At 48.5% G+C, this 59,496-nt stretch overlaps 2 protein-coding genes across 3 annotated transcripts in view; one reads left to right on the top strand and one right to left on the bottom strand.

Annotated features, from left to right (window-relative positions):
• Nucleotides 1–14,217, top strand: part of TMEM132C (transmembrane protein 132C) — a 185,796-nt gene extending 171,579 nt beyond the window's left edge. For both annotated transcript variants that reach the window (XM_053959881.1, XM_053959880.1), the window contains exons 6-9: nucleotides 4,511–4,716; nucleotides 5,133–5,406; nucleotides 6,060–6,251; nucleotides 12,973–14,217. In XM_053959881.1, the coding sequence (XP_053815856.1) occupies nucleotides 4,511–4,716; nucleotides 5,133–5,406; nucleotides 6,060–6,251; nucleotides 12,973–14,172 (1,872 nt within the window). In that variant the 3' untranslated portion in view covers nucleotides 14,173–14,217. The remainder of the gene's footprint in view (nucleotides 1–4,510; nucleotides 4,717–5,132; nucleotides 5,407–6,059; nucleotides 6,252–12,972) is intronic.
• Nucleotides 14,218–34,625: 20,408 nt separating this feature from the next.
• On the bottom strand, nucleotides 34,626–57,388 carry SLC15A4 (solute carrier family 15 member 4). The gene is made up of 8 exons (XM_053959728.1): nucleotides 56,807–57,388; nucleotides 50,415–50,710; nucleotides 49,462–49,630; nucleotides 48,805–48,882; nucleotides 47,668–47,836; nucleotides 44,174–44,329; nucleotides 38,344–38,502; nucleotides 34,626–35,923 (listed from the first exon to the last, which is right to left on the bottom strand). The coding sequence occupies exons 1-8, from the start codon at nucleotides 57,374–57,376 to the stop codon at nucleotides 35,775–35,777; spliced, it is 1,746 nt and encodes a 581-aa protein (XP_053815703.1). The 5' UTR covers nucleotides 57,377–57,388; the 3' UTR covers nucleotides 34,626–35,774.
• Between the last annotated feature and the right edge of the window lie 2,108 nt (nucleotides 57,389–59,496).

Here is a 59,496-nt window from a genome sequence, read left to right as displayed (position 1 = left end):
ATTCCTTCCACTCCTGTGTACAGCAGACACGAAGCAGGACAGACAGTGCTTTGAGTTCACCATCTTCTGAAAGGCAGCCTTAGCTTGTATTCGACGTGAAATTTGTCTTTCTAAAAGTGCCTGACTCCACCAGCAGTTGAAGGAAGATTTCTCAGGAATCTGGAGTGGAATTTAACCTGGCAAACCCAATACTCTCCAGAGGTGCCAGCAGCCCCTCTCTGGCTGTGGTGTCCTTGTCACATCCTTTGTGGTGCCCTCCAGCAGCTCGTGCTCCCTCCTTACAGAGGTCATGGTGGGATCAAAAGCTGAATGTGAACTGAGGAAGTGAAGGGAGACCCAGAGGTTCTGCACTGGACTGGTAACAGCTCCAGGAATGTCCTCTAAATTCACTGCAGCCCATCTGCAGAGTGCCAGGGGGGAGGATGTTCCCTCCCCAGTCACGGAGTGCCACAGGTAGCCATGCAGGAGTGCCTCTCTCTTGATTTCCAGGAAGCAGTTTTCTCTGTCAGCTCAATAAAATGTGATTTGTTGCAGAGAGATCTATCCAAGTCATCTGGAAAGGCAGTGGCCTTTGTTACAAGGGGGCACAAAAATATAATGCCAGGAAAAAGACAAAGAGGAAGCCTCTAGGGAATTGTGCTTAGCCCTGTCTTTGCTGTCTGCTTCTTTATTTTACTTTTAATCTGGAGAAAGAAGTTAGGAAAATAGAAAAAAAGGGAAAAGTAGCTGAATGCAGCTTAATAATGAAAGAAACTGCTGAAATAGCATCAGAGAGCTCTTTAAAATGCAAAACTTCTTGCTGATCTGCTAAGCAGGAAAGAAAAAACCCAATCACTTAAAGGTGGTGGCTAAGCAGGCTTTCCCTTCATCACTGCTCTCTTCTTCTGATGCCAGAGATAAAAAGCACTTTCAGAGGGAGGATGTTTTCATAGTAAAAGCATAAATACTACAGGAGAGGAGAGACACATCGCTGCTCACAGAGTCTCCAGCTTCTGTTAGAAACTTTCTTGACCTGGAGTAGGCAGGACCCACAGCTGAGATTGTCCCTGCACTGTTCCCTGACCTTCCAGAAGCATTGGCAAAAGCCTGGAGGAAAACAGAAAAGTACTTCTAGCTATCAAAAACTCTCCAACAAATATAGCTTTTCAATTTTATATATATATATTCATATATATATATAGATATAGAGAGAGAGAGAGTTCTAATGTGACCCTTTTTTTTTTTTTTTAATCTGTTTTCTATCCTTCCTCCATGGTTGCATGTGACATTGGTCATCCCTGCCAGCCCTGTGTTTCCATCGTGTTTTACCCCACAGGAGAACAGATCAAAGCAGTGTAGCCAAGCCTGCACTGGCTAACTCCAGAACCAAGTTGTCTGGGATGTTATTTCCACCTTAGCTGGCCTGAGCTGGGGGGCTGGTGAGGCACCACACAACCTGTTCCCTTTTTTGTGAGGGGCATGTGCCCAGCAAATGAGACCCCAGCTGGGGCTTGCTGGAGTTGTAAATTGGAGCAGTCAGTCCATCTGCATCTGTCCTCTGAGGCTGAGAAACGCTGTTCATTGATTTTTTTAAGTGTCACAGTGAGAGGGAAGGGCAAGGAAGGCAAAGGCCCCTGCTGTCACTTTGGTTGTGCTGTGGCTGAGCTCAGCTGAGCCCTGTTGCTTCCACAAGAGCAGGTGTGGAATGGCTGTAGCTGCACACTGCACAGGGATGGGTGTCCTGAGCCCACAGAGAGCACAGCCACCCGTGACCAGGTGACAGACACTTCCTCCTGTGTAGCACTGCTTGGGAAGTGTCGCCTTCCTCTGTCAAGGGTGATGGATGATCTTCCAGGATGGATGCCTGGAAAGAGTTGAAATGCACACAGAATTACAGGAATGCAGTGCAGCCTGAGCTTTGCTCCTCCTTTCCTCTCCTCTGTGCTGCCTCTTTATCAGAAGTACAGAGCAGAGGAGAAGCAGTGTAGGGACATTAGCAGTGCTTGTTCTTGGGGAAGAGAATCCTGTTTTTCACCATGCAGCTCCTAAAGACCTGCCAGCGTTGCTGATGCATGTCCAGTAATAAATATCAACCTGGAGCAGTTGGAAAGGCTTTGTGGTGGCTGCTCAGCCACCTCCTTAGGATGCTGTATGGACTTGTTCAGCCATTTGTTTGTGCCATGGCCACAAAGGCTTGGAGCAGCTTTCCAAATACAGATGGAGATTGGATCTCAGCCCAGAGCCATTTTGGATTTGCAGTTTTGCTACCACCATTATTCTTTTTCTTTCCCCAGCAGTTAGATTTGTTCAGTTACTGACAACATTGAGTTTAGACAATATAAAATCATACATCTGGACCAGACCTGACCAGTCTGAAGCCGAGTGTGTTGTCAGAAATCTTTTATCAGCGCGTGCAAGTGGTTTGTGCGATGCACAAATAAGCAACTTGCACAACTAAACCAAGAAGTTCACTTTGTCTTTGGGTTGAGCTGCATAGAAATGAGTGGGGTGGAGCCAGCCTCAGGACAGCAGTGGCTGTTGCTCCAGGCAGAGGTCAGCTAGATTTTGCTGACAAGCCTCCCAAGCACTTCTGCTCAAAGGAAGGCAAGGCTGAAGAGCCAAGAGCTTTATCTGAAGCTGCTTTGTCGAATGTTCCAGACCTAGGATGGGCACCAGCAGCCCACATACACGGGCTGAGTGTCCCTGGGCCATCCCAGGGGCTGCTCACTGCTCTAGGCACCAACACCTCCCTGGGCAGGAGCTCAGGGCTGGGACTCCTGATGTGCAGCCCTTGCTTGCCTGCAGCTGGAGCTGTTTAATGAGAAACCTTTTCAGGATTCCTCTCCCAGGGTGAGGCTGATGCAGAGACACCATAGAAAGAACAAGCAGCCCATCTAGGGGTGTGTTCTGAATAACTGCCTGGCATTATATAAGGTATTAAACATAGTATTGGGTTCCTCATCACCTCTGCTGCACGGTGCTTTTAGATGAGATCAAACAGTCATTCTGAAACAGCCTGCTGTGAACTAAACCTGTTTCTGTATTGCCAATCAAGTTAATAGATGGAAAAATAGGCCATGGCATTCACTGTGCTAAAATGAAGGTGTTTCTGCCCCTTCAGGCTTTTTAAACCAGCCCTGGGAGGTCTGAGGGAGAAGAAGGGAGGGATGGGTCAGGTATTGCAGCACATGGTAGTGCTTCAGTCAACAGAGCTGTTAGAGCATAACCCTCTGAGGCAGCGAGGCAGAGAAATGTTTGTATTGCGTGCTCTGAAGTTTCTTTTTGCAATCTCATCATCAAATATTTTACCAGACTATGAGCAGTGCCTAAACCTGAGAGAGGATACAAACGGGCTGTGTCAGACCGGGAGCAGTTCAGCTCCTGCATCTGTGGCCACGGAGGACATCCATCTGCTGGCTTAGTCTGGGGACATCAGCACTGCCAGCTGATAATCTTCATGTGAGCAAAACAGTGTTGGGAATGGCTAGAAGGGAGCAGATGATAATGTAAATACATGTTCAGGTGGGGAGGTGCATTTCCACCATTGCCAAGGCTCGTTAGGGGTGATGAAACAGAATTCTGACAGGATGGGAGCAAGAGCAGGAGCTGGGATCTGCTGGGCTTGCTGTTAATTTCTGCAGACATACCAGCTCATTCAGTAATGCAGCAGCTCCCACTGCTCACCACTTAATGTATGATTAATGTGCCACAGGATTTCCCCAGACATTTATGACACCTTTAGGAATAGAAATGACAATGACTTTATCACATGGAGTCACTTCATACTATCTGCATCTCTCTTAATGATTTATATATCCAGGAGTGATTTTATCACTAGTACTCAGTAACATAATAAATGAGAAAACTCAATGGTCTGTAAATTACAACACTGATTAAAGAAGTGATTACTGATATAACTCTTACACGGCTATGATAATGCTTGCTTATATTTCAGGACAGCATTTACATATTAATGATAAATCTGCTGTAGTGTTTAGAAATACTTTACAGCTTTAATCAAAATGTAAACATTTACAAACAGATAATGTTTATTGCAGAGGAAATGAGTCGACTTCTGTTACTCTTCAGGGGGTGAAATCTACTGCAGAGCCAGTCTTGAAAGCAGCATCACCCCTGGTGGAGGTTGTCTTCAGGGTAGAGCTTTGACTGGCTGCTTGCCCCTGTGGAGACCAGTTTGGGTTTGCTGGGTTCCTCTTGACCAAGCTGGGAAGAGTTTTGCTCATTAAGAGTTCCCCAGCTCTGCCATGGGTTTGGAGCTCGCTGCGTCGCAGGCAGAAAATCAACCACAGCTTTCACAAATAATGCCCAGTCCTTGGGCACCTCCAGCTCAGTCGTGCTCCCGAGCCAGGGAAGGGCTTTGTGCTCAGCTGCTCCCACTGTACAAGGCCTTCATTAACGTGCATAAAGAGAGGGGGGCCTTTTCTCTTTGTTTTGGGGTTGAGCTGCCAGGGTTACACTTGGAGTTGGTTTTGTGATCACAGTGATCACCTTGTCTCCTTCCCCCTCTCAGGTTTCTGACAGGTGTGACTACGTTTTTGTCAACGGCAAGGAGATGAAAGGCAAGGTGAACGCTCTGGTGAACTTCACCTACCAGTACCTGAGTGCTCCCCTGCAGATGACGGTGTGGGTGCCACGCCTGCCCCTCCAGATCGACATTTCCGACACTGAGCTCAGCCAGATCAAAGGCTGGCGAGTCCCCGTCGTTTCCAGCAAAAGGTGGGTTTGAGTCACTACATTTCTTGGGTGATTTGTGAAAGGAATGCTCCCGAAATGCAGCGCCTTCCCCTGAGGAGCAGCACTGCTGGAACCCCCAGCTTTGCACTGGGCATCTGCGGGTACAACAAAGGTGTAAAAGTTGTGGGATTGTGCTTCTGTGTGTGTGTCTGTCTTGGGCAACAAAACACAGCGTGGAACTCCGGCAAGGTCCACTGGCAGAGGTGCTGTTTGGAGATGGCAGCACAGATGAAAAGGTGGCACAGTCCAGTCCTCCATCACGTGAGGTGGGCATCAGTAGTCCAGAAATCCAGAAGGGAGGGCTCTGCTTAAGGGGCACTCTCCATTAGCACTGCAGAGTTAATTTTCACGGGTGTTTTGAGAACATTCCTCTATGCTGTGTTCTCTGCTGCCACCAGGCCCACCAGGGACAGCGATGACGAGGACGAGGAGGAGCGCAGGGGCAGGGGCTGCACCCTGCAGTACCAGCACGCCATGGTCAGGGTGCTGACGCAGTTCGTGGCCGAGGACTCGGGCCCCTGGGGACAGCTGAGCTACCTGCTGGGCTCGGACTGGCACTTCGACATCACAGAGCTGGTCAGGGACTTCATGAAGCTGGAGGATCCCCACATTGCCAGGCTGCAGGAGGGCAGGATCCTCATCGGCCGGGAAGTGGGAATGACCACGATGCAGGTACAGCTCTGGGCAGGGATCTGGGCGTGGGCTGTGGCTGCCCCACGCTGCCATGGCCACAGATTATACATCTGTGGGACTACACATGGGAGTCCTTGCTGAAGCCAGTGCATAAAGGGTGGATAGAGCCAGCCTGTGTGCATATGAGGAGGGTGGAGAAGACAGCATGAGCATGAACTGGCTATCTGTAGTTCCCTAAAGAGTGGCCCTTCGTTTCAGCAAAGGGGAGGATATTCTACTGTCTTGATCTTCCATCAGAAACAGAAAAAGCTGGAGGAGCAAGAATTTCCAAGCCAAGAAATGAAGGACAAATCCTAGGCTGGTAACCTCCCTTTGAAGTGGCTGGGATGTTTAATGAGCTCATCCACATGGGAAGACAGAGTAACAGGAGAAGAGAATTTTAAATCCACTCTCGTGGTGAAATAATGCAAATAACACAACTGGGACAGGAGAGCTCCCAGTCTTGGATGGTTCTCAGCCATAACCTCTCCACTCAGGTTTTCTGACCCTGCTAATGAAATCAGACTCCCTTTCCTGTGCTCTTCATTTCTGTGCATAAAGCTTTGGAGACAAGAAGGGATGATTACCTTAAGAAAGGTTTTATCAATTGATCAGCCTTTTTCCTAAGTTGATTCTTCTGTGTTTCTCCAAAGGTTTTGTCTCCTCTGTCTGACTCCATCCTGGCAGAGAAGACAGTGACTGTGCTGGATGACAAAGTGACCATCACAGACCTTGGAGTGCAGCTGGTGTCTGGTCTTTCTCTCTTCCTGCAGCCCAGTGCAGCCACCAGCAGGGCCATTGTGGCCACAGCCATTGCCCAAGAGCTGCTTCACACTCCTAAGCAGGTAACGTGCACTCTGAATTTGCTGGGCTTGCCTCCTGGGGTGGGGCAGGATTTTAGCAGTGTAAAGTACTGATGATAACTCATAGCCAGTTTAGAATTCAGACTTCAGGTGTAGTCCCTGTCCGTGTCAATTGCTTTTCCCTGTGGATACTCTGGAATTGCCTTGTCTGTTCTTCCCTTCCAATAGGGGTTTCAATCTGCAGTAAAAGTTCTAACTACACTGAAGTTTATGCTGTTTACAGTTTTAATACTCTTTCTTTAGCTAATGAAGCTGTGTTGTTTCCACTGCACAGGCAGTCTTTGGACAGTGATCCTGGTTTGCTGTATGAGCACAACCTTGTCTTCTGTTCTGGAGAGCACAGAGCTCTGTGTGTCACAATTCAATATCTTCAAGAGCTGTAAAATAGAGGCAGAAGATGGCCACATCCATTTCTTTTCCCTCCTGGAGCCATGACACACTGCCAGGCTCATCTCTCCTTTTATTTTTCATGTGGATTTTGGGGGGTTTCATCATCCAGTTCATGTGCTGATCTTAATTTAAGCCAGCAAACTCCCATCTCTCTAAAGGGGGTATTGCAAACAGCTTGTTTCAGGTCACAACCTCTGTGGAAAAGAAGATTGGAGAGCACCAGCAGATCAAGGCAAACAGTCACTCTGGCCCAGAATAAACCCAAGGGTCACTGGAGCACGCTTCCCTGGTCAGTTGATTTGAGGATTGGGACTGGGAACCATGCAATTAAATCTGTCCACAGCTACTTCTCTTGCAGAAAGCATTGTTCTTCTCACATAGAGAGGGAGAGATCTCAAGTCAAGTTTTATGGCCCATTTTCATGATTATTGCTACCTAATTTTCTGGGACATAAAAACAATCTCGTTTGTTTTATAACTTAGTGACAGGAAAATGTCCAAACTAGAAGGACACGGTGCCCATCTGTTCCATTTGCTGCATCCTGTAAACATAAGAATCTTACGTAATTAACCCATTTGTACCCTTCTTCAGGGCTTAGAAACCACATCTGGCATACTGTCTTCAGACAAAGACTGTGGAAGCAAAAACTGGAGCACTCCCAGCCCAATCCTGTCCTGTGGGACAGAGCACCATCAGTCCTGCAGCAGAACTGAAAGAATTGTGGATTTGATTGCAGATTAAAGAGCCTGTGAATCTGGAAAGGCTGCCCAGTCCCACTGTCAGCTTCTCAGATTTGTGGATGATCCGTCCTGAGTGTGCAAAGGCATTTATCAGCATCAGGTTGTGGCAGGTTATGCCAGGGGTGCCCGTTGTGACACCTCCAGTTGTTTATGGTGTGGCAGTATGATGTGACATGTCACGACACGTCACTGCAATTGGCAAGTTAGGAAGTAATACAAAAGAGTGAAAACGTGTGAACGTGCTTTGGGTTGAAATTATCTTTCCCAGCATCTGAGTTCTGAAATTATTTTAGTGACATGTTTGGTTTAAGCTGCTGCTGCTCTGCAGGACGATTCCAGGTTGCTGAGAGTGGCACATTTCTGACACAGAAGTCAGGCCCTGGTTCTGAGCTGTGCATCTCCATCACCAAAACCCAGACAGGAATAGATTCCACACTGGGAAGTAAACAGAAGGAAATGGTGTGGGAGTGACCTGTAGAGGCACAGACATCTATTCCTTTCATTTGCAGTTTGAATGAGGGATAGAACATTTAAGTCACTTTCCCTTAGAAAAATTAATGCAAATGTGGGAATGTTTGTGGCTAAATTTTGCAAGAAGTGACTCATGATTTGGAGTGCATCAGCTGAGATCCTGACTGAGCTGGAATCTTGAAGGCAAATGCTGAGTGTTTTCTGAAAATCAAGCCCTTTTGAAAGAGGGTTTTTTCCAAGGAGACAACCCAGGACTAAGCCTGTACTTGAACGTTGTGAGGACCTCATTATTTAAGTGTGCCTTTTCCTCTCAAGCAAGTTTATAAAAGGCCCAGATAAGTCATGCAAACCTTACTGATGCAACTGAAAAAAAAAATGCAGAATTTCTGCTGTGGCTTTCTTTCAGTGACCATAATGACTGGATTGCCTTAATTATAATGAGCACACCTTGTCTGCATATGCAGCACAAATCAGCCAAGACAATGTCCTGAAAAGTTGGCAGTATCTCCATAAATACAAAGCACTCTAAAGAAGATAAGGCAATATTTTATCACCTTGGATGCCTTAAGTTAGATACCTTTATCTGTAGCTGAGCAACTAATTACCTGCTGTGACAAGGTGACCTTGAGGGATGCTGAGCCCATATATATTATTTTATAATCAATAGGGAGCACATTGGCACTGAAAAGTGGATCAGTGATTTAGGTGCCTAAAAATAGACACAGGTTGACCAACTTTTAAATATCAAAGATGAAGTGTCTTGTGAAAATTTGGAAACTCTAGCTGTGAGTCATCTATTTTTGGTGGCCATCTGCTCAGGTAGGAAAGCTGTTCCATTTGGCTTGCTGACGGTTGTTAAATCAACACTGTCATCTTAAAGGCTTCTCCAGAATGTAAACAGAGGAAAACCTACAGTGCTTAAATGTTTTCTGATCTAAGTGAGCTTCAAGGACTCTCAAAGCTCAGCTGGCTCTGCAGGGAAACTCACAGTCATATCCAGCTTTTTTGTCACTGTGGGGTATTGCATGGGGGCTAATGAACTGAAATGGGTCAGTGAAGAGAGAAGAAAAAAGCCTTTAATAAACAGCTCTGTGCACTGATGTCTCTCTCAGTGCTACTGGGGAGCTGCAGACACTTTCTCAGGGAAAAAGAGCGATGCTGGTGCTTTCTCAAAGCTGAGTTCTGGTGTTCCCAGGTGTAGTGCCCGACCCAGCCCTGCTCTCACTCTCTGGGAGGGGAGGGTGCCCAGCACCCTTGGCAGGAGGACAGGCTGGGGTCATTGCTGGCCCTGCCTCGTGGATGGTCTGGTTCAGCTCCTGGCCTTCCTGCAGACCTGTCCTGAGGATTCACTGACACCTCACAGTTAACAACAGATGTCAGCAGTGTTTTCGTGGTGTGGATTCATTACCCCAAACTGGCAGTGTAAGTTACACCTAAGTTGTATTTATGCCTTCTCTAAGCTGACAGAGCCATGGAGTGGCTCACAGGAACGACAAAGGAATTCAGCAGCATGGGAAAGGGAGAAGGGATGCATTGTTGGATAAGAATCTCACTTCTTCCCTTGCAGATACAAGCAAATTCCCACTGGAAAGGAATGTCACATTAGCAGATTGGACAAAAAGGAGAGAGAGAAATACACAGTGGGGGAATGCATGGTTTGAATTAAGATCTGAGTCTTGGCTGCCTTTCATTTCCACATCACAACGATCAAGCCCAATTTTTACTACACAAGCCACAGGCTTAAAAATAAATGCACATGTAATACTTTGATATTTCATGTGATAAAATTGCTAGGGAAATCCATGCCAGCATTCAAGTCCCCAGACAGAACAATCAGAGCTGGTCTAGGAGAAGCTGCTGAGAACAGTATTCCTTTGCCTTTATTTGAGGGAGGGATGTATTTGTTTTCTGCAGAGCCAACCATTTCTTTCCTCTGATGTCCTGCCTCACTCCAGGACCCTTGCAGCTGACCCCAGCAATTGAGGGCTTATTCACAAATACTCTTATTTGTGCTATAGTGAATGAAGACCATTAAAAGGCCATTTTATTCTGAGCATGGAATAAAATCAAATATCCTGATCTGTGTTTCTAAGCAGCAGAATTCTCTAAAATGCAACCAGTTTATCCAAGAAGATTTATCAAGTGGTATCTTTGGACTGATAAGCCACAATGTAATTCAAGGCCAGGAAAGGTGGTGGAACTGCAAAGAGAACAGCAAAGGCACAAGGGAAAGTTTAGACAAAAAATGTCATGATAAAGTTTTTTATGTGCTTAAGGAAAGCCTGGTGGTAACCAACAGTGGTTGTGGGAAGCAGTTTCTACATCTCTGGACTGGATTTTGCTGTCTTTAGCACAGATGAGCATTGTCTGACACACTTCACGTCCCAGTCAGCTGCAGAGCCTCCTGCTCTGTGGGCAGCACTGGCCCTGCTGTGCCCCTGGGGTCACTTCTCCTGGGAGAGCACCTCTGAGTGCGTGTCAGGGGGAGAGAGAGGAGACGTGGGGGAAAGAAAGGCTGGAAAGCAAGGTGGTTCCTCAAACTCTTTGTTTATGCTTGATAATTAGACAGCACAAGCATTTGTCACCTCGGTGCTGAGGGCATGAGACGAGGGCCAGCAGCTCGGCAGGTGAGAAGGCTCCAATCCATCTTCATCTTCTGAGAGTAACTGGAGGGCCTTGTCAGAGATTTGGAGGGGATTTATTGATGTGGTACACAGGATTTGCAGAAACAGCTCCTTGAAGGACATGGCACTAAATCATTTCCTTTTTCTCTCTTCTTTCCTTTTTACCTTTTCAGAATTTATAATCATTTGGGAAATTCACTTCCTTGCCCTGCCTTTGGCTTTCCTTTAATGATGTGAATGAGAGGAAATGATCTCTTGCCAAATGGATTATTTGGGCTGATACAGTGTATTTTGGCAGGATTTTAAACTCTCCCCCTCTTTCTCTCATTTGTTTTCTTTCCCTTTTAATTAATGTTGTCCATAGTATGGGCATGACAACGTTGTTTTGTGAAAAAAATTGGTTCCTCCTATGAAGAAACGTTCTCTTGGAAATAAAAAATGTCAGTGCTGGTAGAAAATAATGGCTAAGCCAGTGCACACCTCTGTTACCTACAGTAAATCACATGTGTGCCTGCAAATTTCAGCTGACTGCCATCTCATTTTTCTCTGTCTCTGCTTCATAAAACCAGGAATGCAGAATTGTAGAGCAGTGGCATAAAGAACAAAACTTGCTTTGAAGCTGGGGGCAACTTTTTCCAAAGGCACCAAGGATTCAGTGTCGTGAGCCCCGTGGCAGAGGTGTGGAGCTGTGCATGTTCCCAGCTGGGGAGGAGGCACAGGTGCCATCATTTCCAGCCCTGCCTGCACAAAATCCTGCACGTATTTCCTCCCCCTGCTCTCCGGAGGAGGGCACCACTGGCAGGCAGTGATGATGTGCTGGAAGTGATGCTGGTGTTTGCCCTGGCACAGGCTGATGAGAAGTCAGTGTGTCTTCCCCAGTGGCACATGAGGCTGACCTTTGTTTTAGGGAGAAGGAAGGCAACAGGATGCTGGATTGCCTGAGGAGGTGAATCTTCTTCTCTCTGCACGTATCCATTTAAAAAAACCCCTTTGATTTCCTATGACCGGGGTTGCTCTACTGTAGATTTCTGTGGTAGAAATTCAAGCTGTGCCCTGCAGCTTTGTGTTTGTTCAGTCATTTCAAGGCTGTTTCTCTAATGAAAGATCAGATGTTTTAATTTCCTTATGCAGTTCACCCTTCCCAGCTTCTGAGTTACTCTGGCTCCGTTTCAGCTCTTTGAAGTAAATTTGAATCACCAAGAACTTTGCCTTCTTTCCTGTTGTGCCACAACTTATTTTTCTTCTTTCAGTCCCTCAGGTATTTGCTGATAGTGCTTTGGAAATCAAATATTCAGTATGGCCCAACCTTCTGCCCAGCTAAATGCCCCTTGCTGTTTTAATTGAAAAGCTTTAAATTCAACTGGAAGGGTAGCAATTCTCTTTGTTCATAACCATAGCATAACAAATTGCAGCCAATTGAAAACCATATTAAGTTGTAAATTTGTATTATGACTGGACATTAACAGGGTGGCAATGTTTTTTCCCCAGTGCTGGTTTTTGAGCCCAGTTGTTTGGATGTACCCAAGTGTGAAGTTATTAGAGCCATTTGTGGTTGAAGTGTGGGAAGGAAAGAACTTCACTTTTGTGGGAAGTTGCACTCTGGCAATCTGCCTGGCCGTCTGCTGGCTACGCAGGCAAGACACAGAACAAGTGAAAAATTAAAGAAATATCCTGCAAAGAAAGCTATTGAGATGTGGAGAAGTAAATATCTGTGTCATCTGGATGGGATTTCACATGGCAAAGAGCTGACCTCTGGCTTTGTGTTTGCTTCTGATGATGACTTCTAACAGTGCTACCTGCAGAGCACAAAGACAGACCAATTAAATCCAGGCCATTTGTATTTTTATTGCAGAGATCATGCCAGAATCCCCATCCTCCCCTTCTTGACACAGAAATTTGGTGGACTTTTTAATTACCTCAAGGATAAAGCGTGTTTTACTTAGAACAAACCTTTCTCCAGTGAAATGGCAATTGTTCTGTGAGTCTTTTTCTTTCGGATGAATCTTCTGCTCCAGCCATTTCCAAGATACTGTGGTGGCTCCTTGCTCCTGCTAAGATACTTACGCCTTAATTTGACAGCTCCTCATGACACCTGTGCATGTGGAACATGAGGGAAATAAGTGTTCTGTCAAGTGCCTCTAGTAATTTTTGTGATTTGCCTCTTTTGGCTTTTGTACGACAGGAATGACTTTCCTTACAGAGCTTGTAAAATTGTAGCTTGCTAATGGGTACTTCGGTAATAAAGACATCTCGTATCAATCATTTCCTACGTCCTCGTGCAAAACACTTGCAGGGAGAGTAACAGTGGAACCTTTAGTGACAAATGTGACCGTTCTCTGCCCCGTCAGTCGAGGCTTGGTTTGAATGCGGTGCAGAGTCGCCGTGTCCCGTCTCCTCCAGCTGAGAGACTGATGAGCTGCAGCGGGTTGGGCTGATTTACCGAAGGCCCCGTCTTTAACCATCTCCCTGTCCTTTCAGGAAGCCGTGGTAAGCACCTGGATCCAGTTCAGTGACAGCTCTGTCACCCCGCTGGACATCTATGACCCCAAGGACTTCTCGCTGTCGGCCGTGTCGCTGGACGAAGCCGTTGTGTCCGTCCACCAGAGCCCTGCCCTGAAGTGGCCCGTGGTGGCAGCGGAGGGCGAGGGCCAGGGAGCGCTGGTCAAGGTGGACATGATGATCTCTGAGGCCTGCCAGAAGTCCAAGAGGAAAAGCGTCCTGGCCGTGGGGAGCGGCAGCATCAGGGTGAAGTTCGGGCAGAACGACGCGGACGCGGAGGCGGGCGGCGACTACGACGCGGACGAGATCGAGAACCGCGCCAGCGACCGGCGCCACAAGGGCTCGGAGCCGGAGCGCCACGGGCAGGACGGGCGCTCCCACGGCAGCTCCTCGGCAGAGAGGGACGAGGGGCCCCTCAGGAAGGTCAGCACCACGGCCAAGTCCGTCCTCAAAAATAAAGTCTTCAAAAACAGCCGCCTGGACGGCGGCAAGCTCTCGGACGACAGCCAGCTGCAGAACATCCCCATCGACTTCACCAACTTCCCCGCCCAGGTGGACCTGCCCAAGGGCGGTGCTGGCGTGGAGGACAACGAGCTGGTGCAGACACCCCGGGGCCTCAGCGACCTGGAGATCGGCATGTACGCCCTGCTGGGCGTCTTCTGCCTGGCCATCCTGGTGTTCCTCATCAACTGCGCAACGTTTGCACTCAAGTACCGCCACAAGCAGGTCCTGGTGGAAGGACAGACCACCGTGACCCACTCGCACGACTGGGTGTGGCTGGGCAACGAGGCAGAGCTGCTGGAGAACACGGCAGACGCGTCGCCTCAGCAGGACGAGCACACCACCATCATCGACCGGGGCTCGGCCGGCGAGGAGAGCAGCCAGCTGCTGAACGGCAGCGCCCAGAAGAACATTCAGAGCCAGGTGCACAGGGCTGCAGACCCGGGGGGGAGGCTGGGCAAGGAGCACAAGGTGGAGCCTTTGCACTCGCCCACGTCCAAGAGGAAGCGGGTGAAGTTCACCACGTTCACCACCATCCCGCCCGACGACGGCTGCCCCACCGTCAACTCCATCCTCAGCAGCAATGACGATGACATTAAGTGGGTGTGCCAGGAAATGGACCTGGGGGACTCCAAAGAGACACGGAACTACGTGGGGAAGTTCAAAGACAAAGCGTAGCTCCCTGCTGGGGTTCTTCTTTTGGGTTTAACCACACCTTGATGCCTTCAGTTCTACAGTATATATTGGGACGGGTGAGGGGGAGGGGAAGGAGAAACGATGAGGCAGTTTTTATAATCAGGGAAAGAAATTTGCCAAACTGTTTGTGGTTTGTTTTTGGTTTTCACTTCGTTTTGTTGGGTTTTTGTTGTTTGTTTTTGTTGTTTGTTTTTTTTTTTTTCCCCCCCAGTGGTTATTCTGCTACTCATGGATTTAGGAAGTGGAACACAAATAGCAGAAAGGAACAAGGAAATGGTATGACCAACACGATGAACTGGGCAAGATGAGGTTGTGAAAATTCATTTTATGGGTCATACAAATAATAATGATAGTAATATTTCACAGTACCAAAAATATCTGTAAAAAGAAATGAGAGAATATAAGAGCATGAAAAGAATAAGCAAGAGGCAAACAATAATTTGTTCTTGTTCCAATAAAACATCACAGTAATGGACATATGACCCACAAGGACACTTTTTATATTGGTACTCAAGACATTTCTTTTCATTCCTTCATTTGAAATGGAGATGTGTCTTTGGCATTACAAGTGAAGGAGGAAGAAATTACCTGGTATTTCCATTTTTACTTTTCCATTTGTCTTGTAAATTGAAACAGAATCATTTTCCCACTTGTATTTTTCTTTTAAATGTCTCGAAAACAGGAAAATTTAAAATTCAGTAAATTCACAGTGGGACAAGAACATTCTAAGTTAGCTGTAAACAGTCTCCTGTCATTTAAAGAATTCAGGGGATAAGTATTGACTAATGATTTCCATGTGATGTCTCTTCTGAAAGCCTGAGCCTCCATTTCACCCTAGCTAGAAAGATGTTCTGTTCGGAAGACTTTTCACTTTCCTTTCAGGTTGGGGTTCTTTGTTTAGTTGCTCGTTTTAAATTTCCACAACCAAAGTTCCTGTGTTTCACCAGGGGAAGAAGGTGCTGTTTTCTGTTAGCTTTTAGAAGTACCAAGCAATGGGAGTGCCCCACTGGTGCATTGTAAATGTTCCTGGAACTGAGACCATCACAGGCCAAATATGCACAGCCTGGAGTTGGGTTGTTTGGATTTTTTGTTTTTTTTTTTTTTTTTTTCTTTTTTTTTTTTTTTTCTTTTTTTGTTTTTGTTTTTGTTTTTTCTGTTTTTGCCAGGTTAATGAATTCATAATTTTGTGCTGCAATTTTCTGTTTTTTCTGGTGTCACCAGCTCTCATCAAGCTCTGAAAGCAAGAAGAGGAATGGACAGGAAGACCCTGATTGCCCCAAATTTATTCCCTTGTACTGGGAGAGCTGGCCTCTGGGCACACTGTTGGGAGGGAGGGAAATATTGCTGAAGCAAGAACAAGAAATATCTGGAGCTGTTTTATAGATTTTTTTTTTTTTTTTGCCATTGGACCAGCTAAGACTGAAAAGTTTAGACTAGATTGTAAATCTGATGTTTTGAATAAACAAATACCAAGGCAGTAATAAATCGGGAGCAAATACAAAGTAGAGATTTAATTGGTGGTGTGAACTGGCAGAACTGTGTTGGCTCAGTTCACATTCATGGAGGACACAGAGCAAAATCTGTTCCATGAGGAAACCACTGTTCTCCCAAATCCCTCCTCACAAAAAGGAGGTGGTAGATCCAGCCTTTGGAAAGCAGTGTCATGTCCTGACTGTTAGCCAGAAGCACTTGCATCATCCTGTCCTTGCCATGTATTTCGTTGTTTTGGGTTTTTTAATTACTAAACTCCGTAGTTTGGTTCTTTTTTTTTTTTTTTTTCTCTTTTTTTTTTTTTACTTGGACAAAGTCAATCCTGCCACCCAATAACATAGATGGACGTTTTAACAAGATATGCCTAGTATGCATTGTAGACTGAAAGAATGTAATATTTATTTATACATGTTATATGAATTGTAATTAAAACGCTTTACACGGCTTGACAAATTAACCTCTCTTTCCTCAGGGGGGTGCTCCTCTGCCATTCCTGTGGAGGGCTGCCTCCCCTGCCCCGGAACACGAATTCAGCCACTTTCTGCAGGGAGAATAGAGATGTGTGGAAGCTTTTCCCTGCTCTGAGCCTTCCTTGGTGCAGCACTTCCCCTCCCCGGGCAGCGTGGTGATGATGATGGATGGCAGGAGCAGCTCAGCCAGGCACGGGTCAGGGCAGTGCCACAATCCATCTTCTTCATCCCCTGCCTCCACCAGCACCAGCAGCTCCAGGACTCCGCTCCTGGCGTGGGCAGCCCCTGCAATTCATTAATTCCTTTCATCCTGGGAAAACGCAGGTGTCCCTCAGGTGGAAAAGGCATTTACAGCGTGGAGCTGCAACAGAGAACAGCAGGGGAGGGAGAAGCACGGTATTGGAGCAAAAATAATGGTGTGGTAGCACAGAAGGGACCAGTTCCAAGGGCGTTTTTGGGGAGGGTGTCCCTGGGCAGCACCCACGAGGGGTGGCACCTCCAGGAGCCCAGTGCTGCTGGCTGGACAGGAGCAAGGTGACCAAACCGTGGCTCTGTGCAGAGGAGGACAGGCTGGATTTGAAAAGACAACAGAGGGAAGTAAAAAAGAAAAAGGGGAAAAAAAAAACTGAGCCCTGCCTTCGCATTTAATTTGTCTGAAGCTACAGAACATGGGGCTTCAGAGGCCAATACTGAAACTTTTCAATTTGTCTTGCACTGACCAAAAATTCTGTCACAGCCCTGTTCCGAGCGAGCCACCATAAAGGATCATCTCAGCAGGGAGGAAACCACTGGGCTGTGAAATATCATTTATTTGAGAAATTCACATCGGGTCAAATGGCAGGATTTACATCTCTGAAGCTCTGCAGTTCCAGAGGCACTGGGGTGGGGCACGGGGAGCTGCTGGAGCTTCCCTGCTGTCAGCACAGCTCACTTGGCAGGAGAGGGAATCTGCCCGTGCCAGGGGTGCGTGGCTGCAAAGATAACAGCTGCAAGGTACATCTTCCTGTCAAGGAGCCAGGGGAGAAATTCTTTAATAATAATTTGCACTTAGAGGAGAGCCTTTCATCTGAGAAGCTCAGTGACTTCCAGTTGTAAAGGATGCAGATGTGAGCGGGCTGAGGTGTCCTGGAAGGGGACAGCGCTGGCTGAGCACGTTCCCCTGTGCCCGGGGCAGAGCTGGGGCTGCCTGCTGGAGGGGAATCACCTGGAACAGGAGCCCGGGCCGGTGGGGAGGCAGGGTGAAGGTGGAAGCTGTGGTGGGTGTGATGAGAGGCAGCTGTGGGAGAGGAGGGAGCAGGTGAAGGTCAGTGGAGCTCCTCTGCTGCTGAGGCCACAGGAACAGAAGGGATAGAAGGGACTTTGGGGGGGGAAAAAGTGAGTTTTGCTCTTACTCTTTTTTATTGCTGAGTTCTATTTGGAGGGAAGGGGAAGTTCCATGGTTTAAGTGTCCTAAGTGTGGGAATCAGCAGGAGAAACTGTTTATCCTGCCCTGCCTTTGGCAAGGGAATGAGCTGCAGCCAGCCTGGTGCACACCCATGGGAGCCCCTGGCAGTGCAGCATCCCCAGAGAGCACCCTGCAGCAGAGCTGCACCCCAAATCCTGCTGCACCCCAGACCCTGCTGCACCCCAGATCCTGCTGCACCCCAGACCCTGCTGCACCCCAGGTCCTGCTCCATCCCAAATCCTGCTGCACCCCAAATCCTGCAGCACCCCAAATCCTGCTGCACCCCAGGTCCTGCTCCATCCCAGACCCTGCTGCACCCCAGGTCCTGCTCCATCCCAAATCCTGCTGCACCCCAAATCCTGCAGCACCCCAAATCCTGCTGCATCCCAAATCCTGCTCCATCCCAGACCCTGCTGCACCCCAGGTCCTGCTCCATCCCAAATCCTGCTGCACCCCAGGTCGTGCTGCACCCCAAATCCTGCAGCACCCCAAATCCTGCTGCACCCCAGACCCTGCTGCACCCCAGATCCCGCTGCACCCCAGACCCTGCTGCACCCCAAATCCTGCTCCATCCCAGATCCTGCAGCACCCCAAATCCTGCTCCATCCCAGATCCTGCAGCACCCCAGACCCTGCTGATGTGGCTGAGCTGCTGGGCAGTCCACATTCCCTCCCAGCACGCTCACTTGCCCTCAGCTCTAGAAATACTTTGACACTGATGAAATTTGAGAGGCGACCTGAAAAAGGCTCTGGCTTTTGGGGAGCAGGGAGGCAGTGAATTCGTGGTGCTACACCCCGTGTGCTGGGCTGCAAACAGGACAGTGAGCCCCAGTGCTTCCTTCCACAGCTGCTCCTCCTTCCCTTGCCAAGCTCCCAGACCAAGTAGCCATGGCAGCGAGAGGATTGCTGTGTTCTGAAATGCTCCTAGGCCAGATTTCAGTGCTCAAAAACGAGCTGTCAGCAGAGATGCAGCAGCAGACAGGGATAATGATGGAAATTACCAAATTACTCTCCCTCTTGATTACTTATTTTGGACAAACTCAGACCCTTTCTTTTTATGCTTATGTTGAGAATTAAAGCTCTTTGTGTGAAGCGACAGTGTCAAGGGCAGCCTCGAGCATCTTGGGGAGTGTCTGATGTTCAGCTGAGCCGTTTCAGGCTGCAAAGACCCCCTGTGCTAATTGCACAGACCCTGTGCTAATTGCACACACCCTGAACCAATCCTCTGCCTGTCCCCTGGCTGCTGCAGGGGCTGCTCTGGGCACATTTCTGGAGGTGTGTTCAGAGGTGGTTGGTAACTTCTTTACCCCTCGTTTTCCCCTGGACTGGATCTGATGGTTTTTGGGCAGCTGCTCTGCTCTGTGGCCATTGAGGGGGGTGGGTGCAGCAGACACTGGAGCAGCTTCCCAGCCCCTCTGAGCCTGAGCTGCCAGGGACAGGTTCACTGCCCTCAGATCAAATCGTGTGAGCAGCAGCTGAATTCCTGGAGGCCACAGCTCAGGCTGGAGCCCCTCACCAGCAGCTTGCAGCGCTGAAATCACCTGGGCACTTCTGCCTGGCCCCCAGGGCAGGTGGGAGGGGAGCCCCTGCTCACTCACTGGATGTTTCCTTCACTGGAGGGTGTTTGAAGCTTCCTGAGATTGCAGGAAAATGAAAAGCCACTGGTACAAGTTCATGCTTTGCACTTGTGGGGAGAGGGGAGGTGGAAAGAGACGTGGACAGGTTTTATTGCAGAAGTGAAGAATGAGAGAGCAGCCGTGTGAAGGGTGGGGTTGTTGGTTTGCTTTCTGTAATGTCTCTATCATTTCCATGACTGCTGTGGTCTCTCCTGGTTTGGAGTGGCAATTTTCCTGCTTTGGGGGTGAGATCTGCACAACCCCCAGAGCCTCTGAGGAGCTCTGGGCTGGGCAGTGCTGTGGCTGAGGGCTGTTAATTCCGTGTTTGCTGATGCTGGGGAAGGCTTTGGTTCCCAAATGAGTTGTACAGCTTGTACTGCTGCTGGCCAGCTGCACTGCCACTGGAGAGCCCCACGGGAGACAGACAGGCACCCAAAATCCCGAGGATTGGCACACCAGTGTCATCCAGCAGCAACTGCTACAGGAGCAGAATTATCCAGGGACTCCTCTTGATGACACTGCACATCTAATGAATCTGAGCTGAGCCCACCACGCTGATGGGTCTCCATTAATTTAATATGATATTGCTGCAGGGCCTTTCCGTGCGTTGTCTGAAAAGATGAATATTCTCTAACAGAAACACTTTGGCAAATCAAGGCACCGTTTCCCATTCTTCCACTCCAGCCCTGTGCTTTGGGCTCTGCCATTTGCTTTTTCCATGGTGCCTCTGGGTTCGTCATCCCACATCCAGCAGCAGGGCAGGATCCTGCCCACGCTTTGCACAGGTGCTCCAGGAATGTCTCCTGTGCTCTGGAGGCCACTGTGTCTCACTGCCTTACAGCCTGCCAGCACAAAAATAAAATGTGAGATCACGCTGGGGGATGAGGCCTCTGGGTCTTCCTGACTTTTGTCCTATTTTAGTTCAATAACTTTAATATCCTGGTTTAAATTGCCTTGAATTTTGGACTGATGAACCAGGTTGTGCTTTGATAAAATAACCAGTCCTATGTTCTTCCAGGTTTTATGAAAAAATAGCAGCCAATAAATATAAAACAGAACAGGCACATTACTGAAATAACCCAGTGCAGCTCCACTGAGCTACCAGAGGGGAATGCTGCATCCATCAAGGGCTGCTGTTAAACCAAACCCATAAATCAGCAGATCCAGATTGACCATTCACCAAATTAGACCAGCAGGTAATCAAATTCAGTGATGGGGTGATGCTAAGAGGGATTGCTCCGAGTTGCTTTCCCTGGAAAAGCATATGGAGAGGCCAAGTCCTTGGAGCAGGACTTTGGCCAGCTGAGCTGGGGAGGTTAAATTAAACCCAGGAAAGCGCCTCCGTGCAGACAGAGGCAGAAATTTGATTTGCAGGTGTGTTTTACATGGCATTGTCAGCGCCTGCAGCCATTGCCTGGCTGTGTGGGACTTGCTCTGTCCCAGCCCTGCTCTGTCACCTGCAGCAGCCTTGCCCTGGACACGCCGAGGGAGCTGCAGGTTTCCATATAGATATAAATATGTAAAACACCCAGGTTCCTCAGAGCTCCGGGTGGGTGAGAGAGGGCGTTCCCAGGGTGTGCTCCCTCCCAGGGCTCTGTGTGGAGGGGCAGAGCCCGTCCTGGGCTGGCCCTGGGGGAAGGAAGCCTTGGGGAGCTCTGGGAGGGATGAGGTGGCTGCTGCCAGCCTGTGTGTGTGGGAGGCAGATCCTGCCTTGCAGATCCTGCCGTGGCACTGAGGAATGAGCTTTGTCACCCCCCAAACCTGCTCAGATAGCTGGGAGCATATGTTCCTGCCGAGCTGCTCTGAGAGCAGCGTGAGCACACGGAGGGGAGGCCAGCCAGGAAGCTTGATGTCAGCTCCTAGCTGAGGTAATGGACCTAAAAACCTCCATATGCTGAGAAGTCACTTTAAGGAAAAGTATTCACCTAATTAGCCCATTTGTCTCTTCTCTCATCAAGCGTCTTCCTAACAACGTTCATTTCTTGCCTTCAACTAGGAAGCTAATAGGTGTGATGCCATAACTTGTGCTTTGGAGGTATTTGAGAAGGTTGTCTTGCTCTTTAGAAAAAAATGAAATTCAAATTCTGCCTGCAGATTTGTCCATTCAAGGCCTCTATGGATAGAGAATTTAATGGCATTAAGCTAGCAGGGTGAAGCCCAGGTTCAGAAACGAATTTATGCCCCTTTAGTAGGAATGTCAAAATAAGGAAGCCAAAATAATAATGAATTTCAAAACAGAGTCTGTTGGAAAGTAGGAATTCACCCACAGGTAATGCAAGGGCAGTGGCACCCAGCACTGGTGTGGTTAAACAAAAATGGTTGAACAAGGTTTGGTTCTAAAGAGGCCTGAAAATCTGCTGGCTGCCAGCTTTCCATCAGAGCCCTGTGGCTTAATATTGCACAAATAAAATTATTTCAGTTTCCAACAGCATTGCTGATCTGCAGGAAATTCCTGAATCTCTTCAGATACTGGTGCTTAAAAATGCAGGTTAAAGGCTGTGATGCAGAGCTGTAGGAAATGCCTCTCCAGCCTCAGCTGTTGGGATTGGGGTGCAGTGGGAATGCTGCTGAGCCCCAGGAGAGCCGGGCTGTCCATCTAACACCTGGATTAGAATTCTGGCTGTGCCTGAATCCTTGGCTGGAGCAGGATCTTGGCGTTCCTGAGCTCGGGGGTGCCAGTGCCCGGCTCTGAGTCAGCTCAGCTGGGGAAGGTCAGGGTGCGGGGCTGGTCCTGGCAGCTGCAGGAGGAACATTCCCAATCTCCTGGCATCAGGAACATTCCCCATCTCCTGGCATCAGGAACATTCCCCATCTCCTGGCACGGGAACATTCCCCATCTCCTGGCATCAGGAACATTCCCCATCTCCTGTCACAGGAACATTCCCCATCTCCTGGCATTAGGAACATTCCCCATCTCCTGGCATCAGGAACATTCCTGATCTCCTGGCACGGGAACATTCCCCATCTCCTGTCACGGGAACATTCCTGATCTCCTGTCACGGGAACATTCCCCATCTCCTGGCATCAGGAACATTCCTGATCTCCTGTCACGGGAACATTCCCCATCTCCTGGCATTAGGAACATTCCCCATCTCCTGGCACGGGAACATTCCCCATCTCCTGGCATTAGGAACATTCCCAATCTCCTGGCATCAGGAACATTCCCGATCTCCCAGCATGGGAACATTCCCCATCTCCTGTCACGGGAACATTCCCGATCTCCTGGCAGGAACCCTGTGGGCTCCGCGGTGCCTTTAGGGCTGGGTGCTGCCAGGGCTCTCGTCACCGCTGCGGGAGAAAATCCCTCCCGCCCCTCGCACGGGGAAGGAGCGCTGGGGTCCCCAGGGAGAGACCCTGGCTGATAACGGGGGCGGCGGGAGCCGCTGTGAGCTGCGGAGACGAGCGGGGCTGGCCGGGGATGGAGGGGTTAACCCGGCACGGCGAAGGGAGCCGGGGCGCTCCCGGGCAGGGAATGTGCCGGGACTGCCGGGGATGGGAGCCAGGAGGTGGCACTCGCAGCCTGGCATGCGACACGGCCCGGCACTCGGAGCACGACATGCGACATGTCCCGGCATTCGCAGCCTGGCATGCGACACGGCCCGGCACTTGGAGCACGACATGCGACATGTCCCGGCACTCGCAGCGCGACATGCGACACGGCCCGGCACTCGGAGCGCGACATGCGACATGTCCCGGCACTCGGAGTGCGACATGCGACACGGCCCGGCACTCGGAGCGCGACATGCGACATGTCCCGGCACTCGGAGCGCGACATGCGACACGGCCCGGCACTCGGAGCGCGACATGCGACATGTCCCGGCACTCGGAGCGCGACATGCGACACGGCCCGGCACTCGGAGCGCGACATGCGACATGTCCCGGCACTCGGAGCGCGACATGCGACATGTCCCGGCACTCGGAGTGCGACATGCGACATGTCCCGACACTCACAGCCTGGCATGCGACATGGCCCGGCACTCGGAGTGCGACATGCGACACGGCCCGGCACTCGGAGCGCGACATGCGACATGTCCCGGCACTCACAGCCTGGCATGCGACACGGCCCGGCTCCTCTGGCAGCCGCTGCTGTCGCTCGGGTGATGCTCTGTGCACACCTGGAGCCGAGGGAGCTCCCCTCGGGTGTGTCACCTCGGGTGTGTCACCTCGGGTGTGTCACCTTGGGTGTGTCACCCGGGCTGTGTCACCTGGGCTGTGTCACCTGGGCTGTGTCACCCGGGGTGTGTCACCTGGGCTGTGTCACCTGGGCTGTGTCACCTCGGCTGTGTCACCTCGGGTGTGTCACCTGGGCTGTGTCACCTCGGGTGTGTCACCCGGGCTGTGTCACCTGGGCTGTGTCACCTCGGGTGTGTCACCTCGTGTGTGTCACCCGGGGTGTGTCACCTTGGGTGTGTCACCCGGGCTGTGTCACCTCGGGTGTGTCACCTCGGGTGTGTCACCTGGGCTGTGTCACCTCGGGTGTGTCACCTCGGGTGTGTCACCCGGGGTGTGTCACCTCGGGTGTGTCACCCCCCGATGGCCAGAAGGGCTCTGTGATGCAGGAAGATGTTTGTTTGTTTGGTTGTTTGTTTGTTTTGTTGGGTTTGGGGTTTTTTCTGCAAGAAGTCGCTGCTGAGATCTGTACCTCGGGAGTTCTGCTGGGAGCCTGCAGGTGCTCAAATACCTTTGTATTTGAATTTCATTTTTTCTAAAGAGCAAGACAACCTTCTCAAATACCTCCAAAGGTATTTGAGCACCCATTTGCTCGAATAGCCTGCAGGTGCTGTGGCACAAACCCAATCTCTGCGTGTCCTGGGCAGAGGGGTGTCCCCCGGGCAGCACATCCCGCCGGGGAATCCCGACCAGGGCTGCACCTGGAAAATAATTCTGTGCTGGCTTTGGGAGCCCCGGAACCACGGGGAGAGTGTGGGCAGAGCAGGGGGCTTTGCTCCGAGCTAGGAATGGTTCTGAAAACACACATGGAAAGTGTAATTATGAGGGAGATGGGTCGTGCTTAAGGTGGAGCTGCAGCTCTTTGCAGCAAGAAAACATCACTGACTCCACATCCTCTGGCAGCATCAATCCTTGGTAGAAAACACAGAAAACAAACCTTGGAAAAAGCAAAGTGAGATGCTGTGTAGCAGAGAAAGGTAAGGGGGAGAAAAAAGGAGCAAATTATAATTAAGAAAAAAAGCCAGTGAAAGAAATACCATGACCTTTTCAGGAGGGCTGGGCTGTGAGCAGGCTGCTGCAGTTTGATTGCCATCTGTGATCCCTCGCTGCTGCTGCCTCCCCTGGCTGCTCGTCTGTCCATCATCTGATCCCTGCCCCAGCTCCCAGGGTACCTCTTCTCCTTCCTCCTGACCCTGCTCTCAACAGCTTTACATTTTCATTCCCTTTCTTCCATTGAAAACTTCTGGGATTTGGTTCTGAGTAGAGATGCTGCCTGGAAAATTGAGGCCCTGAATGGGGTTTGGGTGGAAATCCCTCGGGATCCTTTGCTCCGTCACTCCCCACGCTCTGCTCCGGGTTTGATCCTGTCCCTGGCATCTCTTGGGGTGCTCCAGAGGGCCTCGCTGTGGGCAGAGTTCCCCAGGCAGTGCCCGTGGGTGATGGAGCAGGGCAGGGACCCGAGCACGGGCACATCCTCCCTGCTGCTCCCCTGGGCTCCCCGAGGCCCCGTCCCCACGTGCCACTCACCTGAGCCCTGCACAGGTGGACCTGCTGGACCTGGCACTTCCAGGGGAGAGCCGTGCCTCGGGCCACAGACCAGGGGAGCAAATGATTCAGCAGAGCACGGAGCAAAAAAACCTCAACCCTTTTGGGAAATATTTATAAATTCCATCATTTTCCCATGGATGATTCAGGAATCTTGCTCTGCCCTTATTGTTGTATGCAAAGTATTATTAGAATATGGTTTCAGTCACTCTTGCAAGCAGAAAATAGGGTCCCTGTAGGCTCCCTGGATGTGGCAGCTCTGTGTTTTCCTGGCTCAGTGCCATGTTTGCATTTTAATTCAGCTCTAGGTTGTATCTTAAAAAAAAAAAAAATACCCATCCAAGACCACTGAATGTGAGCTATAGCCTCATTTATGTGTATGACCATATTGTGTATCTATAATATTTCTATATAGTTCTATATGGACTGCCTGGCCCCAGGCTGTACTGAATTCCTGAGAAGCCATTTCTGTCACAAGCAAAAGAAAATTCAAATTACAGTAGAAGCAGGAGTGGGAGCTCCCGGGCACTCCTGTCCAGCCATCATTTCACCCCTTGTCTGGGCACTAAGAAACTCCCATTTTCTCCCTGCAGAGTGCTGCCCTCCCCCAGTCCGTGGAGCAGTTGCTGCACGGGAGGAATTGTTTTGGTAATTACAGCTCTGCCCTCAGCCGACTGCATTTTCTGCTTGACATGCTCATGGCCTTAACAATTAGTAAAGAAAACAACTGCTGGAGAGCTGAATTGCTGCTTCCCAAAGCTCCAGCCTGTCCCACAGCCCCTGGGAGGTTTTGTCACTGGCTCAGCTTTGGTTTTCTCTCACTGACCAAACTCAACAGTGACGTGGTTGGACACGGGGTCAGTCAAAAACTCCTTCATCCTCCCTCAGCCCCCCATGGCAATAAGTCCACTCTAGGTTCTCTGGTTTCATTTGCCTTCTTTGGGTGTGGAGTGAGTGACTGAAGTGCCTGGTTCAAACTGAGCATTCCCCAGCACAGCTCGTGTTCTGGTCCCCCAGATTCTGATCCCCCAAAACCACTCCTCCAGGTGGCTTTGGGTTGTTTTGGTGGTCCCTGTTGATGGGGGCTTTTAGAGAGTCTCCAGCTGTGCTGGGGCTGCTTTGCAAAGCTGGCCTGGCAGGTTTGTACTTGAGCAAGATCCTTCTCCGAGCGCATCCTGACTTTCTCCTGCTCCAAATGCAGAATTCCCTCCCTCTCCCAGGTGTGCACTTCGTTGGGCCCTGGGAGGCTGTGTCCCATTTAACACAGGGCCAGCTCTCTTTGCACAGGGATTTTTGCACAGGGCACAGAGTGTGTTGATGGCTCAGGGTCACCACGGGGCCAGAGCCAGCACCAGCCCTGGGCAGGGGCTCTGTTAAAGCAGCTGAATCCGTGGCAGATAATTGTGTTTGTAACAGCATCCCCCAGCAGAGAGCGGCTGTGTTAAACACCCAGCCTGGGAAAGTGGAAGACAGGGTGGAGAGAACTCGTAGATCCTGTGCTGGGAAAGGCTCCTGGGCTGCTCAGCCCCAAATTCTGCACCCAAAGTGCCACGGGGGCTCCCCTGGCCTTTGATGCAGCCCAGGAGGGGGAGGCTGGGTGTCAGGGCCATAAATCCCTGACTCCACGTCCATAAACGTCCCCCATGCAAAAGCAGGACACCGGGCTGGGCTTTTCCTGCAGGGCTGGGGCAGCTCTGGGCAGGTGAGGGTGGAGCAGGAGCTCGGGTGGGCTGCAGCTCGCAGGGATGAGGAGCTGGAAGCAAACACCTCCTCCCTGCATGGAAATCAGCCCTTAAACAGGGCTCCTTGCTTGCAGAGGTCCCCAGCCTATTTGCTATTCCGGGATGCAAAGAGGAACATAAATAATTTGATATTCACAGTGACAAGTCCAGGCACTGCCGTAGCCCCAATTTCAACAATGTAATGGACAGTGTGTTATCTCAGAATGTGTTTTGAGATCAGAGCTGATTTAAAGGTTATTCACCCCAGGAGAAATTATGCTGTAATTGAATTTATCTTGCATTTGTCTATTCAGGGAAACATAACTACAGTTTAAGGGAGAAAAACCCAGCAAGGAGCTAATTTTTTATCATCAATTTGTATAAAAAGATACAAATTATTCCAGCAAACTTCCTCCACTGGGCTGTGTTATTTTCTGCATAATGGAAGTCCAGACTGGAAAATAAAGACTTCTTTCAGCAGAATAAGCTGTACACCTTTAACTCAGAGCATGGCTGCAGAGGATAGTGGAGCAAAGAGGACAGAGCACTGAAATAATGAGGTTAATGTGAAATGAATCAGAAACTCTGGGCTTTAGCAGAAAAGGCAAGGTTTAGCTGTGAAACTAAAAGTGGAGCTTTGGCATTCCCAGCCCGGGCTGGGGGCACTCACTGGGGCACAGGGAGGGGCTCAGGGCTGGGCTGGGGGCAGCTCCTCTTTGCCTTGGGCGATGGGGACGGGGCTGGGAGAAGCCCCTGCCCCCTTTGGGGCTGTGCCAGGCTGGCCCAGCGTGGGGCTGGAAAGGAGCTGGGGCAGGGCCAGGGGTGCCTCTGTCCTGGGCAGCTGCAGCAGCAAAGCTGGGGGCAGCAGGGGCGTGCTGGGTGCCAGGGCAGAGCCAGGGCAGAGCCAGGGCAGAGCCAGGCTGGGAGGTGGGAACGGGCAGGGCTGGGCTCAGCCGGGCCTCGGGAGCTTTGGGCAGCTGGGTCTGACAGAGGTGGCACCCCCAGGCACTCCTGGGTGTGACAGAGGTGTCCTGGCACCCCCAGGCACTCCTGGGTGTGACAGAGGTGTCCTGGCACCCCCAGCACTCCTGGGTGTGACAGAGACACCCCTGGCACTCCCAGACTCTCCTGGGTGTGACAGAAGTGCCCCTGGCACTCCCAGACCCTCCTGGGTGTGACAGAGACACCCCTGGCACTCCCAGACCCTCCTGGGTGTGACAGAGACACCCCTGGCACACTCAGACTCTCCTGGATGTGACAGAGATGTCCCTGGCACACTCAGGCACTCCTGGATGTGACAGAGATGTCCCTGGCACACTCAGGCACTCCTGGATGTGACAGAGATGTCCCTGGCACTCTCAAGCACTCCTGGCTCTGCCCAGGGGTGCCCCTGGCACACTCAGGCACTCCTGGCACTCTCAGACTCTCCTGGATGTGACAGAAGTGCCCCTGGGACACTCAGACCCTCCTGGATGTGACAGAGATGTCCCTGGCACTCTCAAGCACTCCTGGCTCTGCCCAGGGGTGCCCCTGGCACTCCCAGACCCACCTGGATGTGACAGAGACACCCCTGGCACACTCAGACTCTCCTGGATGTGACAGAGATGTCCCTGGCACTCTCAAGCACTCCTGGCTCTGCCCAGGGGTGCCCCTGGCACACTCAGGCACGCCTGGCACACTCAGACCCTCCTGGCTCTGCCCAGGGGTGCCCCTGGCACTCCCAGCCCCTCCCCAGCCCCTGCCTGTGCTGCTGGCTGCTGGGCAGACCGAGCCCATGGAGCCTGTGCCCCCGGGCTCAGGGAGCAGCCAGGGATGTCCCTGTGCCCCTGGCACTGCCCTGGGGCTGTTCCAGCCCCGAGCCTCCCCTGCAGCACCTCAGGAGCACAGTGCTAAGATCACTCTGGAAGGACTGGATGTATGTGTTCCCATGACCAGATGTTCTCAACGAGCTGGTTTTAAAGCGAAGATGGATCTTAGCTGATAAAAACACTCCTGAATGTGGCTCTCTATATCTTGGGGATTTTTTTGCCCCAATCCAGCAATTTTGATAAAGGGAAAATAATTAATTTACCTCTGAGATAACAAATTTTATGCTAAATTTCAGCCAGATGGTACAGAAAACAGCTGAGAGATTATAGCCCCCAAACCAGGCTTTAAATAGAAATGATAAGTTGCTATAAAGCTGCCACTAGCACCATTCTAACAATGGAAGAGTTATTTCCCTCATTCACTCTCACATTCCTTATTAATCTTCCTGTTCTTCATTATCCATTTTATTTCACTTCTCCCACTGCTCATTATGTCAGAGGGAAGGGCTGGAGCCTTAGAGAGCCTCAGAAGCAGCAAGATTTCCCTGCTTTGCCTTGAAGTTTTCTTCAAAACTCTGGTTTTACTTTGCAGAAATACTCCGGAGGACGCAGCAGCCCGGGAGCTTTGGCTCAGTAGCAGGGAAAAGGCTACTGAGAGGAGGGATGCAAAGGAGGATTGATTTGGGAAAAGCTGGATGCCCTCCTCATCCCTGAGAGGAGGCAGGGAAAGGAGGATTGATTTGCCCAGGGGCAGTTCAGGAGACTTCAGAGCAGCTGCACTTCTCTTTTTCCCGTGGCAGCTGATCCTCTGTGGGCTCCTCTCAGGTGCTGCTCCCCAGGTGTTTAAATGGGAGGGTCAGGGGAGCCCTGCCCCAGAGCACAGCAGGGTCACCTGGCTGGGTGCTGTCAGTCACAGCCTGCAGGGAACCCCAGGGCTCTGGGCTCTGCTTTGGGGTCAGAAGAGAAGGTACAAGAGGCTCCTGTGGCCACCGAGGTGTGGTGCTGCCCTGTGAGCCTTTGCCCAGGAACAGGGTGTTGGTCTCAGCAGGTGCTGCGTTGTTTCAGGTCCTGAGCAGAAGTCGGGTGATTTTGGGTAAGAAAAAGCAGTTGTGGGACAAAGGGGAATTCTGTGACACCATTTGAACCCGCTGTCTGTTTTAACTTCAGCTCCTGCCAGCAGCTGATGGCTCAGCTGTGCTGCCAGCCTGTCAGTATTGTGTCACTTCACTCTGCTCACACATCTACTCTAAACGCTGGCAACGGCAGGCAAACATCTCTGTAAAATACCTGGAGCTGGGCAAGTGCCTGGGCCAGTGTGTTCCTGCTCTGCAAAGGGCACTGGAGCCCAGCCTGGCTCCTCTCAGCTCCCTGCCCACGGCTGCTGCAGCTCTGGGGCTCTGCTGGCACATCGGGGTGGGCGGAGGGAAGTGTTCATGTCAGCTGGAGTGCTTTTCTTTTGTGCTGTCCCTGGGCTCCCAGCCTCCAGCAGAACTGCATGAAAGATGACTCAAAAGATGCTTCTGCCTCCCTCTTGCCCCTGTGCTGCCCCAGAGTGGGTGGGAAGCGTTGCCAAAACTGCTGCAGCCTCACCCGAGCTGAAGGGGAAGGGAACGAGCTCAGCACCCCCTGCCTGTGCAGGGCACAGCCAGGACAGGCAGGGACCATCAGCACCCCTGTCCCCGACTGCTCTGGGTCTGCAGCTGGGCTTTATCTCTACATTTTATTTCACAGGCACGTTTTAAATTGCTACATGTATATGAAAAGCAAACAATAGGCCTCTGTGCCTGCCAGGGACATGAATCATGTCAGGGAAGTGAGAATAATAAAATATTGTTTAATATACTGCAATAGACACAGCAGATGTTTAACTTTCTTTCAATAAAAATGACCCCGTATCATTTTATTAACTTCAGGGATGCATTAGTCCCCTCTCCAGAAGGCAGGAGAAAAATCCAGCTATTGTACCAAAAATTAAAGAGGAAATTGAGGGGGGATGTTATCGTGGCATATTTTCCTACTACATTCTGTAGTTCTGTAGCACAAATGTCACTGGAAGCAGCTCCTGTCGAGTCTTACTCGTATCTGCAAAACCAAACAAGATGAATTTGTACCCCAAATTAGCCATCTTCTCCAAAACCCAGGACCATCAGGCTGCTGGATCCAGGATTTGCTCACCACTGGGAAACCCTGTGAAATCTGCCAGAGCTGCTCTGCTGCTGCCCAGGCTGGCACACCCCACGGGGGCACGGACACGAGTGCAGATTTTGGGGCTGGGGGGAGCAGGTCCCCCAGTGGCAGCCAGCTGCTCTGGAGTGTGGATATTTGCAGGAGCTGAACCTGCTCCTGCATCCACAGGGGCCAAACCTCCTGCTCTGAACTCCATCAGCAAACACGCTCCTGCTTCAGGAAGCTGCGAGCTGAGCTGGGATTATTACTTCTCGAGGCACTCCAAGTGTTTTTTCAGCCTGGGGAGTGTGTTTTGATGTCTGCTGCTTTTACTTCAAAAGGCTATTTGACCATATTCTGCTTTGACATCCTCGTAAAAATATTTGAAGTGCTCCAGCAACATGAGAGTGTTTTGAAAAGCCCACTTTAAATGATCGTAGCGCTTCGTGCTTTTATAAGGACTTGAGTTTGGGCAGTTTTGTATCACACAGAACAATTTCATCTGGTTAAAGCTCATCGATTTGACGAGCTGGAATTTAGAAATGATGAGGATTGTGCACATGTGTAATATAATTTTTGGAATTATGGCACTTCTGACAGCCTGCAATAGCATCGCTGCCAGGCTCTGCCCGGGCTGGGTTTGTGGCTGTGTCTGGTGTCAATCACTGCACAATGAGCAGGACGGGAAAGGAGAAAGGTGTAAAGGTTAAACTAGAGAGATCCAGGTCTGTTGAAACAGGAATTAGGGCATCTCTAGACTTTCAATATGTTTGACAAAGTTCTAAAATGTGCAGTCAATTAACGGGAACCCTCTCCCACGTTTTAATTGTGTCAGCGTCTGCCTGGGACTGGGACTGAGACCCCAGCCCTGAGCATCTCCTGCCCAGAGCCCCTTGCTCCCAGCTGAGCAGAATCCTGCTCCTCACAGAGCTCAGCCTGCAGAGCTGCACTTCAGAGCATCCTGCCTGGCAGTGAAGCCGTTTGTCATTAGGATCAAGTTATTAGTTATGATAAGTTAAACGTGCCACAGGCATTAACCAGTTTCCATGGCGACAGCAGACAGAACAATCCGGGCCTTTGGCTCTCCTGAGAGCACGGCCAAGAGAAAACTGCTCTGAGAAGGGGATGGGATGGGTCAGCCAGGAAATGAAATACCCTGAAGATTCAGAGCTTGAGCACTGGGGGCTGCAGGGGGCTCTGCAGCTCGTGCAGTCCGAGCCCTGCTGCAGCAAGGTCACCAAGAGCAGGTGGCACAGGCTCACAGCCAGGCACGTCCTGGGTGCTCCAGAACTGGGTGCTCCAGAACTGGGTGCTCCAGAACGTGTCCAGCCTGTCCCAGGGCTGTCACTCAGGACAGTCACACGGATCTCAGCTTTCACAAAGTGCTTTACCTCTCTGCACTTCCAGCTCCAAAGCCTGAGCAGCGTTTCCCTTGTTTTCCCCTGTCCCTGGCAGAAGTGATTTATGGGCTCGTGTCACCAGAGCTCAGCACTGGCCGGGCCCTCCTTGCAGGGTGAGGAGAAGCTCTCAGAGGATGCTCTGGGGTGGCTGCTGAGTGTCTGTGCTGGCCCTGGGGGGCTGCAGGCTGGCTCGGTGCTGGGGCACTGCTGGGGACACTGCTGGGGACACAGTGCTGGGGACAGACAGTGCTGGGGACACTGCTGGGACACTGCTGGGACACTGCTGAGACACTGCTGGGGACAGACAGTGCTGGGCCTGGCTGTGGGCCCTCCATCCCCAGCCTGTCCCACAGCTGCAGTCCCAGCTGAGCTGGGCACAGAATTCCCTCCACTGCAGGACACCCCTGAGCGTTCTGTGCGTGTTTGGAACAGAACTCTGCAGGGTGTCCTGATAAAGGAAGCAGGTTCAGTGAAAAATATGTGCAAGGAAGTAGAAAAATAACCACAGAAGGGCATTTTGTGTTCGATGGCTTCTGCCCTTGGGTCTCATCTCCTCTCTCTCCCTGCAGGCACCTCCTTGCCCTGGGCCCAGCAGGCAGCAGCTCTCAGGTGTGCATTGTTCCACCAGCACTGCTGCGTTGCAAATTCCCTGCTTGCTCAGAAATGAATCTGGCCCAAACCACTGCCTGCTCAAATGGAAACTCTTCTCATCTGCTTCCCCAGAAGGCTCTGCTGCAGTGGCACAACTTGCTCTGCATAGAAAAAAAGTCACTGGGATAAGATTTGGTGTTTGAAATTGCTTTTTTGGAAATTAAGAACTCTGTGCAGCTTCCAACAGCAGTTTATTGTTAGGCTGAGCAAGCTTGTCTCATGTCAGCCCTGAGCAACTTCTGTTAACACCCAAAACACACCAAATAAAACCAAATAAAACCAACTCAGAGGTGACTACAGACTTTTGAGGGAAATAGTGATGGATGTCTTAAGTGCTGTAATTGAACTCATGCTGGAGGTTTACATAAGCAGAACAAATGAAAAAAGCTCCCTTTTTTTGAGGAGGGATATTCAGCATAGATACAAAGGGAGGAAAAACCAGGTTTTGCCGTACTCTGGAAATATCCACCATTATATGAGCAATGCACCCACCTTCTAATCTCCAATAAAACACAGGCACCCTCCTCCATCCCTGGTTAGAGCCTGGGGAGGCTGCAATTAGCCTGCAGTGCTAATTCTATAATTTTTCACAAGTCAAAGTACCAAACTTTACTCAGGGACCTCCTCTCATGTGGAACAAGGGCTTTTCTATGTTGTACTTTGAATTTACGGCACCTGGAAAGACAAAGGCTTGAAAGCATCCATTAGGGTAACTCCTGTCAGATCCTTCCATTGCACTGGAACAACCTAAGGAGTGAATGTAAAATCCAAGCTCTGCATCGTCAGGGTATTTCATTAATGAGGAGCCACTCTCAGTTGTGAAGTTAATTGGTTGGTTCTTATTTCTGTGACTGGAGTGGAACCACTGAAAGATGAGATGGGGAGGAAGAATCAGCTGAGCCTTTGAGTCACTACAAGGCCTCTGATGAGAAGTGTCAGATGAACACTCATAAATGGTCACAATTGCACGTGCCTGGGGCTGAGCCAGGCCATCCCAAGTGACAGCTCAGTTCCAGGATGGAGTGCTCGTTCAGCCTCAGCTCAGCAGAAGCACCAGGGTCCTGCAGAGCCACTGAGGGTGACACTGAGGGTGACACTGAGGGTGACACTGAGGGTGTGCTGCTGCCAGGGCACAGATTCTGCCCAAAAAGGCCCAGGCTGAGCCAGCAGCTGATGACTGTCCTTGCCCCTAAACCATCATTTTACTGCTTTGCCTGCACAGCCTCTCACACTGTCAGACACCCGATTTCTTTGGTAACCTGCAGATTGCTCTCCTGTCCTTAAACCCAGCTTTAACTACCCCTTATCAGGTGGGAGATTTATGAATGTTGTTGATAAAACTTAAGAACTTGGGGTGAAAACATTTAATGAAGCTCAGTGATCAGAAAGGGGCACACTCAGTGCTCCCCTGGGAGGTTCTGCCCGTGGTGCCAGTCCTTCAGAGCAAGGAACACTTCAGAGAGCCAAATCTCCAGCAACCTCCCAGAACACCAGTGAGGAGGCACAAGCCAGCTCTCTCCTGGCCTGTGGGAGCCTTGGCAAGCAATGATGCAGGTGTGAAACACCCCAGGTTGGTTCTTTTTTGGGAACAGCAGCCAAAAAAAAGGGAAAAAATATTTGGTCCCTGTTCTGTCTCTTATGCAGCTTCCACTCTGCTAATATTATGCTGTTTTAGTTGGTTATAAATGGGATATTCCAGAAACACAGCATATGGAGCTTCTAAAACAGAGTTAGAAAAGGAAATTAGTTTTTCCTCATAGAGACATTATTTTTCAGTCATTCCAGTTTTAAATCATACTAAGGAATGCAAGAGCTGAAGCATTTTTGCTGATTTATCTGGGCAAGGATAGGACACTGCTGTTGTGTCTGACAGAATTAATGGGGTGCCTGTGGACATTCAGAAATCCAACACCATTCCACTGTGTCTTCAGGAAATAAAGGCTGAAGAACAAAGTAGTTGTAGTAGAATTTTATTCACCTAGAAACAAAGGGTCAAAAGTCACAGCATGGAGGTTCCTTTTATTTTGTAAACTCATTAAAAAGATGTCCATGTACAAAATAAGGACATTTTAAACAACAGAACTGCAGACAAAGGAAACTATAAAAATTCAATACATTAATAAAAAGGTTTTATTTTCTTTCTGCATAATTCCTTGCACCTTCCATAGCAGTCTGCACACACTCTGAAGTACAGTTGTTAGAATCATTAAAATTCAAGAGGCTGAACATAAAGCCATTTGCTCTGCTGGAGGAATGTGTTGCTGAAAGATCCAAACCCTGGAGCACGTTAACTAAAAGTAAGACAAGACTGAAGGACCTGGCTAAAGGCTGCTAAATGGTTACTGTGCATTGATCTGCTCAGAATTCCAGCTTGCTTTGCTTCCTGCAAATATTTGGAATAGTCCTTAGGGGAGTAACAGTGTTAGACTGAACAGGGCCTTGTCCAAAGGTGGGTGTTGTCCTAACACATCTAATGCAGGCTCAAAACCAAAAACATTGCTGCAGTCAAACAGCTTCAATCCCAACAAGTGTTAATTGTGCACCAATCTGCAGCAGCTGTCTGACCAGCTCCTGGGGTTTAGGATTCAGTCCTGGATACTCCTGACTGCAAGTCTGGACTAAAATCCTTGATGCACTGTCAGTAACAGGTCAATTATAAAATTTAAGCTGTGCTAATTTGTAATTCAATTTGCTCCTGTTTCGCACCCCAAAATGACTCCCAGCACTGCTTGAGGCTCCTGTCAAAGGTTTCTGTGCTGTGTCCTCAGGGGAGGCTTGGCCTGCCGAGTGTTTCTGTGGATCCACGTTCAGTTTGGGCCAGAAGAGCCCCTGGGAGTCCCTGCACTCCCCTCGCAGGAGTCCCAGCCTCGGGGGCTCAGTAAACATCTCCCCACGAGCAAAGAGCAGCTGGAATGCCTGCAGCGCATTCCCGTCAAGGCTCGCTGTCCTCTGCCAGGACCTAGTGCAAGAAGCAGCCCCTGCCATAAGGCACTTCCCACTCGCACAGGGCAGGGCTGCAGAGTCCCCGGGCAGGCAGGAGAGCTCCTGGCTGGGCACTGCCCCTTCCCTGGGTGCTGCTGGCACAGGCTGCCCGTGCCAGGGCTCACGGCCTCCCGTTGGCAGCCGCTTCGCTCGCCTTCGACTTGTGGTGCTCGTACTTCACAGAGACTATCAGGAAAAGCAGCAGGGTGGCTCCTTGGATAGCAGCCAGCAGGAAGAAGTAATAGTTCAGTTGGCAGCCATTAATATTACCTAGAAAGAATCGGGGAGGAAGAAAGCATTAACCAAGATGATACAAACAAAAACGTGAATCTGGTCAAGTTTAAGTGGTGAACTTTCCTGCAGAGCCAAACCAAAGCACAGCTCATTTTTAATTACCCACAGCAAAGGCTGGCACTGCTGAGGAAGATGTGCACAGCATAAGGAATGTTTTCTTCTTTTCTCCAATGCCTTAGATCAAATCAACAGAAAATTAAAAAAAAAAACCAAAAAATGAATGCTGTAAAGGAAGTAGTTGGCAACTCCACAGATATAAAAAAAGCTATTACTGCAATTATTTCCCAGCCTTTTTTGGCAACAAAGTTTAGAGTTCATGAAAACATAGGTGACTTCTTTGTGGTTCAGTTTACCTTTGATGCTCCCTCAAAGTTGTCACAAATTACTGCTTTGGACATTGAACAATGTTAAATGAAGAAAGCTCATTGCTAAAACATCATTCCTCTGTTAGGAAGCATGCCCAACTCCTGCTGGATTTCCAAGAACAATATATTGTGGCTCATTTCCAGCACAGCACAGCCAACTGGACCATTACAATTATCAGATGTGTTGCAGAGACTCAAATAGTGACGTGTACATGGACCCTAACCAGCTGTTCCTGCAGCAAGCCTATAAACGTTCAGATTAAATTACTTTAATTACTGAAACTTAAGATTCAATTAAATGAACTTATCATAAAATGCAATAAAATTAAACTGAGCCTTTCCTTGACATTTAAAATACAATATAGATGTGAATCTCCATTTCAAGAGCAGATGTGTTTAAAGAGTAGTAATTATCCTTTATGAGATGGGATATTAAACCCATGAAATCTTAGTTTTGGTGGGAGAAACGAGTCAATTCAATGGCAGCAACCACGCCTGAAGTGCTGGCAGAGAGGGAACTTCCTCAGGAGATTCTGGAGGCAGGCAGTCATCCCCAGTGATGTCATGACTAGGCAGAAATAGAAATTTAGGGCACGTGCTTACAGCCATTATACAGCACCTCACAAAGAGGCCCCCAGTCATTCCCTGATCGACTCCTTGCAATTCCTACCCTGGAAAGGCCAGGTGAAGTTCAGAAGCAGCCCTGGCAACTTTCAGTGATGCTGCCCCGCTGGAAGTGGAGTCACAAAGTTCCTCAGGGTTACAGCAGGGCTGCTGTGGATGCTGCAGCTGCAATCCCCCCAGGCACAGCTGCCAGGTGTGTCCCTGCTGGGGAAAGGCACCAACACCTGGTGCTGACGGTGCCCACGGCCGCTGAGCTGAGCAGCCTCTTCACAGAGATGGCCAATGGCTCCTGAAAGGCAGCCCCTTCCAGTGCTGGCCACCTCTGGGTGCATTTAGCACAGCCAAATATTTCCCAGGGAGAAGATCTGGCAGTGTCTTCTCAGCAGCTGCTTCAGAGAACAAGGGCAAGGGGCTGAAGAAGCACCGTCATTATTTGTGTGGAATTCTCATTCCCTGCTGAGCTCTTGTCAGCTGAATGACCTCTGTATTGCAGAAAAGGTTCCTTTTCCAGTTTTGGAATTGACTGGAGAAAAGAAGTCTCGATGGAATGAAATATTCCTTTGGGGAGGACACTTCCATAAGGTTCAGGCTGCTTTTTGTTTTCCTCTGCAGTTTTTAAAGAACAACTTATAAGCCACAGATGCCAACTTGTGGCACATGGAGGAATCAGACACCACTGCTTTTTGGTAGATGCAAATCCAGCTGAAATGCAAATTCTCTTGGACCAAACTGAAAGTTTAGGCTGCAATTTTTAAGCCATGTACACACAGCAGGCCTAGCAGACGTTTTAAGAACTGTTCATACTCCTCCTGGTTGAACTAATTAGCCCACTGAGGATGGGAGGGTTTTCTGAAATTCCCAAGGTGCCACCTACTGGTGCCAGTAATTATTTTTAACCTCCACTGGCAACTCAAAGCAGGTGATTTGTTGAACTTTAGGAGTATAAATAGCTAGCAGACACAAGTGCAGAATTAACTCATGGTAATTTCAATGAAGTCACTTGAAATGAGGAAGCTGAATAATCACTTGCAGAGAAATGGGTACATTTTACGTCCCATAACCACAGAAAGCAATTTCAGTACTTTATATCAAATATATTCTTCTGCTGCATGTAATTTAAATATTTTTTACTGAAATGAAAATATTTGTAATTTCTAGAGATGAAATGCAGCAACAGCTGAGCAAGTAACTGAAGCTCTACAGAGGTGTTCCTCATGCTTTCATGAGGGCAGTGAATTATTTTGCACAGTCACATTATTTCATACTTAGATGCAAAATGAAACTATAACAAAGCAGTAGACAAATTATTATTTTGAAAATAGTAACTGTGTTAAAACTCAACAGTCCTTGATGCTTAACTGAAACTTCTACTTTCCAGAGCATGAGCACACTGAAAAACACACTTACCAAAATCTGTGTGATTACTCATCCAGCCAATTTCTTTAATAGACACCAGTGCCAGCAATCCAGAGCCAACAAACGAGCCAATCCCCGAAAAGAAAAAGAACAGCCCCATAATTGCACTCTGCATGGACTTGGGAGCAGCTGAATATGCAAATTCTAGACCTGTAATACAAGATGAAAAAATGCTATTAGAATATGTAAGAAATAACAGCAGATTGATCTAGAAGTGTTCTAGAAGCCACAGGTGTGCAGTGAATCCCGAGCAGTTCCAGGTCCTTTTAATTGTTTTATGAATCCTCTTAAAGGTCATCAATGTATCAACCCAATGTTGAGACACAGACTTTGATCTTATTTATATTCCATGTGTAAAATCAAGAAATCTTCTGAACCAACATATTCATTTTTCTGTCTAAAATTATCCTCAAAGAAATGCATTAAACTAGCTCAAACCTGGCAATTCCCCATTTCCCATCTCCTGTTCCCTGGCTGCTGGGCAGTACATGCAGGGCAAGGAAAAAAGTCACTCTTGCATTAGCCATGAACATTTATTTCTCACAGCTTCAGTGTCTGTCTCTGAATGTGCAGACAGAGAAATTAACTGGAACTGGAACGGCAGTAATTAATTTAATTTACTTTTGATCTAGAATTCTCGGAGTTCTTTTTAAGATTTCTAGATATAGGGCTCGAATTTTCAGCTGTCTTTACTCAAATTTCAACCAATAAACCCAAGAAAAACGTTACCAGTGACCATCCATTTGCAAATCTGTGCTACTGAATTTGTGTACCGAGAGCACACACTGGGTTAGGCTCTGCCACACAAAGATTAATGCCCATGATTAACTCTCCTTTTTAGAATAATACTCCTGTCAAAAATCAAATGGGATTATTCACAAGAGACAATCAAATACATTCCTTGCAGAGCTTTTTCTGACAGGTGAAATGCTTGTTTCAAAACAGTCTGCTCATACTGGGAATTAATGCTACCTCATCTAACATTTTTCTTTGCAAGGAGAGCATTACAGACCTGAAATTGCATAACTCTTATGTCTGGCATAATAAAGGCATGCTTTATTTACTGCACCACTGCTGTCTGACTACTCCAGGCAGGCTTTAATAGAAATCCAGTGGCATTTCTTGTCAAGAAAAGGGTGAACACTTGAAGGTGGACAGGCCAGCCTGGCTGCTGCGAGGGAGGAGCTTTGGTTTTGGGAAGAAGCAGAGCTGGGTGCCCTCAGTGCTCCAACAGCAGCCTCCTGGCACCTGAGCCATGGCTGTGGCCACCACCCTGCTGCTCCTTCCCTCTGCAAACGGGCCAGAGCGGGCTGGGATGGGATAATGGGATGGGATAATGGGATGGGATAATGGGATGGGATAATGGGATGGGAAAATGGGATGGGCTGGGATGATGGGATGGGATAATGGGATGGGCTGGGCTGGGCTGGGATGGGATAGGATGGGATGGGATAATGGGATGGGAGGCCAGCAGGAACTGAAACTCAGCTGTGGGGCTTCCCTAAACTCAAACCACAGCCAGAGAACGGGACAGGCACAGACACAGACACAGCTGCCAACGGGCAGGGCAGGGGGCAGGATGGTGTTTGTTTCCAGAATTAACAGTGCCTTTGTTTCCTAGGCTCTGCCACAACAGAACAATTCTGATTTTCCGAGGAGTATTTACCTGCCCAACTGCACTTTAAGAAAAAACAAGCAGACTACTCTGAGCAGACAGCAGCTTGTTTGTGACTTCTGGTTAAGTTCTCAGAGCTGCCACAGGTCTCCTGAGCCTCAGCCACACCTTGGTCACCAGGCTTTGAATGTTTTGTACAAGTCAAGCTCAGGTGTAGCACGCGAAAGGATCTGGACTGTTTCTTTTCTTGTTCATTTTACAGATACACTGATCTGACTGTTCCAGCTGGAAAAAGACCTTAAGACTCAGAACAAAAAGCAAAATGAGTGTAACCCTGCACTTTTTGCAACAAAATAAGGTGCATTTCTAAATTTGAATGACTTTTGCAGCAACACTAATATTTAATCTGGCATAAAGAATACAAAATCTTTTCTTTGCCTTCAGAGCTCCTTTGGCTGCTGGCAGCCATTGATAATGATTTCATGCTCCTGCAAACAAGCACTTCTGAAATTAAAGCCCCTCGCTGGTGTTGTCATGTGAGATTACAATTCCCAGTTAGACAAGGGTGCTTTAGGAGGATTGACAGAATAATACAAAAGATTAACGCAATGTGTGTCATCTTTTTAAAGGTACCTCAAGTGTAACTAATGTGGCTTAATAAGAATATGCTTACTTTTACAGTAAACAGAAAAACAGAGGTATGTTTCAGCTCTTGGGCTATTTAGTCCCTTTTTGCTCACATCAAACATTTCCACAGCACTATGGTTTTGTAACCAGTAACACTTTGCTTATTTTAAGCCTGAATTTCATAGCACAGTAGATGCCTTTATCAAGTTTAATATTGAAATGGTAAAGTAAACTCAGAGTCTTGAGAGGCCTTCTTAATAATATTATGTTCAGATAATAATCAGAAGGCTGGAAAGAGCCTTTGTAAAAAAAAATCCAATGAAAGTGCACTACACAGAGCAATTAAGCTCTGCATAGAATTTCTGGTACATTTTTTTTCAAACACTGACCAAGAGTTTTTGAAGTCATAATGCTGTTGGTACAGACCCAGCAGTGCAGAACAGCAGAATATTCACATAAGAAGGAGCAGAATATTCACATAAGAATTGTGCAAGCCTTAAAGACTTCTCACAAAGAACTCCACTAAAGTCCTCTCAGCTTGGAGTTCAGCAAACAGAAAGTGCTTCAAGACCTTTCCACAGCCTGCAGACAGGTTTGCTATTTTTTTTTCCTTGCAAACACCTATAAGCTATTAATAGTACCTGATAGAGAAACAAGATTGTGTAAGAGGGAAGAAATTGGTTTAATTTTCCATGAACACTTGTGTTTCTGATAAGTCATCTGTTTTTCTGAGTTAGGATTTAAGTGGCACTGTCACTGAACTGACTACAAGTAATTCATTTTATTCTTTGGATAAAATGTTAAATACAGCCTTAGTTTTAGTAACTAACTAAATCAGGCAAGATTTTATCTTCAGATTTTTGTGCTAGCACTGGTGACAGGCACCATACACACATAATGAAATGGACAGCAAATGAGTAGACAGGAAAGAACAACAAACCCCACTGTTATTCTCCTTGCCAAGCAATGCAAGCACCTTATTTTATTTCCTAACAAGTGTGATGACAGCAGCACACGAGTAACCAGAAACCTGCTGGAGCAGAAGTTCTCTGTTCCACTAAGAGGGGAACAAATGGGCCATGTGACAGCTGGGGCCAGGGCCAGCAAGATCTCCCAGAAGCAGAGATCTCCCTTCAGCCCGCTGTGATTGCTCAGGAATGGAAGTGACCTCCCCCAGGGGAAGTGAAACAGGAGCTGTGCCACGAGCAACCCAAGGAGGAGAGCTGTGGGTATGGCCACTTTGAGTGGGTGAGCCTCAGGGTTCAGCATGTGCAAACAGAATTTCAGCACTCTAACAGTGACTGTAGTCAAGCAGAAATGCAGTGAGTTGTAAAGGGAGTTTTCCACGAGGCACAGGAGGAGTTTTGATGGATTGCAGCAGGGAGCTCCACAATCCTACTGAAGCAGTGCCAAAGAGGCAGCTGGACACCCAGAGGTGTTTCTGGTGTGTTTGAGGTGTTTCTGGTGTCTCAGAGGTGTTCAGCTGGACACCCAGAGGTGTTTCTGGTGTGTTTGAGGTGTTTCTGGTGTCTCAGAGGTGTTCAGCTGGACACCCAGAGGTGTTTCTGGTGTCTCAGAGGTGTTTCTGGTGTCTCAGAGATGTTCAGCTGGACACCCAGAGGTGTTTCTGGTGTCTCAGAGATGTTCAGCTGGACACCCAGAGGTGTTCAGCTGGACACCCAGAGGTGTTTCTGGTGTCTCAGAGGTGTTTCTGGTGTGTTTGAGGTGTTTCTGGTGTCTCAGAGGTGTTTCTGGTGTCTCAGAGATGTTCAGCTGGACACCCAGAGGTGTTTCTGGTGTCTCAGAGGTGTTTCTGGTGTCTCAGAGATGTTCAGCTGGACACCCAGAGGTGTTCAGCTGGACACCCAGAGGTGTTTCTGGTGTCTCAGAGGTGTTTCTGGTGTCTCAGAGATGTTCAGCTGGACACCCAGAGGTGTTTCTGGTGTGTTTGAGGTGTTTCTGGTGTCTCAGAGGTGTTCAGCTGGACACCCAGAGGTGTTTCTGGTGTCTCAGAGGTGTTTCTGGTGTCTCAGAGATGTTCAGCTGGACACCCAGAGGTGTTTCTGGTGTCTCAGAGATGTTCAGCTGGACACCCAGAGGTGTTCAGCTGGACACCCAGAGGTGTTTCTGGTGTCTCAGAGGTGTTTCTGGTGTGTTTGAGGTGTTTCTGGTGTCTCAGAGGTGTTTCTGGTGTCTCAGAGATGTTCAGCTGGACACCCAGAGGTGTTTCTGGTGTCTCAGAGGTGTTTCTGGTGTCTCAGAGATGTTCAGCTGGACACCCAGAGGTGTTCAGCTGGACACCCAGAGGTGTTTCTGGTGTCTCAGAGGTGTTTCTGGTGTCTCAGAGGTGTTCAGCTGGACACTCAGAGGTGTTTCTGGTGTGTCTCAGAGGTGTTTCTGGTGTCTCAGAGGTGTTTCTGGTGTGTCTCAGAGGTGTTTCTGGTGTCTCAGAGATGTTCAGCTGGACACTCAGAGGTGTTTCTGGTGTCTCAGAGGTGTTTCTGGTGTCTCAGAGGTGTTTCTGGTGTGTCTCAGAGGTGTTTCTGGTGTCTCAGAGGTGTTCCTGCCACTGTAACCGTGCCCTGCTCAAACACACGTGTGCAGATCTGTGCTGAGAGATTCCCAGGAGCATTTCAGCTGTGCCTCCCCAGGAAAGGCAAGCTGGCACAGCCACAGGCACCACAGAGAACTGCCTGAGCTTTCCTCCTGCTATGAGCCCTGCACACACAGGAAACACACCAAAAATCTGATTTTATACTCCTGTTCACCCTCTCCTCCCCCTTCACTTTCAGCTTAGAAGTCAGTGTGAGCACACAGCTGTCCAGTGCATCACACAGGGCACTGTTAGGGGATTTAAGATCTCTTGCATTTGTTCAAGACACACAAAATGGGGGCAGAGTTTCAGTTTGATTAGAGTCATGGTGAACTACTGGAACAGCTACTGAAAAACTGATCTAGAAATAGAGTAGATAAAATGATATAAAAATAGCTGCTTCATCATTAACATACACAAAAACTTTTCTTATTTCAAAGTAACATGAATTTAAACTGGTAAGTCTTTCTAAATGTCATTTATTTCTTCCCTTTGCCCTCAGAAAGGTCTTTCCATTTACTAATTGACTTTCTAAACTGTGAGCTCAGTTTATAAGACCAAAAAAAAAAAATCACAAAGTAAAAATTGTATTTCCAACACAGAGGAATAGTCAGAGGACACAAAACTGCATTAAAATACAGAAATAAAATTAATTATAATAAATAAATAAATAAATAAATAAAATATTGAAAGAGTAGATTGTTTTCCATTAGGGCTTGCAAATATCCAGCACTAATTAGATGCCACACAAATATTTTAGTTGTCACTCTGCTTGAAATTCAGTTTTGAAAGCATGGTTTTAAATAGCCAGGCTTCAAATGTGTGAGACAATGGTGAGTTCTGCCACTTAAATTGAGCAATGTAGTATGCAAATGTATTGGGGAACATCAGAGCTTACTTGTAATGATTTCAGAAGTATTCATTTTCTAAGATTCCATCCTTTATGACAGATACAAAAGCAGATTTAAGCACACACAGACTCTTACCTGCTATACTTGCAAATATTTCACTGAATCCAATCAGCACATACTGAGGAATCTGCCACCAGATTGGCAAATCTGCAGCATGGTATGTAACATTCCCAATTGTCTGGTTAATTGTTTTAACCTTTACAATTTTCAGTCTGTTGCTTTCCAGAATTCCTGTGTGAAAGGGGAGGGAAAAAAAATTGACCTAAGATGCAAACATTGTTTCTCCATATTAAGAATCAAATTAGGATTCAGCCTTGCATTACAATTAGAAATGATACAATAGGAATATGTATTTATTTCCTGACATAAAGCATTTCAGACTGCTTCTGCTGATGTTATTTCAAGACATACAGTTGTTCTGCCATAGAATTAGTGATTATGTTCTCATTCAGTAGCAATAATTATACAAACACTTAGCCCATTTCTGGATGGATCAGCTCAGAGCTCTCATGGACACTGTGCTGGGGTTTTTTAAAAGACAATCTCATTTTCACAAACTACTACTTTGCACTGTTGAACCATTTCAACTGCCACCGTAGTATTCATAAATTAGAAATCTTTTTGCTTATGGAAATGGCTACAGCAGTCCTGTAGAGCTATGAAAACCCTCTATGAATATGATTATGACATTTATATGACACTTTTCATCCGAAGAGATCCGAGAGCTCATTAGAGCTTGATTTACAAGCAATACATTGCATAGAAAGTACTTCATATGGGATGAAAAAGAGACAGGATAGTGTAAAATATAAGCATTTTTAGCTTGCTCAGCACAACAGTTTAGAGTAGAAAGTGAATATCAAATAATGCTGTAGGGTTTTGTTGAAGTTGCCCAGATTAAAGGATTGGCTCACAGTTACATAAAATACACAGAGTAGCTACCAGTTAATAAAACTCCCTGCTTCACCCAAAAGAGGCCTCTATAAAGGAGCTCTCATCTCTTATCCTTGGAAATAAGGTGAATTTATTCATCACAATTCAGAGGAGCAGGATGAGCCACTGCTTCCTACAGTGTGGTTACACTCCCATCGGTGCTGTCAGCTCGGGGCTCTTTCTGTCCTGACCTCATCCTGGGACACCAAACGTGTCCCCAAAATCCATGTGCAGGCCTTAGATAGGCTGCTTTCGTGGCTATCACAGCACGGACAGGGATTCCATCTGCTTCCCTGCCCTGGAGCCACCCAAAGGGTGCCACGGGCACAGGTCCTGGCTGCTGAGCCCCTCTGAGCCACACTGGCAGCACTGCCACAGAGCCCAGCCCAACCAGCACCTCTGTGCTAAGGGACACTGCCAAATTTCTCACTAACATTGGGTCTGAGGTACTGGTCTGAATTTATTACTTCCTCATGTCAGGCCAGCCACCACATTTTCTCTGTATTCCTCACTTCTTTGTAGGTGACCCATCTTATTTTTATATATCTTTCTTTATGTATCTTTCTCTTCAGCTACCTCAGTGCCCTGTGAACTATGAAGAGCTGCTGTAATTAAAATGAAACTGGACTTCTTCATGTTTTAATTTTAATATAGCTGCCAAACACTTTAGAGTGGAACTTAATTAAAGTGTAAACAAAGCAGTACATTCATCTAAGAGCTCAGACATAATTTCATTTATTTACACTCAACACAGAATTGTTGTGCCTCAAAACATCAAGTGATCTTAATGTGTTTATACTCTTACAAAATAAGCATTGAGCCACCTAGGAGCACAACTACAATATACCAAACTTTGCCATAAATTCATCTTCAAAGTACTTCAGAATCTGGAATCTGTTGATTCTTCCTTTAAGACCTTGATAGACAACTTTCATATTTAATTTTACACTCTTAGGAGTTAAAATAATCTGAACTTCTTGCTATAATGGTTTAAACTCTATAAATGAAGTAGATTTTCCAGTTGAATAACCTTGAACATTGCTGCTCAGAATTCACCACGAGATGCATGAAGCACAGCAGATGCTCATTAAATCTTATCAATTGTATTTTAACAGAGTTTATAAAATATTTTAAATAATCTAACCAATCTAATAGGCAGCTTCAGTAGTGTCCACAACTAATGGCTGTTAGATAAGCAAGTCAAAATGGAACTATGGCACAAACAAATCATTAAGATATTGCCATGACTGCAAATTCTTGACATTTTCATATCTTTAAGATTTTATTCAGGGTCCCTCTCAAAGGCAGCAGTGTATTTTAAGAATGTTAAAATATGGCAGCTATAAATACCACTTAACGAGAAAATAAAAATTGAATCAAACATGTAAACCAACACCTTGCTAGAAATAAACAGTTTCCTAAACCCCAAATTTGTCACAACTGAAGCCCTTAAATTCCTGTTATGATGAAGAGATGTGAAGTTACTCCAGAAGGTTAAACTTTCCAAACAGATTGCAAATAATCACCCAAAGAATTCACCTTTTCAGTTTCTACTGGGGAAGACTTGGGGAGGATCAAACCAACAAAATAATTTATGTTTGTAGGTGAATTGAAAAAAGCATCTGAATCTTGAAGGAATTCTGCTGCATGAACCCATTCCCCAACTCAGCTATCACAGCTTGATGTGCTCTTCCCCACTCTGAATAAAGACAGATATTGCTGGTTTTGAATTCCCTCGTATGTGAGCCCACAGGTTCTATTTAAAGAGCTGACATTTAAGTGTTTTACATCATCCTCTTCTGCAGCAGCAGTGTCCTAAGAAACATGGAATAAGAGAAACACTTCTATTTTAACTTTAAATGACTTTGCTTGGAGAACTTTCCTTGCCCACAAAGTGACCTTGGCCTAATAATTACCTCTCTAATTGAAAGAAATCTTAATAACCATACAAAGTGTCCCTCTCCCTAAAATATGGGGGATCCCAAGTGCTGCAATGAATTTATTTAATGCTATAATGCTTTATCGGGATGTTCATTACACTGATGCTGGTGAGGGCTATAGATTCTGTGAAGCATTGCTCAGAGATGTTCAGTTCCACATCAGCAGCACTTAACAATTTGAAATCATCTCAAAAGCAGCTGATTTATGGGGCCAGCAGAGTTGCCATCTTTTCCCTTTCATGCTACAGCTGAGCTATTTTACACTACACCAATTTCCAAACATTAGGGAACAGGAAGATAGGGGAGAGAAAACCCAAAGTGGGAGGAAACTCTTGTTCAGCCATAACCTAACTTTATTATTTCAGAGCAGAGGAAAGGACTTTGGGTAAAATTTCAGCTTTTTTATACTTACGAGTCAGAATGTGTGAAGAAACATTTTTAAAGGGTATATGCAAAATCTACTTCAGGCAGGAAAAATGGTCCAATTTTATTGCAAGTGTTCAAAACAGTTTAGTAAATTTTTGGATACAATCCCCTTTATTGAGGAAAATGCATCCATGAAGGCACATTCCAACTATCCCACTAAAAAAGATCTGCATAATGCTGAATTAAATATTCACACAGTTCTTTAAAAAATGCTGTTGCTGTGAGCTGAACAATTCACCAAGTCAGGAGATGTCCAAGTCATTTTCTTACCTGCAGCAAAGGCAGAGCACATTACAAAGAACATCCCAACTGCAATCCTCTTCAGCGAGGATGGCAGCAAGCCATTCCTCTTCAAAATGGGGTCCACCAGTTTGTCTTTTACAGGGATTAGGATCAGGATAAGCACTGCATCAAACATGGTCAGCCAGGCTGCTGGAAACTGAAAGGGGACATGACTCCAGTTGGCAATTTCATACTTAGGAGTTAATCTTTACTATTATTTTACAAATAAGGTTTTGATTGAACACCTTGATTCAAAATAAACACCACTGCACTGACAGACATTGTGAAAAGTCAAATAAGAGTGTTTAAAAGCTGAAGAACATATTCAGCTATTCAGGTTTTCATTGAGTCTGGCTGCTCATATGTCTGTAAGCTCAGTTTCTCATCTGACAGAATTGAACTTTTTACCTAATTCAGTCATGGAAAGTATTTAATAGCCAAGCTCTGTATTTCTCCTTTAAGCTTAGAACTATCAGAAATATGCCACAGAACAGCAGAAACAGAGTCTTACTAATGTAAATGCAAAGTTCAATTAAAATCAAGTTACACTTGTCAAATGAATAGAGAGGGTGGTGTAACACATGTAAATCCTGTAAATCCTGTGTTTTACTTCTCTGTACCATTTCTGCAATCACATGATGCCAGCCCTTCTTGAAAAGTATTGATTGAACAGCTTCTTTCAATATGCTGAAGGTAAAGTGATTATTGATTAGGCAGTCTAAGGTAACAAATGTGTCTCAAATTCCAAATGCTAATGTATCACTTAAGGATGGGTATTCATTCCTACTGGGCTTGCAGAAATGCTTCTGTCCTGCTATGGAAACTCAGGGCTTGGAGACTGATCAGCTTTCTTCAAAGGTCAGACTTTGGCCACTGAAGGATAAAGAAACTCTTGATGAAAGCAGTGAGAGTTACCCAAATGCATCCAGAGCAGGTTGGTGTGAACTCCGGACACTTGTTGGTGTGACAAAATCTGGGATGTGCATCGTGCTCCTAAATCCCCAGAGGCTGAGGCCACTGATCCCCAAAGGCACTACCTGAACTTCCTGGAATTTCTGTACAATGCTGACCCAAATTGCATTTCCACTAAAGAAAGGCCCCTTGCACTTGTTTTGCTGTGCTCACCGTATGGATGGAGTTGGTGTCATTGGATATCTCGGGAATTTTCAGATGGAGACTCTGCAATACATATGTTGTCTGCATCTAGCATTAGGAAAGAGGAGTTGAGATTACTTGGACAAGGAGTGCTGAGATTTATAATATTTATAATTTTATAATTTTGTAACAATTAACAAAGATTATACCAGAGCTGAAATGCTAACTCAGCAAACTGAAAACAATTACGGTCAGAACATTACAAGATTTTTAAACCTTGTAGCTATTTTTACTAAAAACACAAATAATCATTTGTGTGTCTTTGAAAATAATTTCTGCATTGTTTCTTTTGCCCAAAATGTATCTGATATCCTCAATCATCTCCATAAGGCAGAACCTGAAAATTAAAATGAGGTCTAGACCACTTAGATCTATATGAAACAGCTGCAAGATGAAACACAGCACAGTATTTAAAATATGTGAATTTGTACAACTGCGAGTCTTAATTACAATTGTAATGATTTTTTTTTCCTCTTATTAGGTCAAAATATTATTTGAGAGCATTCCTTAGTAGTCATTTTTCATCTCTCAGCTTCAAGGTAAGTTTCCTATTTATGAGAGAACACCCCAAAAATGTTAAATTAGAAATTATGTAAAATATAACTGTAACCATTTGGAACTACTCACTTGAAAATACACTGTCCAGTAAGGTATTAAAGCCAGAAAGACAGGGATAATCTTGACAAGAGCTTTTACATCCTCTACCTTATCTTCTCTGAAGGGGCCCCCCCGAGACAGCTTGGCCATCTCGAAGAGGCTTTGCTTGCGAGGCGGGTGCAGCACTCCCTGGCCTTCACTTTGGAAAAGGATTTGAGAAGTTTAGTTAAACACAACTGGCAAGCTTGTCTTCCTTATAAAAAGCTAATGCATTTCCAAAATGAGTAATTCATGTAAGTTACAGCAACGCAGCCAGGCCAGAATGGATCCCCAGCAGGTGGAAACACGAGAGGAAACCTTCTGCTGTGGAGTTTCCTTATTTTCCATCCTCCCCACACAGCCCAGCCCTAAATAACTGGCAGAACTTAGAGCAACCTGCATTTTGAGATATTGCTTGCTAAGTCACTGAACTGTTTGGCAATCTGAACATGAAACCCCACTGCAGAGCAGGCACCTGACATCTCTTAGCACTGATTCAACTCAACCACCAGTATTCCATGGGCAGCTCTTGAGAGTGGAAAAATTTTGGCTCCCCATCAACCTACTTACAGCATTAGATGCAGATGACAGTGCTTTTCAAATCAGAAGGCATCCACAAACACATCTGCCAGAGAAGAAAGTTAACTAATGCTGAGAGCAGCACAGTCAGGTTACGTGACACCCTCAGGAACTCTGAGCTGGCAGCACACAGAGCTCAGCTGACACCATCATCTGGCTGCAGGGAGACCCAGTGATCTCACTGTGCCTCTTCCATCCCTCAGCTCCCAGAAAGCATCTCCAGGACTCCAGTTTTCCAGCTCTCAGAGCAAACCTGCTCCCTCTCCTGCAGGCTCTGCTGGGAGTTCCTACAGCCAGTCTGAGCTAAGGAGTCCCAGTCCCAGGCTGACTCTGAGTGGAGCCACACAGAAGAGCTCATCACAAACCTGTTTGCTGAGTGTTCCCCGTGGGTCTTCTTGGAGCAACAGGAGTATGTGAGAATTTTGAACATGTCTGTGAAGGCACTACCATCAGGAGGTTTGGTGATGAAGAAGCTCTGCCCACATAAGAAGACCATGAAGGAAATCCCGATGCAGACTGTTGGGATGCTGTACCCGATCACAAAGCTCACGTTCTGCTGGATGTATGCAATGCCTCCCAGAGAGAGGATAGCTCCCAAATTAATGCTCCAATAAAACCAATTAAAAAATCTTCTTGTGGCTTCTGGACCCCGGTCTTTGACCTGGAGAAGATTAAAAGCAAGCCCTTCAGTTTCTGAAGGAAATAAGGCTAAACAGAATTAGAATCTTTGAATTAGAATTCAAACAAGTTCAATACACTGAAGAGCTCAGGTTTCATTTAAGAGTCCCACTGAAATGATTTAAGTGTTTTGGGCTTCACATGGTATTTGATGAAATGACACCTCAGTGAGAGCTGCACCATTATGTCAGTAACCTTCTAGAAGCTCAGCACAGGGATAAAAAAGCCACACTACTGAGAGAGACAGCTTGCCCACAGAGGCCATTATTATTTCTACTGCACTGACTCTCACTGGGTCATTTGTCATTTCTCTACAAAAAAAAAGCTCCCTCAGATTAACATCCCATAGTCCACAGGAGTTTAAGTAACTATTTTTTAGTAACAAAAAGTTAAGCTACCTAAAACTTCATGTATTGCCACAACTGCTTCTTCTAACTTTATTTACATAACAGTTCACACTATTCCATTTTCTAAGCCTCAGATGAATACTTGGTACTTAAACGACAAATTTAATTTTTAACACACTCTTAATGCCTCTCATCAGAACACAAAGTGAGCACTTATCCTTCTGACCTTTAAAAAAAATTCATTAAATTTGGGTTGCCTGAGGATCAGAAGGCCCCAGTAAATATTTATCCCTGTAAGTCAGTGCTGTTCATAGTGTTATTTTTTCTGCTTGAAGCTCTCAGTGTCTCTCCAGTGAAAGTAAAGACATCCTGGTTTATAGAACCATCCTGTACAGTTTTCACCATCCCTCTTTATTATTGCCTAGCCTAAGTTACTCCACATTTTGTAATTCAGTCCCAGGAATCCAGCATCACTCGTAAGAGGTGATGTAAGGGAAATGGTGCAAATTAAAATTTGAAATACATTAAAAAGATCAAGTAGTCTGTAGAAGAATCCATAATACTGTATTTGTCAGTGGTTGTTGACTGAAAGGCCATTAACAGTGACTAGCAAGTCAGTGCCATGCACCAGCCTGGCTGAGTCAGTTATTTTTCATTTGCAACTGCAAATTTCCCCTCCTCATTTGCCAGATCTTCAAAAGACCCATATTTAGTTTGCAATATGAAAAGCAAGCTGTGTCTTAAAATGAGATTTTAACACTGTCAGTTCTGATTAACAGCTTCAGGTTTCCCAGTGGTGCACAAGCCCATCTGTACCATTCAGCCAAGCCCCACAAAGGAAATCCTGAGTATCTATTCCTGAGCACAGCTAACAGCATTGCCAGGCACTCGGGTGCATCTGTTAGAATGTCCAATTCAGTCCTGGAGACTAAACCCAAGAAATTCTCCCTCTCCAGCTCCAACTTGGTACTCGGTTCCTAACTTTCATCAACTGCAGCAGTGGATCAATCCAGGAATTCCTTCTAAAGCCCAATGAGCAGCAGGATATTAGCAAATAATTACATGGAACACAGTGCTCCGACTTGTGTAAGTGTTAGCAATCTCTTTGATGAAGTTTCCATTTCTTCATCACAAAGTCTCAGTTCTCTTATTTCTGCAAGGCAGATGACTTCTCATCCTCCCTCTTGCACATGACCTTGCTGACATCTCTACAAAGGAAAGCTGGGAGAAGAAAGCAAACTTTGAAGCAGGTAAGAACAGGGAAGCACACCATGAGGCTTCTGACAAGCATTATCCCAGCCTTCAACCATTAGCTCCTGAGAAACTTCCTGAACCAAGCATGGCTTCTCTGCTTAATCAATGCAGCAGCTCTCCTCTCCATGAGCTTGTGTAACCTGCCTCTGAACCCAGGTCAGCTTTCAGAATCCACAACATCCTGTGGCAAAGAGCTCCACAGGTAATGACACAGCAGGAAGGACTGCCTCCACTGACCTGCTTTGAACCCGCCCCGTCCGAGCCTCACTCCTTCCATTCCTGCTCCAGAAACAGCACAGACAGCCCGCCCAGCTCCATCCATTCCTGCTCCAGGGACAGCCCAGCTCCATCCATTCCTGCTCCAGGAACAGCACAGACAGCCCAGCTCCATCCATTCCTGCTCCAGGGACAGCCCAGCTCCATCCCATTCCTGCTCCAGGAACAGCCCAGCTCCATCCCATTCCTGCTCCAGGGGAGAGCTGAGCTCCATCCCATTCCTGCTCCAGGGACAGCCCAGCTTCATCCATTCCTGCTCCAGGGACAGCCCAGCTTCATCCATTCCTGCTCCAGGGACAGCCCAGCTTCATCCATTCCTGCTCCAGGGACAGCCCAGCTCCATCCATTCCTAGTCCAGGAACAGCATAGATAGCCCAGCTCCATCCATTCCTGCTCCAGGGGAGAGCTGAGCTCCATCCCATTCCTGCTCCAGGGACAGCCCAGCTTCATCCATTCCTGCTCCAGGGGAGAGCTGAGCTCCATCCCATTCCTGCTCCAGGGACAGCCCAGCTCCATCCCCTTCCTGCTCCACTGCTGCCTCTCTCCCCTGACCACTGCTGGCACAAACCACTGTCACATCTTGCTTTTTGTTGCCTTTTCAGGGGTAGGAAATTTAGACTGATTGGTGATTCCTCACCTGGAAACTACTGACCATGTCCATGGCCCTTCCTGGAAACTTCCTTCAGCATCTCCAGTGTCCTTTTTGCAACAGAGTAACCAAAAGGAAGGCAGTGCTCAAAGGACAGACACGCCAGGGACTTACAGTGCAAAGAATCCATTTCCTCCTTCTTTATCAAAGCATATATTTGCACTAAAAATCACATCACAGCCACATCTGAAATGCCACTATGGCATTTAACTGTCAAACATTAATAACTGAATAAAGGTCCCACTGAACTACCTGGTGGGAAATCTTCTCAAAGACAAAGAACTATGAAGATGTCTTGTCAAAACCCCACATGAAAGGAACATGATCATTCAAAAGTTCCTGGCAGTAGCAGTTTTCATTTGTTCCTGCAGTCAACTGACAGTCACAAGTGACAAATGTAACAAACACCCCCAAACTCATGCCAGTCAACTCTGAGAGCAACCCCACAACAGAGCAGGGATGGAACAGAGAACCCTGTCCTCGTCCTTAGCCTACAGAAGAAGGTACAATGACAAGAGCTCTGTGCAGTCAAGTTTACAGAATCCTGACCCTCTAATCCATCACTGCAGACAACCACTTATTCTTTGAGATCATCTGAGAGTTCAGTAGCTGAGCTCCACAGTATTACTCAGCTGCTACATCATTTCAAAGTTTTATACTGAAATTCAGCAAGTCCACATATAAAGTCTGTTCCTCTCCCGTCTATCATTACTGGCCTTGTGAATGCCACAACTTGTTTCAAACTTGTTCTCTGCAGAGCCTTCGAGGTCCACAGGCTCATAAGAAGTTTGACAGCAGAAACAACAAAACAAGTTGCAGCCAGGGACCTTCAAATCTTTATACGTGGCTCCCCATCCTTATCCAGAGGCTGGAAAATCTATGCTCCACAAATAAATAAAAGCTGAACATCACTCTAAAGCCATCTTTACAGCAGCAATTTCCAGTAGCAACTGTAAACCAGGAATTTCAGCAGAGCTAGAAGATCTCTGGCAGTTATGGCCTGATAGATTTATTGGCTGTGAAGGCAGTTCAGAGGGCAGCCACAGCGTGGGTGCAACCTGGCCTCTCTAATCGCTGTAACCCTGCAAGAGATCCAGCTATAATTAGAACGATTATGGCTGACACCAGATTAGGAGTCTGCTGCTACTCTGGCTTCAGTGCTGGAGCTGAACCAGCTTTCACAAGCATGACCAACAGTCCTGTTGTCTCCCAGCTGCAGAAAGTCACACACTGCTCCATGGAACAGGAAGTGACAGCCACCACACTCGCACTTGAAAGGGGAACTGGAAAGTGCCAGGTCATGGGATCACATGATTAGAAACACCATTCCGAGAACCATCCCCTCAGATTTAGAGCAGCACCACGGATCGGGCTGCAGCTCCTAGAAAAACATTGATGAACACAGTTGGGAAAGGCTGGTCTGTCCCAGCTTTGCAGGAACTCTTTTTGCTAAGCTGACTGGTGGAAGTTACTCGATCCTAACTCTACTCTAACAGCACTTCTAAAAGCAGGCACTCAACAGAGAGTTAGAAACCACAGAACTTCAGAGAAAAGTTAAGTATTGCAATTCAGTTTCCGATTTTCCACAAAGTGATCCTGCTAAATAAAGAAACCTCTCATTGTACAAGAGCTCTCCACCCAAATTCTATACACACATTAAAGCTGAAAAATTCACATGGTAATTTTTAAGTGTAATTAACATTCTGAAAGGTGATTGTGCCAACTAAAGTACATAATACACAATTCATTCTTTCCTTTGGGGAAAGAGGACAAATCTTAGCAGCACGCATCCAGCCAAAACACTTCTGCTATGTGCTCTGGCTTCCCAAGAATGTGGCTCTGGGATAGACTTTATTCTCAGATACACAGATAGGCAGATAGAGATACACACAGATATAGATATACAGCTATATAGATATATACTCATCTCCCCAGCAGTTTTCTACATTCCTGTGCAGGGAAAAGGCACCCAAGAGGGCCCCAAACTGCACTCCAAGGTAAGTGGCATGCTGTAATATATTTAACAAGAGATAAGCCAGAAAAAGAGAGAAGGGGAAAAATTCAGACCTCGGCAGAGCTCCACTGATTATTATGGCCCAGAAAGGAGTATTTCTTTTGCTTCACCCTACATAAATCACTGTGAATTATCTGCAAACCCAGCCAAAACCTGCTTTCCTTGAAATCCTAGGGGAGAAGCCTTTACAAAATCCAGCTACAAGAGCTACACTTCCATTGGCAATGGCTCTTCTTTTGCTCTGTTCCTGCCATTATTTATCTCCCATATTTAACTTTCATAAAGCGTTCTGGGGATAAGCAGTCAGTTTTGAAGAACACCTTACAAGATAAAGCCATATTAAAGCTATTTCACTTGATGGGCTCAGGCTGGCTTAAGCAGAGCTAATGCACTGGGGACACACAATCCTGGGCTATAATAATGTTTTACATTTATAGACTGCCTTTCACTGGAATTTAGAATACACGAAGTGCCAAAGAATGACAAATGCAAACTGCACAACAGAGAACAGAGGTATGTCTGGCAGTGATTCTGTGGATTCTCCCTCTTTCAAAGAATTCATGGCATTTCTGATACCTGCTCTAACCAGAACTCAGCCAGCAGACACACATGCCACTGGACTTTTCAGTTCAGTTAGAAAAGCTGCTCAGCAGTACCTGAGCATACTGAAATTCTCCGTTTGTAAAGCAGAAATTACATTTCAACATCCACAGGCAGCACACCGCCTTAGCACAGGAGTGCAAAAAAAGCACAGGTAACAGAGCGTTCCAGTTGCTACTGAGCTGCAAGCTGCCTCTCAAATGCCTCTCAGTTGCTACTGAGCTGCAAGCTGCCTCTCAAATGCTTTCTGTGCAGCCACTGGGTTCTGCAGTGATGACCCAATAGCACTGCGGGGGCCCCGTAAGGTCATTTGACAGGATGTGTCCTTTTGGAGCAGCCCAGGTGATGTTTACCCCGGTCAGAGCAGCTTCCCCCCGTCATGTGATGCAGCACGAGCCCGCACAGAAATGCCACTCAAGGGCAATGCAGTGCACAAACACCTAAAGCACAAAAACTGTTGGGTCTGCAGCCTTCCTTTATCACAGGATGGAAAAGGCCTCTGACACTGCCTTAGGAGGCCCACGTCATCCTTGTCACAGCTAAAATGTGCACCTTGTACTTCATCTGAGGAGCTCTGAGGTCGAATTAACTGGGTACAAACTCACCAGCGAGGACAATTAATGGCCATTAAGTATTCAACCCAAGTCCTCAAGACAGTGATGGCTTAGCCAACTCCCATACCACAGCTAAGGCAGGGAAACCAGGAAAGCAAGGGTCATAAGGGATCTGAGACCCCACAGGCACCAAAACGATGCCCAACAGGGCCCAACTTAACAACCTGCATCGCACAGGGAACAGAGCTGGATGATGCGACTCCCTCCAAGGCTGAGCACCGACAGAGAGGTCAGTCAGTCGGGCACTGCCCACCCACCAAGGCAAGCCCCTCTGCCACCCCGGGGCTCCCCCGAGCGCTGCAGCAGCTGCCACACAATACCCGACCTGGTCTGCCCCGAACGGGGTGATGTTGGCCTTGACCGAGCCGACGCCCAGCCCCACGAGGACCAGTCCCACGAAGGTGGCGGTGGCGCAGTAGCGGGTGGCTCCCACCTGGGAGCAGGGCGCCAGGGTGGCGTTGGCCGCCGGCGAGGAGCAGTTCTCCACGGGGAACAGGGGGACGTCCCCGCAGAGGCCCTGGCGGGTGTGCGGCGCGGCGATGACGGGGAAGGCCAGCATGCCCAGCAGGTACAGCGCCATGCTCAGCAGGATGGTGCCGAACTTGCCCAGCAGGGCGTCAGCCAGCCAGCCGCCGAACGGCGACACCAGGTAGGTGATGCCCATGAAGAGCAGCAGCGCCTGGCTGGCCTGCGCGCCCTCCCAGCCATAGGGCGGCCCGTTGAGGAACAGCACCAGGTTGGAGGTGATGCCGTAGAAGGCCACTCGCTCCAGCAGCTCGGCCAGCAGCACGGCGGCGCAGGCCAGCCGCCGGCCCTGGAAGGCGCTGCTCGCCGCCCGCCCGCGCTCGCCGCTGCTCAGCAAAGGGCTGCGCTCGCTCGGCTCGGCCTCGTCCATGGCCGCGGCCCCGCCGCGCTCCCGGCCCGCCCGGAGGGACCCGCGCCCGCCGCCGGCCCCGCCCCCCGCGCAGCGGCGCGGCGCCATTGGCCGAGGGCGCTGTCACTCCGCCGCCGCCCGGCCCCGCCCCCGGCAGCGGCGCGGCGCCATTGGTCGAGGGCGCTGTCACTCCGCCCGTCGCGCCGTCATACGGCCGAGTGGGGCGCGGCGGGGCGGAAGTGGCCGGGCCGTGAGGGAGCCCCGGCGGGCCGGGCCGGGCCGGCACGGTGTCCGGCACAGTGTCCGGCACGGTGTCCGGCAGAGCGGGCGGGGAGGTCCGTCCCGCCCGCTCTGCCGGACACCGTGAGGGGCGGGACGGTCTGGCACGGTGTCCGGCAGAGCGGGCGGGGAGGTCCGGCCCGCCCCTCACGGTGTCCGTCAGAGCGGGCGGGACGGTCTGGCACGGTGTCCGGCAGAGCGGGCGGGGAGGTCCGTCCCGCCCCTCACGGTGTCCGGCAGAGCGGCCGGCCCGTCCGCCCGCCCCTCACGGTGTCCATCAGAGTGGCCGGCCCGCCTGCCCGTCCCTCACGGTGTCCGGCAGAGTGGCCGGCCCGCCCGCCCGCCCGTCCCTCACGGTGTCCGGCAGAGCGGGCGGGAGGTCCCTCACGGTGTCCATCAGAGCGGTGGGCCCGTCCGCCCCTCACGGCGTCCCTCAGAGCTGGGCACGCCGGGGTGTGCGGCGCCTGTCCCCGCTTTGACTCGGCTGCCGTTCCGGGGGCTGCCGCATTCTGTGAAATGGGCTCTCACAGAACCCCCGAACCGCTTGGGTCCCACAGGAAGGGAGCTCTGGAGACCGCCCAGTCCAGCCCCCCTGCCCAGGCAGGCTCACCTGGCGCAGGTGGCGCAGGAACGCGCCCAGGGGGGTTTGGAATGCCTGCAGGCAGGCAGGATCCCCCGCGTTTGGAATGCCTGCAGGCAGGATCCCCAGCGTTTGGAATGCCTGCAGGCAGGCAGGATCCACCGCGTTTGGAATGCCTGCAGGCAGGATCCACCGCGTTTGGAATGCCTGCAGGCAGGCAGGATCCCCAGCGTTTGGAATGCCTGCAGGCAGGATCCTCAGCGTTTGGAATGCCTGCAGGCAGGATCCACCGCGTTTGGAATGCCTGCAGGCAGGCAGAATCCCCAGCATTTGGAATGCCTGCAGGCAGGATCCCCCGCGTTTGGAATGCCTGCAGGCAGGCAGGATCCCCAGCGTTTGGAATGCCTGCAGGCAGGATCCCCCGCGTTTGGAATGCCTGCAGGCAGGATCCCCAGCGTTTGGAATGCCTGCAGGCAGGATCCCCAGCGTTTGGAATGCCTGCAGGCAGGATCCCCCGCGTTTGGAATGCCTGCAGGCAGGATCCCCCGCGTTTGCAATGCCTGCAGGCAGGCAGGATCCCCCGTGTTTGCAATGCCTGCAGGCAGGCAGGATCCCCCGCGTTTGGAATGCCTGCAGGCAGGATCCCCAGCGTTTGGAATGCCTGCAGGCAGGATCCACCGCGTTTGGAATGCCTGCAGGCAGGCAGGATCCCCCGCGTTTGGAATGCCTGCAGGCAGGATCCACCGCGTTTGGAATGCCTGCAGGCAGGATCCCCAGCGTTTGGAATGCCTGCAGGCAGGATCCCCTGCGTTTGGAATGCCTGCAGGCAGGATCCCCAGCGTTTGGAATGCCTGCAGGCAGGCAGGATCCCCCGCGTTTGGAATGCCTGCAGGCAGGCAGGATCCCCCGCGTTTGCAATGCCTGCAGGCAGGCAGGATCCCCAGCGTTTGGAATGCCTGCAGGCAGGCAGGATCCACCGCGTTTGGAATGCCTGCAGGCAGGATCCCCCGCGTTTGGAATGCCTGCAGGCAGGCAGGATCCCCCGCGTTTGGAATGCCTGCAGGCAGGATCCACCGCGTTTGGAATGCCTGCAGGCAGGATCCCCAGCGTTTGGAATGCCTGCAGGCAGGATCCCCTGCGTTTGGAATGCCTGCAGGCAGGATCCCCAGCGTTTGGAATGCCTGCAGGCAGGCAGGATCCCCAGCGTTTGGAATGCCTGCAGGCAGGCAGGATCCCCCGTGTTTGCAATGCCTGCAGGCAGGCAGGATCCCCCGCGTTTGGA

This window comes from Vidua chalybeata, chromosome 18 (assembly GCF_026979565.1).
Source record: "Vidua chalybeata isolate OUT-0048 chromosome 18, bVidCha1 merged haplotype, whole genome shotgun sequence".
Classification (NCBI taxonomy): domain Eukaryota; kingdom Metazoa; phylum Chordata; class Aves; order Passeriformes; family Viduidae; genus Vidua; species Vidua chalybeata.
This window is presented reverse-complemented; position numbering and strand designations above follow the sequence as displayed.

Excerpts from the sequence above, each read along its gene's own strand:
- SLC15A4 (XM_053959728.1), bottom strand. The coding sequence starts at position 57,376 with ATGGACGAGGCCGAGCCGAGCGAGCGCAGCCCTTTGCTGAGCAGCGGC. Across the intron at positions 49,631-50,414 it reads GGGGAACACTCAGCAAACAG|TGAAGGCCAGGGAGTGCTGC; the intron begins GTTTGTGATGAG and ends CCTTTTCCAAAG. Across the intron at positions 38,503-44,173 it reads AATATTTGCAAGTATAGCAG|GTCTAGAATTTGCATATTCA; the intron begins GTAAGAGTCTGT and ends CTTGTATTACAG.